At 45.2% G+C, this 72,089-nt stretch overlaps 1 protein-coding gene across 1 annotated transcript; it reads left to right on the forward strand.

The window, feature by feature from the left end:
* Window positions 1-25,018: 25,018 nt before the first annotated feature.
* Window positions 25,019-39,853, forward strand: LOC138851533 (heat shock 70 kDa protein cognate 4). The gene is made up of 2 exons (XM_070080745.1): window positions 25,019-25,177; window positions 37,714-39,853. The coding sequence occupies exon 2, from the start codon at window positions 37,724-37,726 to the stop codon at window positions 39,689-39,691; it is 1,968 nt and encodes a 655-aa protein (XP_069936846.1). The 5' UTR covers window positions 25,019-25,177; window positions 37,714-37,723; the 3' UTR covers window positions 39,692-39,853.
* The last annotated feature ends 32,236 nt before the right edge of the window (window positions 39,854-72,089 follow it).

The raw sequence follows: 72,089 nt of genomic DNA on the forward strand, positions 1-72,089 counted from the left end.
CACAATCCCTAGGCTTTCACAAAAATAAACTACATGAAAAGCTGTTTCATCTACCCCACAAACCTGACACATCCCACCCTCCCTTATTCGCCTATTTCGTAAAACAACCCCAGACGGCAATATTCCGTGAAGAAACCTATACATTACCTCCCTCACGCGTGGCCGGATGCGTAACCCTTTTAATCGGCCCCAAATGTCTTCCCATGCGTACATCGGGTACACTCCTTCCATTGCCACTACCACCCTAGGCCATATCTTCCTCTCCATGGACCCTACCCGCATGTTTCTCGGCTCTCTGACCATCATCAATAGACGCAACAACTCCTCACCATCTCTCAAATCTTGTCCCTTCCACCATCTCCGAAGATCTCCCTGCAGCATCCCCAACCCTCCACTCCCTTCCCCCCGAGTCCTTAGCAACCCATGTTTCACATATACACACTTCAACCTTCTTTCCAAATGAATTAACCCCAGCCCTCCCAAGGCCACCGGAAGTGTTACCACCTCTCTTTTCAACCAATCGCATCCTGAACCCCAGATAAAACGGAAAACTCTGCTCAACAATCTCCGGACATCCCCATACACCAAAGGGTACAAAGCTGCCACATGCCATATTTTACTGTACAAAAGCACATTGACCACAATGACCCTCTGGTGTAGCGTAAGATGTGTCGGCCTCAATCCTGACAATCTTCCCAATACCCTATCTACCACACCCTTTGAATTATTCTCCCTCGCCATCTGAGCATTACCCATATACACAACTCCACAAATTTTCACCCGGTCCACGACGCTCCACCTCACCCCCCCACCCCCGCCCTCCTGCCCATCCCATTCACCCAATATCATGAGCTTTGATTTATGCACATTCACTGCCATACCTGTTGCCATCCCAAAAACATCTATAACTCTCTCCAGACCCTCCAATCCCTCCCTCCCACTCACTAGGACAGTTGTGTCATCAACGTAACCTATGATACTGGGACTCCCACCTCGTATGTCCTCCCTTACCCCCTCCTGTATGCACATTTCCACTGCCCTATAAAACGGATTCTGTAAACATGCAAATAATATTTGTGACAACGGGCAACCTTGCCTCAATCCCCTGCCCATTTTCACATGCAACCCCACCCTCCCATTTATCTGTACACACATCCCAGCTCCCCGATATAAAGTACGTGCCCAATTCACTATGTCCTCCCCGAACCCTTGCCACTCCATAATTATCCACAGAGCCTGCCTCTCGACACTGTCATATGCCGTTCTCCAATCCAACGCCAATACCCCACGTTCCCCCTCTTGTGGACCCTCAATAAACCTTCTAATAACCCCATGCCCCTCATACATTGATCTCCCCGGAATCCCATATTGACCCCTCACTATTACCTTTCCAATGACCTTTTTTATACGATTTCCCAAAATTTTTGCAAAAAGTTTGTAGTCTGCACACATGAGTGATATCATCCGGTAATCTCTCACTGTGCACTGACTTTCACCCTTTGGCACCAAAACTACTAGTGCTGTCGCCTGCAAAGGTCCCAACGCACCCCTCTCTTTTATGATATTAAATAATTGCACCAAAAAATCTTTTAATACTCCCCAATGCTGTATGTAAAACTCCGCAGGCAGCCCATCTATCCCCGGTGCCTTACCCCTGCTCATACTCATTAAAGCCGTCCACACCTCGTCCTCCACAATAGGCCCTTGTAGCTGTTCCCTGTCGTCCCTGTCCAGCACACTCCGCACCCATCCCCCTGTCTCTCTTAAAGCCCCCTCTCTCACACCCACACTCCTCATATGTGCACTAAGCCAAGAATCAACATACCCTCCCATCCCCTCCGTTGTCACCAAGTCTTGTCCCTCCCTATACCCCTCGATGTCCTCAAGAACTCTCAAACCCACCATTTCCATTGCAACGCGCCGGCGCCCCTGCCCTCGCAGGACACACGCCGATGGTCTATCACCCCACATGACCTCCTCCAACCCCCCTAAAACCCTTGCCGCATCAAACCTCTCATTTTGCACTTCCATTAGGCGTTCCTTCACTCCTTGTATGTCAGCCACAGGGGCTCCCATCCCCCCCCTTCCTCTCTCATAATACTCCCTTAACTGCCCCTCAAGATACCTAATAAGCCCATAAGCCAACTGATTCTCGTGCCTTCCCTGTCGGACATAGAACTCTCGAATCCTCGTCTTCGCCGTCACATCCCACCATCTCAACACATCCCCATTGACTTCCATCCCTTCCCATAAGCCTTTCCACCATTGTGCAAATAGGACCCTCCCCTCAACATCTTGAAGCAACCGAACATTCAATTTCCAATAACTCTTATACCTGTTCGGCCGACCCTCCCATCCCAAATCCACCAAAACACCTCTATGATCAGAAAAAAAGACATCCAAAACCCTTACACTCCGCACCACAGCTTTCCTTGTCACGTATATCCTGTCCAGCCGTGCAGCATACCCCTGCCTCACAAAGGTGTGCTGCACCTCCCACGCCGCCCCCCCCTCTACATCCACCAACCCCACCCCTGTTAACAGGTCCCTCAGAACGCCAGAACAATATCCTGCTCCCCTAGGTTCCACATCCTTGCGGCGTATAACGCAATTCCAGTCCCCTCCCACCACAGCTAATGCTGGAAGCGACCTTAAGTGATACACCAACACTTCACGTACAAACTCATTCTTCACTCGACTGTCCCCCTCCGCCGGACCATAAACACACACAAAAGACATCTTATCTCTTCCCCATGTCCCATCCACTCTTATAACCCTCCCCTCACCCCCCTCCTCACAATGATGTACAGTAAACGGGCTAGCCTCCCTCACCAAAATAGCCACTCCTCCTTTCAATCTCGTTGAGTGTGCCGCATATACAGTATACCCCTCAATCATCAACATACAACCCGGCTTGTGGTTGTGCTCTTGCACAAACACTACATCTACACCATACCTAATGAGCATCTCATGAAACCATTCACACTTCCTAGAATTTTTCAGACCATTAACATTTATAGAGAGACTCTTGAATTTGTCAATGGAGGTTTTCCTTTACGTATTGCACCACCTTTATCCCCCTTCCCCTTTATATGCCCTTGATCTTCAATCACCATTCTGTGATCTGCTTTCACATGCCCCTTGCCCCTGGACCCCCCAGGTCCATGCTCAACCACTTCAGCCCAAACCTTTTTGCCCGAACGCTGTGCCGGAGTGAGCACATCCACATCGTCCACGTCCGAGGGCACTGCCGCTCTCTTCCGTGACACTCGAGCCTTTCTTCCCGCCTCCACCTGGAAGCCATCCCCGTGCACTTCCGCCACCACTGTGCCAATTTGCAGCCCAGCCTCAACCTGGGTCTCTGACATGCCTCCCCCCCTCTCACCACCTGGAACCCCAGCAGCATCCAGGGCACCCACAAGCCCCTCAACTGTGACCTCTCCTGGGGTCCCTAACAGGTCGTGGAGGACTGAATCAATGGTAGCCTCCACGGCCCTGTCCTCACCCAGTGACACCACATCTTTGGTCGCCGGAGCCTGCCCGGCAGTGCATGTCTCTCTCGGAAGAGTTACACACTCTTCCTCCCTCAAGGCCTCCTCGACCTCCACACTCCAAGCCTTGTTCAAGGAAACCGACTCAGGTCGTGCCAAATCCAACGTCCCAAGGTCCTCTGATGCCTCCTTATGCTGCTCCTTCGCCTGTGTACCCTGTTGCTTAACACACTGCGCAGCAATGTGATCATAGGCACCACATAATCGACAGGTACGTTGTTGCCCTGCGTAAGTCACCATTACTTGAGTCCTGAAGTCTTCTAGGAAAATATAGGAAGGAATAGGATGCCTCAATGTCATTTTTAAGGAAAAACTTCCTTCAGGCATCCCAGAATATGATCCTTCCTTCCATTTCCCCAATGTCGCCACATGAACAGTCCCAAACTTCTCGAAGACGGCACGTAGGTCTGCCTCATTAGCCTCAAAGGGTACATTTCTTATCCTCACCCACGTATAATGGCGGGACACATCATGTAGCCTTACCGTCACTGCAGGATTCACTGGTACACAAAGATCTTGGAACCTGGCGACTATGTCCTCATATACACTTGCATTGAGAAATTTCACAAAAATTCTATATGCCCCGTTCAAGGCTACACCATACAGCTCTTCGTTGGCAATGCCGTATGTGTCCCTGATGATGGCAGGTAATAAAACTTGAGCTGAGTGGGCATGCACAGCCCCACGCACCACTTCTATGCCGACAGTGTTTATCCTTCTTCTTGCCGGCTGCGCCATTTTGAGAAAACCAAGTTGTCACCGGCTGACAGCAGAGGGCAGGCTCAGCTCACGTCCGCTCGTCCCAAAGGTTGAGCGACGAATGCAAGTTTATTGTAGTTGTAGACAAGCTTATTGTAGCTGTAGACACAAATTAGTGTAATTGTAGACAATTTAGTGTAGTTGTAGACACAAGTTAGTGTAGTTGTAGACACAAGCTTACTGTAGTTGTAGACAGGTTAGTGTAGCTGTAGACACAAGGTTAATAAACTTGTAGACACAAGTTAGTGTAGTATAGATACAAGTTGAGGTAGTTATGGATAAGTCAGTGTAGTTGTAGACACATGTTAATACAGTTGTAGACATGTTAGTACAGTTGTAGGCACGTTAGTACAGTTGTAGACACATGTTAGTACAGTTGTAGACACGTTGGTATAGTTGTAGACACATGTTAGTTCAGTTGTAGATACATGTTAGTACAGTTGTAGACATGTTAGTACAGCTGTAGACACGTTAATACAGCTGTAGACACATATTAGTGCAGTTGTAGATATGTTGGTACCTCACAGTGTCTGGAGTTACTCCCCATTAACTTCTACAGAAGTTACTGTTAAAAACAAGTGTAAAGATTTTAAACGGGTATTGAACGTTGTCTGGAAGGTTACATTCTTTGCTAGCTGGTAACATTGATTTTCCAATATTGTTGGTAGTTACTGAACTATGATGTCATTCATACATCAAGGCTGTATACCCCTAGAGGCGTGTATATACATACACAGAGTTTATTTAATCCCTGTTTTAGGGATTAAAGTTGACCTGCAGCCTTAATGACGTTTCTCCTACACATTAGCTTTCTTAAGTCACATACACAGGAGGCAGCAGTAGAGATGTAAAGACATATAATAGTGTGTGTTCCACTCTCTTGTAAGTAAGCAGTAGGCCTGCTAGCCCTTGCTAGGCAAGTCTAACTCACACCCACTCATGCACTTTTTTTTTCAAGCTTCCCAGAGTTCTCGCTTCAACAATATATTATGCTCCCCAGTTGTCTTTATTAATAAAGTGTCCTAAAACTACTGTGTGCCTTTTTTATATATACAACAATAATAATAATAATGTATATTGGTTATTTCAGCACCTTATTTGTAGTTCACTTAATGTCTTTCACCCACTGGAACACGTCAGTCAATATCCGCCCCAGTAATCAGGTTTGAGCCGAGGAAGGGAGGGTATCACCAAATCGTGGGATCAACAGTCCTTCACAGGCATCAAGGCCTGTGAAGGGTAGGCTAATTCTAGCCTCTGACACGTAAGATGAGTGGCAGGTTATACTTGGAAGATGTTCTCAGTGCCCAGGCAGCCTAGTCTGTAGTACCTTCACTTCCTCACCAGGCTCAAAAACCTGATTAGGAAAGGTTAGGTTAGGTGGATTAGCTAAGGTTAGACTAGGTTAGATGGATTAGCTAAGGTTAGGCTAGGTTAGTTGGGTTAGCTAAGGTTAGGCTAGGTTAGTTGGGTTAGCTAAGGTTAGGCTAGGTTAGTTCGATTAGCTAAGGTTAGGCTAGGTTAGTTGGGCTAGCTAAGGTTAGGCTAGGTTAGTTGGATTAGCTAAGGTCAGGCTAGGTTAGTTGGATTAGCTAAGGTTAGGCTAGGTTAGTTGGATTACCTAAGGTTAGGTTAGTTGTGTTAGCTAGGTTAGTTGGGTTAGCTAAAGTTAGTTGGGTTAGCTAAGGTTAGGCTAGGTTAGTTGGGTTAGCCAAGGTTAGGCTAGGTTAGTTGGATTAGCTAAGGTTAGTTGGGTTAGCTAAGGTTAGGCTAAGTTAGCTGGGTTAGCTAAGGTTAGGCTAGGTTAGTTGGGTTAGCTAGGTTAGGCTAGGTTAGTTGGGTTAGCTAAAGTTAGTTGGATTAGCTAAGGTTAGGCTAGGTTAGTTGGGTTAGCCAAGGTTTGGCTAGGTTAGTTGGATTAGCTAAGGTTAGTTGGTTTAGCTAAGGTTAGTTGAAGTTGGGTTGGGTAAAGTTAGGTTGTTAAATTTGGTTATGTAACGTTGGGTTAAGTAAGGTAAGGTTAAGTACCTTAATACCAACATTAATACAATGGGAAAATACACAAATACAGTATAAAGCGCTCTCTTATTTACTACATTTCGTCCACACAGTAGGTTAGCTTAGGTAAGGTTCGTCAGGAAACAGGACAAGTGTTTCCTGACGCTGATCTTAGTCAGATGATGACCCGCCGCCGTTGGAGCTTTTGGTTATCTGGCCGAGGCCTTCCGCTGGCTTACCTGTTCACCCCTTTAAAAATTATGGTTAGTTATAACCATTATTCCTTCGATTCTCACACTGTGGGCCTTATTAAGTCACAAACAGATCTACCAATCAACCGTAGTACAATACTAGATATCTCAATACCAACACTGGCACAATACTAGGTATCTCAATACCAACACTGGCACAATGTTAGGTTATCTCTGCACCAACAGTTACAATAATATACTCAGACCGGGCCGTGGAGGCGTTGACTCCCGACACCCTCTCCTCTCCAGGCAAGGCTCGTTTCTTGACACAGAGTTTAGACACAAGGTGAGCCGTTCAGTGTTTAACCATACGCTAACCTGCTGGAGTTGCACTTATTTTCATTAGGGGGCCAGCAGTAACAGCCTGGTTGTTCAGGCCCTGATCCACCTGGAGGCCTGGCTGTGGACCGGGCCGCGGGGACGTTGATCCCAGGAATACCCTCCAGGAAGACTCCAGGTAAGTGTTAAACCCACAGAGCTCACATAGCGGCTGTAGATTGGGAGGCATTCAGGTTCGATCAAAGAAGAGGAAAGCTATGTCCTGTCCCTCGATGGTTCATAAAGACAACGTGAGTAAACACTACGACATGTTTATTAAAAAATAAAAACGATCCTGGCCCCTCGCCATCATCAAGGACCATCCAGGGAGCAAGCCTCCTCCAAGAAGATTTTTATAAATCCAATTTAGATTTCGCATAGAGGTTTAAATTTGTTTTATAGTGGTCTTCAGGGAGCACAGGTGTCATGGGAACACACAGATACAGTACATTAATGTAGGTTTAAACTAGGATGACACAATTGTCAAGCGATGTGACTTATTGTCCTGGGGATCACTAAGATACTGTATTGTTACGAAAGTGGACTGGGAGCTTTGAAACTACCAGCTCTTGAAAAGCATGGAGTCAAGGACCCCATCGGAAATACAACGACCCCGACGGAAATACGAGAACCCCCAACGGAAATACAAGGATCCCGAATGAAATACAAGGATCCCAACTGAAATACAAGGATCCCAACTGAAATACAAGGATCCCAACTGAAATACAAGGATCCCAACTGAAATACAAGGATCCCAATGGAAATAGGAGGATCCCAACGAAAACACTAGGACCTCAATGGAAATATAAGGATCCTAACGGAAATACAAGAATCCCAACAAAAATAAGTTGCTTTGGGTAGTGATTGCGTTAATACACAAATAACCCGGACATAGGAGACTTTAACTTATGAAGGCGTTTCAGTTCGACTTATAACGAACTTGATTGGTTTATTTTAATCGTGAGGAGTGGGAGGGGGGGTTCGAAGACCTAAACCTATAGGGAGTACATAGGCCATATAACCCCTATGGAAGAGGAGGATAGCTCAGTTCCTTGGATCAAGAGCCCCTCACCGGTGTCCCTTGAGTTTACCTGGAGAGAGTTCCGGGGGCCAACGCCCCCGCGGCCCGGTCTGTGACCAGGCCTCCTGGTGGATCAGAGCCTGATCAACCAGGCTGTTACTGTTGGCCGCACGCAAACCAATGTACGACCCACAGCCCGGCTGGTCAGGCACCGACTTTAGGTGCTTGTCCAGTGCCAGCTTGAAGACTGCCAGGGGTCTATTGGTAATCCCCCTTATGTATGCTGGGAGGCAGTTGAACAGTCTAGGGCCCCTGACACATATTGTATTGTCTCTTAAAGTGCTAGTGACATCCCTGCTTTTCATTGGAGGGATGTTGCATAGTCTGCCAAGTCTTTTGCTTTCGTAGTGAGTGATTTTCGTGTGCAAGTTCGGTACTAGTCCCTCTAGGATTTTCCAGGTGTATATAATCATGTATCTCTCCCACCTGTATTACAGGGAATACAGGTTCAGGAACCTCAAGCGCTCCCCGTAATTGAGGTGTTTTATCTCCGTTATGCGCGCCGTGAAGGTTCTCTGTACATTTTCTAGGTCAGCAATTTCACCTGCCTTGAAAGGTGCTGTTAGTGTGCAGCAATATTCCAGCCTAGATAGAACAAGCGACCTGAAGAGTGTCATCATGGGCTTGGCATCCCTAGTTTTGAAGGTTCTCATTATCCATCCTGTCATTTTTCTAGCAGATGCGATTGATACAATGTTATGGTCCTTGAAGGTGAGATCCTCCGACATGATCACTCCCAGGTCTTTGACGTTAGTTTTTCGCTCTATTTTGTGGCCGGAATTTGTTTTGTACTCTGATGAAGTTTTAATTTTCTCGTGTTTACCATATCTGAGTAATTGAAATTTCTCATCGTTGAACTTCATATTGTTTTCTGCAGCCCATTGAAAGATTTGGTTGATGTCCGCCTGGAGCCTTGCAATGCCTGCAATGGAAGACACTGTCATGCAGATTCGGGTGTCATCTGCAAAGGAAGACACGGTGCTTTGGCTGACATCCTTGTCTATGTCGGATATAAGGATGAGGAACAAGATGGGAGCGAGTACTGTGCCTTGTGGAACAGAGCTTTTCACCGTAGCCGCCTCGGACTTGACTCTGTTAACTACTACTCTTTGTGTTCTGTTTGTGAGGAAATTATAGATCCATCTACCAACTTTTCCTGTTATTCCTTTAGCACGCATTTTGTGCGCTATTACGCCATGGTCACACTTGTCGAAGGCTTTTGCAAAGTCTGTATATATTACGTCTGCATTCTTTTTGTCTTCTAGTGCATCTAGGACCTTGTCGTAATGATCCAATAGTTGAGACAGACAGGAGCGACCTGTTCTAAACCCATGTTGCCCTGGGTTGTGTAATTTTTTTTTTATTTAAAATACAATACATAGCTTAACATAAAAAACCCTTAAACTAGGGTTGATACACATTGAATATAAACACATTTTGAAACACAATCTCTCAGAACGTACAATAGCAAATAACATACACAATATTAACAAACACATGAGGTTACACAAATATACTAGAAAATATCGCTTGTGACAAAACATAACATTAAGAAAGATGGGCAATCTTAACCCTATGTACACAAGAAGAACAACAAGAACATAACATGTAGGTGACCCCTGTAGCAGGTTCAATAATATAAATAAATCCATAATCCCTTCGGGTATACACTATTTACATAATATTACTGGGACATATTGCCAATGCACAATACAATACAATAAGAAGAATATTATGATAAATATATAAATATATCGGTTACTCACAACCAACACAAATAATCGATAACCGAAGGAACCTACATCACAATCTCATGATAAAACAAAGTACATACTCTTACTCACCTAACCCCCCAGTACATAAGTTCCCTACAGTCACACATACTCGCCTTACCACAAGTCTTACGAGTCAGCCACAAAACTAGAATAGCCATAAGCATTCCGCACTCATCTACAGGCTATACACATTATATAATATAGCAATAAAATGCTCAGTACAAACACATAAAACCCCGTTTGCCAGGCCATAGCCGAGAGGTACATCAAGTACTTCAACAAAGAAAGAAGGCAGTAGACTCTGACTTAAGACATCTATAACACATATAACTTCACCACCACATCCACTCACAACCACATTTACCTCAACCACGCATTACACAGATACACACAGTAAACCAGCCGTTGTGCATACCCAACCTGGAGTTTACCTGGAGTTTACCTGGAGAGAGTTCCGGGGGTCAACGCCCCCGCGGCCCGGTCAACGGCCCCCGCGGCCCCGGAGACAAGCCCGTTCCATCCCCTGAAATTCAATCTCCCCCCCCTTTCACAACGTTAACAATGCTCTCACACTCATACTACAGTACCCTGCTGAAAAAGCCTGGTCCCAGCGACTTCCATATATTTCCCGATTATAACACAACGTTCTATAAATGGTCCCCGCCAACACCCTTTTGCGCACCTCCCAATCCCCATTCCTTCTCATCGCCCAGGATACAAAAACAAAATCTGCAATTATATACGTGATTGCACGTTGCACAGGCGCCTCGACGCCTCCCACGTCCAAACTTAACGCCCTCAATACTGATATCCCGCCTCCTCCCACTGTCCTCAGAATCTTACCCATCCATTCCCTGATACTCCCCAAATTATCACAAAAATACACTACATGAAACGCCGTCTCCTCATCCCCGCACACCCAACACGCGCCCTCCACCATCAACCCTCTTTCCGTAAGTGCAGCACCTGACGGCAGTATACCATGGAGAAAACGGAAAAATACCTCTCTCACATTTGGACGCACGTGCATCAACCGTAATCTTTCCCATATATCCTTCCACGCATACATAGGGTAGATACTCTCAGCCTTCACGACTACCTTCGCCCTTACAACACGCTCTAAAACACCCACTCGAACTTTATTAGGGTCCTGTACATGCAGCAACGCCCGCAACACGTCTTCACACACCTTCATCTCCGACCCTCCCCACCACATTCGCACCTCTTCATGCAAGCCATTCACGCCCCTCCTTGCATGACCCCGCACACGGCGTAACCCCCACTTCAAATAAATACACTTGACTCTTAACCGTAAATCAATCAACCCCAATCCTCCTCTGTTGACCGGTAAAGTAACCACACTCCTACTCAACCATTCACACCCGGAACCCCAAAGAAAATGGAAAACCCTCTTTAACAGCCTTGTAACATCCAGACCTGCTAACGGATATACCGCAGCCACGTGCCAGACTTTACTGTATAACAACACATTCACAACAATCGCACGCTGATGTACTGTCAAATGAGTTGGTCTCAACCCATCCAATCGCCCCACCATTCGATCCACACCAAGTCCAGAATTAACCATCCTCGCCTCTCTCGCACTACTCATATACACTATTCCACACACTTTTATCCTGTCCACCATATTCCAACGTACATTCCTTCCCCAACTCTCTCTTCCCACCCAATCTCCTAAGACCAGTAATTTTGATTTTTCCACATTAACTCTTAACCCGGTAACCCCCGCGAAATTATCAATAACATCTCCAACCGCACGTAAACTCCTCTGCGTTCGCACGAGTATTGTCATGTCATCCACATACCCTATTATTCCCTGCTCTCCACTTCCTACTCCTCAATCCAACTCCATACACGCTTCCACCTTTCTATAGAAAGGGTCTGTTAAACAGGCAAACAACAATTGAGACAGGGGACAACCCTGCCTAATACCCCAACCCATGGATACCCACTCCCCCAACTTCCCATTTACCTGTACACACACTCCCACACCTGTATACAATGTCTCTGCCCAACGCACCACCTCCTCCCCAAAACCCTGCCTCCTTAATATGTACCACAATACCTCACGTTCTACACTATCATATGCCACTTGCCAATCTAACGCTAAGACCCCCCCCCCTGCTCCCCTCCCGACCCTTCCACAAAATTCTTTATAATACTATGCCCGTCATACATCGTCCTCCCAGACACACCATATTGTCCTCTCGCAACCACTCTATCCACCACACACTTCATCCTATTTCCTAAAATTTTTGCAAAAATCTTATAATCAGCACACAGCAATGATATTATCCTAAAGTCCCACCCCGTGTCCTGTTTCTTACCTTTTGGCACTAAAACCACAACCGCAGTTCCTTGCAACCTGCCCATCCTCCCCTCCCTTTTCATCGTATTCATTAGTTCACTAAGAAGGACTTCAACACATTCCAATGGCTCACATAAAACTCGCAGGGCAAGCCATCCAGACCTGGAACCTTACCTCGTGCCATCCCCTCCAAAGCCCTCCACACCTCCCCTTCTTCAATATCCCCCCACAACGCCATGCGATCACTGCTACTTAGCACACAAGATACATTCTCCCCCAACCTCCCGAAAGCCTCCACATCCACCCCTACACTCAGTAAATTTTTGCCAAACCACCTATCCACGTAATCACTCATTGCCTCCGTTGTTCTTAACTCATGTCCCGCCCTATATCCACCTAAGTCCTCATGTACCACCAGCCTATCAATTTCCATAGCCATACGTCGCTGCCTCTGTCCCCGTAACACACAGGCCGATGGTCGGTCACCCCACACCGCCTCTTCAATTCCACCCTGCTCTCACCGCATCAAATCTATCATTCTGCAAATCACGAATCCTCCCTTTTAACAACTCGATTTCCTCCATGGGATACTGCCCTGCCTGCACGCCCCTCTCATAACAACTTTGCAACCTACCCTCGAAATACTGCTGCAACCCGTACGTCATCCAACCCTGGTACTTTCCCCATTGCACATAAAACCGCCGGATCCTCTCCTTAGCTACCCCATCCCACCACCCCAGCAAGTCACCCACATCCCTACCCTCTCCCCACAAATTCTCCCACATTGTCCTAAAATCTAACCCCACCTCCTCCACCCCAAGAAGTCTCACATTTAACTTCCAATACCCTGGATACCTCTTAGGTAAGCTGGCCCAAGTCAAGTCCGTATAAACAGCTCTATGATCCGTGTATACAGCATCCACCATACGCACACACATCACCTGCACACTTCTCGTCACATATAACCTATCAAGCCTGGCCGCGTATCCCTGTCTATGAAACGTATGCTCAACCATTAGGTCCCCACCTCCAATAACATCCCTTAACCCCACGCCCAGCAAAAGATCCCTTAGGCTAACCAAAAAACACCCTGCCCCCCGTGGCTCCACATCCTTTCTACGTACTATACAATTCCAATCACCGCCCACGATTGTTACCGAGGGAAGAGATCTCAAATAATAAACCAAAACATCACGCACAAATTCATTCTTCACCCGTACATCATGCTCCACCGGCGCATACACACAAACCACTGCCAGTCGCTCACCTCTCCACCATCCATCTACCCGGAGTACCCTACCCTCCTCCCCTCCCTCACATCTAATTACAACAAACGGGCTCGTCTCCCGAATCGGAATTCCAACCCCACCTTTCAAACGGTCCGAATATGCCACAAACACACGATATCCATCCACATTCAAATCCCGACCCGCCTTAAAGTTATGCTCCTGCATGAATACAATATCTATGGCATGACGCCTCAAAAACCCCTGGAGCCACAAACGCTTCACATTCACACACAACCCATTTACATTCACAGTCATACACCTGAAACCTTCTTGAAGGGTTTTACATACTGCCCTGTAACTCCTTTCATAGACACGTCACCAGCCTTCCTACTTTTCCCACCATGCTCAACACAGTGAGCTCTATTCCCTCCCCGGTCGAACACCTGACCGGACACACCTGTGGCACCTCCACTCACCACGTCAGCCCACGGTTTCTTCCCCGGTCTCTGCGCCGGGGTCAAGACATCATCGGAATCAGAGTGCGTTGCCGCCCTCTTCCGCCGAACACTCTCTGCATCCCTGGTCTGGTCGGGGGATGCCTCACAATGCACCTCCGCCGCCACCTCGACCACGGTCACCATTCCCGTAGAAGAGGCACCTGCAGTCAGCTGGCTGTCTCTCCTCTCGTCCTCACTCTCCTCAGGTCCCACCACTGATTGTACATCATCCCCAGCTCTCTTCGTCTCCAAAAACTTTTCCGTCAACTGCTCCAAAGCCACATCCTCTGCTCGTTCTCCTCCACTCAACTTGGTCTCCCCTTCCACCAAAGAGGAGACTGTAGATCCTACAGGCATTGATGGGCTCGACCCCACCGTCGGAAACTCTCTCTCCACCTCCTCGCTCCAAGACGAACTATGGCCCTTTACAGGCGTCCCGCTGGCAGGCCCCGCCTTCGGGTCAGGCCCTCGCTCCGTCCTTCTGTCTGCATCTTGTCGTTGCTGCTGCCTCTCACACTGTGCTGCCATATGGTCATAAGCGCCACATAGCCTGTAAGTCTTGCGCTGCCCTGCGTAATACACCATCACTTGTGTCCGAAAGTCGTCCAGGATGACAAACGACGAGATGGGATGCCTCAGCGTCATCTTTAGGTTGAACATACCCTCCGGCCGGCCGGCGTACGCCCCATCCACCCAGGTACCTGCCGTTGCCAGATGCACAGTACCATAACATTCAAAAACGTTCCATATATCTGCCTCGTCAGCTTCGAAAGGCATGTTGCGTACCTTCACCCAAGTGTAGTGTCGCGACACGTCAATTAAACGAACTCGTATTGCAGAGTTTACGTCCACACAGCCATCTTGATACTGCTCCACCAGGCGCTCATACACTGCCGTCGATCGTAGCTTAACGAATATTCGGTAAGCCCCGTTGAGCGATACTCCATACAAATCTTGATCAGCAATGCCGTATGTGTCACGAATAATCAAAGGTAGAAGCACCTGTGCGGACTGAGGCGTAACTACACCCCGCACTAAATCAAAGCACACAGTGTTGACGTGCCTTCTGATAGTCTGCGCCATCTTGTGAAAATCAATCTGCGCAGGAAGGCCTCTCAACCAGGAGCGTGTGCGCAGCACAACCTCACGGCAATAAAGCAATGAGGTCAATGATCGTTAGTTTTTCGCTCTATTTTGTGGCCGGAATTTGTTTTGTACTCTGATGAAGTTTTAATTTTCTCGTGTTTACCATATCTGAGTAATTGAAATTTCTCATCGTTGAACTTCATATTGTTTTCTGCAGCCCATTGAAAGATTTGGTTGATGTCCGCCTAGAGCCTTGCAATGCCTGCAATGGAAGACACTGTCATGCAGATTCGGGTGTCATCTGCAAAGGAAGACACGGTGCTTTGGCTGACATCCTTGTCTATGTCAGATATGAGGATGAGAAACAAGATGGGAGCGAGTACTGTGCCTTGTGGAACAGAGCTTTTCACCGTAGCCGCCTCGGACTTTACTCTGTTGACTACTACTCTTTGTGTTCTGTTTGTGAGGAAATTATAGATCCATCTACCAACTTTTCCTGTTATTCCTTTAGCACGCATTTTGTGCGCTATTACGCCATGGTCACACTTGTCGAAGGCTTTTGCAAAGTCTGTATATATTACGTCTGCATTCTTTTTGTCTTCTAGTGCATCTAGGACCTTGTCGTAATGATCCAATAGTTGAGACAGACAGGAGCGACCTGTTCTAAACCCATGTTGCCCTGGGTTGTGTAATTGATGGGTTTCTATTATTATTATTATTATAATCAAGGGGGAAGCGCTAAACCCGGAGGATTATACAGCGCCTGGGGGGGGATGTGGAAGGCATTCAGGCTTAATTCGGGGAACTGGAGCACAGATCCAATTCCCTAAATCAAGAGCCCCTCACCAACATCAAGGAACCTTCCTTGAGGGGATGGGTTTCTAGATGGGTGGCGATCTTGCTTCTTAGGACCCTTTCAAAGATTTTTATGATATGGGATGTTAGTGCTATCGGTCTGTAGTTCTTTGCTATTGCTTTACTGCCCCCTTTGTGGAGTGGGGCTATGTCTGTTGTTTTTAGTAACTGTGGGACGACCCCCGTGTCCATGCTCCCTCTCCATAGGATGGTAAAAGCTCGTGATAGGGGCTTCTTGCAGTTCTTGATGAACACGGAGTTCCATGAGTCTGGCCCTGGGGCAGAGTGCATGGGCATGTCATTTATCGCCTGTTCGAAGTCATTTGGCGTCAGGATAACATCAGATAGGCTTGTGTTAACCAAATTCTGTGGCTCTCTCATAAAAAAATCATTTTGATCTTCGACTCTCAGTCTGGTTAGCGGCTTGCTAAAAACTGAGTCATATTGGGACTTGAGTAGCTCACTCATTTCCTTGCTGTCATCTGTGTAGGACCCATCTTGTTTAAGTAGGGGCCCAATACTGGACGTTGTTCTCGACTTTGATTTGGCATAGGAGAAGAAATACTTTGGGTTTCTTTCAATTTCATTTATGGCTTTTAGTTCTTCCCGCGATTCCTGACTCCTATAAGATTTTTTTTTTTTTTTATATTTTATTTAAAACATGACATTACAAAATATAATATGTAAAACTCATTTAAGTCGATAATTAACACAATCCTCCCTACATCTAATATTACACACCACACTTACAACTCCGTGTGGGTACACCCCCCCCCCCCTCCCTGCTCCCTCATCCTATCACTTAACCCAAACCTGTTGGAGCTACCCAACAGAATTACATGATATGAACAACACTTTTATATACACATCCCTCGAAATGGTACTTAATAATCGACTACAGACCATACAATGCATTGCACTGAACATATTATACAGACATATTACCCCCCCCCCCCCCCCTCCGTGGTTATCCAACCACCCCACTATTTACAACCTAACATACTATAAACAATGAATGTTGCCTAATCGAAAGTCACACAGCAATGATCCAACATTAATTTATGTAATTGTCCTAATGGTTCAGTTACATAACAATATGTATTACATAACAATGGTGATATAGAAAAGTCACAAAGACATACAAAATTACTACAAAACCATAAGAATAAACTTAGTCTCAAAATCCAACACATGTAAGCCTTTACACATTTAAACATGCAATTCCAGTGTTAAAACAATAACACAGCTTCAACTATGACATTCAAGCTCTATACAGCTTATATGGACATTACATAGTACTATTGACAACAGTACAATACAACATAAAATATAACCATGACATAAGTAACACATAAAGACTGTGCCTAGCACGCACCTAACCACAAAAACCTATAACACCACTGTTGCCCAACTTTATTACACTATCTGACGTGCATTAACCTCTTTACTCTCAAAACAAAACTGAATTGCAGAACACCAGTGACGAACAATTATGCACAGACATTAATACAAACATATCACATCATATCTCTGGACACCGTGCATGATCACAGCATCAACACTATGCAGTGCAAGGCACCTAGAAAACAAGTTGGAGCAAATACGTGCAATTATTATAGCAAATCTCCAAATTACAATGTCATTACCGTAAATCAATATTACCACACACAATATGTATAATAAGTATAAAGTCCATTCACACAAAAACTGGCCAGCTCCACAGGTGCAAGCACCCGTGGTCCACATATTATTCACTCATGCATCACTCATCCAACACTCTCGCAAAACTTTTGTTATCCATTACCAGGGAGGCAACCCTGTTTTCACCCCTGACTTCCCTACCCCAGCAACACTTTCCAATCATACCCTCCCCTCCCTCGTATATTACAAGTCTAATAAAACCTGTAACGTAAGTTGCCTATATCCCTCTGAAAAATCCTTCACCCACCTCCTCCCATAAATTTCCTTATTTCTACATACCGTTTTATAGAACGTTAACGCTAACACCCTCCTCTTCACCTCAGTAACCTGTTTGCCCCGCAATCCCCACACTATATAGATATAATCTGCCATAATGTACCCCACAGCTCTGATTACACTTTCCTCCCAACCCCCCACGTCGAGACTTAATGCTCTCAATACAGAAATTCCTTTACCTCCTATCCTATTTATCACCCTATTTAACCACCCCTTGACACTCCTCAGTCCATCACAAAAATATACTACATGAAAAGCCGACTCCTCCCCACCACATATCCCACACTCCCCCCCGTCAACGACTCGTCTATCCCGTAGAACCACACCCGACGGTAAAATGCCATGCAAAAAACGATACATTACATCCCGAACACGAGGTTGCAACCTCATCCTACTCAACCTATTCCATATACTTCCCCATGCATACATGGGGAAAATTCCCTCTACAGGCGCTACAACCCTCCCGGCTAACAATCTACACAACCTACCTATTTTAACCTTTGCTGGCTCTCTATCCCACGCCAGAGCCCTCAACACAGTTTCACACTCATGCAACTCAACTCCTGTATACATCCGTTGCAATCTGTTATGGATCCTGGCCAAACCCCCCCCACCCACACTTTCCCTCATCACCTCCCTTTTAATGAAGACACATTTGACCCTCCGCTTTAAGTCCAGCAATCCCAGTCCCCCCTTACTTACAGGTAACATTACCACATCCCTCTTAATCCAATCACAGCTCGAACCCCACAAGAATTTAAAAACCTTCCTAAGTATGTTCGTTATTGCCGGCCCAGTTAATGGGAACACGGCTGCCACGTGCCATACTTTGCTATACAGTAAGATATTAACAACAATGGCACGCTGCACAAGGGTCAAATGATAAGGTCGCAATGCACCCAAGCGTCCCTGAATCCTTTCTACCATCCTAAGCGAGTTTTCCATGCGTGCCACAGGTAGATCGTCTGCATAAATAAGACCGCAGATTTTTAACGAATGCACCTGCCTCCTCACAACTGCACTACCCCAATCAACCCTACCCGCCCAAGCTCCTAACCCCATGACCATGGATTTATCTGAATTTACCCTCATACCAGTTGCCCCTGCGAACATTTGTACTACCCCGTCTAATGTGTCCATTGACATCCCCTCCCTGATCAGAACAGTTGTATCATCCACATACCCAATTAAAACTGGCCAAACCCTCGCAACCTCACACCCTGGTCCCTCTACGTGACACATACGCTGCTCCATCAATCTATAAAAGGGGTCCTGTACGCACGCAAACAATAATTGTGACATAGGACACCCCTGCCTAAGTCCCCTACCCATTACAATCTTCCCACCCAATCGACCATTAATCTGTACCCTCGCCATTGCACCTCCATACAACGCCTCAACCCAGCCCACTATTTCTTCCCCAAACCCCTGACCCCTGAGGATGGCTTTCAATGCTTTCCGATCCACTCTATCGTATGCCCCTTGCCAATCGAGCGCCACCAAACCTCCCTCCCTCCCCCCCCCTTTTGCCTCCACGAAATCCCTAAGTAACCCATGCCCCTCCACCATAGACCTCCCTGGCAAACCAAACTGAGTTTTTGATACTACCCGCCCTACCACACACTTGACCCGATTTCCCAAAATCTTTGCAAACAATTTATAATCTGCGCATAACAACGAGATCGCCCGGTAATCCCGAAGCGTATGCTGCCCCTTACCCTTCGGTACCAATACAACGACAGCCGTTGCCTGCTTCTCACCCAGCTCACCTCTCTCCTTCATGCAATTAAATAACCTAACCAGAAAATGCCTCAATAATTCCCAATGCTGCTGATAAACTCTGCTGGGAGTCCATCAATTCCCGGTGCTTTGCCCTTTCGCATTCCACTTAAAGCCCTCCATATTTCCCCCTCAGTTATTTCCCCACCCAGTGCTTCCCTATCACTGTTACGCAACTGACATACCACACTCCCACACACCTGTTCTAAAACCCCATCCTCTACCCCTTCTCGTTGCCAGTACTTCTCATACCACTTGTCAGCAAATGCCCCCATTCCTTCCGTAGCTTGTATGACCTGCCCCTCCCTGTACCCTCCTATCGATTCATGAACCTCCAACCATGGAATAGTCATTGCCTGCTGTCTTTGTTTCTGCCTACGCAATACGCACGATGAAGGTCTATCGCCCCATAACACCTCTTCCACCCCCGCCTGTACCCTCACTGCTTGGAACCTCTCATCCTGTACCTCACGCACCCTCCCTTTAATTGCCATAATTTCGTCCATTGGATAAGTGCCCGCCCCCCTCGCATAACAACCCCGTAATCTATCCTCCAAATAGTTAGCAAGCCCATATTTTAAAGAATTGATACGTTTCCCTTCCTTTACGTAATATTGCTTAATCCGTTCTTTAGCCACACCATCCCACCACATCACCACATCCTCTACCCCTTTTATCTCTGCACGTAACCCCTCCCACAGCGTTGCAAATCCCTCTATCCCCTCCTCATCACCTAACACACTTGTATTTAATTTCCAATATCCCCTAGATATACCTGCTAGTGACTCCCACGCCACCTCTGCTACTACCGCCCGATGATCCGAATAAGCTACTTCTATTGTACGGAAAAATGTCAACCCAACCCCTTGAGATATATACAGCCTATCCAACCTAGCAGCGTAACCCCGTCTTACAAAAGTGTGCTCTACCTCCCACGCCCCTCCTCCAACCGCATCCCGCAACTGAATATCCCTCAAAAGATCTCGCAAGGCCGCCGACACGTACCCCGCCCCTTTTGGTTCCACGTCAGCCCTCCTAATAACGCAGTTCCAGTCGCCACCAACGATGGCCACTGCAGGTAAACCACGTAAGAAGAAAACTAGTTCTTCACATACAAAATCCCTTTTTACCCTCACATCATTTTCCGCTGGTGCATACACACATACAAAAGATACCCGCTGTCCCATCCACCACCCATCCACGCGCAATACTCTTCCCCCTCCCCCCCCTCACTTCTTAGCAACACAAACGGGCTTGCCTCCCTGATCAATATACCCACACCACCTTTCAGACGTGCAGATGGCAGAGTCATGACCTGAAACCTCTCCACCTCGAGCACTCTTCCCTCCTTGAAATTGTGTTCTTGCAGGAACACTACATCCACCCTATATTTATACAGAAACATTCGAAACCATTCCTTCTTCACACTATTACACAGTCCATTTACGTTCACAGTCATACACCTAAGGCCTCTTTATAGTTTCCAACCCTTCCTCCTCTCTTCATTCATCCCAGGGCCTCCTGCCCCAGAGCCAGCACAAGGCTTCACACCATCAACCCCTCCCCCTTTTTTGCGATGCCTCTTATCGTGACTGCTTCGACATTGCTCTTCCTTCCTCCCAGACCTCTGCGCCGGCGTCAGGACGTCATCTGAGTCTGACGCCGCCGCTCTCTTCCTCGTGATGCCCTCTACATCCATGTTATCTTCTGAGGTTCCCTCACGATGAACCTCAACCTCCACCACGCCCCGTTCCACAGCACACGGCGACAACTCTCTCTTACTAGTTGGCCCGTCAACCCTGCTATGTTTTTTATCCTTACATTCCTCTACAGGCACCGCCGTGTCTCTCACCAGCTCAGGAACAACATCCTCTGCAGGCGGTGTCAATGTCCGTAACACCTCCTGAAGCTCTTCCTCTATAGCCTGCACCTCCTCCTGCACTTGCACTTCTGTACTTGTCCTTTGTGTAGTAACAGATCCTTTTACATCACAGCTTACCTCACACATGCCATTCTCCTCTTTGGAATCCTCCACCTCTTCACTCCACAAGCGCCCAGGCCCTTGCTTGCGCACCGGGCTCTCAACAGCTATCACGCTGGTAACTGGTGCTTCACCAGTTTGCGCTGGCGCCCTCCTCAGCTTCACGCACTCTGCCGCCATATGGTCGTATGCCCCACATATTCTGCACGTACGTCTCTGTCCGGCATACGATACCATAACTTGCGTCCTGAAGTCCTCCAACACGACGTAAGACGGTATGGGATGTCTCAGAGTCATCTTCAGGGAGAAGGTACCCTCCGGACGTCCCATGTAAGCACCTGCCGTCCACTTGCCCTTTTGTGCCAGATGTACGGTTCCATATGTCTCAAAAACACTCCTTATGTCAGCCTCATCTGCCTCAAATGGGACATTACGTATCTTAACCCACGTAAAGTGGCGAGATACGTCTATCAAACGCACCTTCACAGCTGGAGTAGCGTCAAGACTCACGTCTTGGAACCTCGTCACCAAAGACTCATACACGGACGTGGAATTCAGTTTGACGAAGATTCTATAAGCCCCATTCAGGGCTACACCATACACCTCATCGTCCTGGATTCCATAGGTCTCCCTAATGATTGTCGGGAGTAAGACTTGCACTGAAGAGGGTGAAATCGCCCCACGAAGCAGCTCAATACCAATGGTATTTACGCGCCTCCTCACACTCAGCGCCATGTTGATACAAGGTAGCTCGCCTGAACAGCAGAGGGGTGCAGCGCACAACCTCACTCGACCGTGGTCAGGCAGCGAATGCATACATAAGATTGAGGGGTTAATGGTTAGTTACTGAGACTTAAAAGATATTAACTACACGAAGGTCATCTGTTTACCACCTGCCAACAATTCTTTAATTGCTTTGACTTTGTTAGGTTATCCTAGGTACTTTACACGTGAGGAATTATATATGCCCAACACCTGAGTAATTTTATTGAAAGACATTATCAGTGTAAACAGCAGAAGGTAAGGTAATCAGTCCCTCAACTTTATAGAACTATGCTTAGAAGATAGTGACACATGAGGTAATCAGTCCCTGAACCTTGCAGAACTATACACAGAAGACAGTGACACATGATGTAATCAGTCCCTGAACCTTGCAGAACTATACACAGAAGACAGTGACACATGATGTAATCAGTCCCTGAACCTTGCAGAACTATACACAGAAGACAGTGACACATGAGGTAATCAGTCCCTGAACCTTGCAGAACTATACACAGAAGACAGTGACACATGATGTAATCAGTCCCTGAACCTTGCAGAACTATACACAGAAGACAGTGACACATGAGGTAATCAGTCCCTGAACCTTGCAGAACTATACACAGAAGACAGTGACACATGAGGTAATCAGTCCCTGAACCTTGCAGAACTATACACAGAAGACAGTGACACATGAGGTAATCAGTCCCTGAACCTTGCAGAACTATACACAGAAGACAGTGACACATGAGGTGATCAGTCCCTGAACCTTGCAGAACTATACACAGAAGACAGTGACACATGAGGTAATCAGTCCCTCAACTTGGAATCCTCATCTTGTCAGCACTGTACATCAATATTATCTGGAGAGAGTTCCGGGTATTATACCGATACTTTCCACATATTTTAATATATAAATTAATTGTATAAATCTTGTGTAAGGAACTTGAATAAACCGGCCAACAGTAACAGCCTCGTTGATCAGGAGCTGATCCACCAGGAGGCCTGGTCATGGACCGGGCTGAGGGGGCGTTGATCCCCGGAATACTCTCCAGGTAGGTACATGGAGGATATGATTGAGGTTTGTAAGTGAAACATTTCACCCATATATGCATTATATATTGTTCCAGAGTCAATTATTTAATTTTAAATTTTAAAGGGGTTAGCCAGCGGAAGGCCTCGGACAGATGACTCAAAAGCTCCCATTGGTGGGTCATCATGTGACTAAGACCTGCGTCAGGAAACACTTGTCCTGCTCCTGAACAATCTTACCAAACTCAGTGAATTCAGGCTGAAAGCATTCGGACTTAGTTTAATGACAGGTTGTGCATCGAGAGATGCGAATAAATGGATCCGTCTGTCATGTAGCGGCACTGAAGACAATAAATAATACGGGGTAAGTGTGGGTTGGGGTAATACTGTGGGTTAGTGTGGGCTGGGATGGGAGTAGACACAGCTTAGCATGAACCAGTAGACGTGTAAATGTTCTGAGATGTTCTTCCTGGAAGGAGTATTCGTCATAGGAGGAAGGATTGGGTATTTATTGGAAGAAATCTTAGTTTCTAGGATGTGCACGTGTAGGAGAGCACACGTAGGGGAGTACATATATGTTACTACATGTGTAAGTATTGTTATTGTTACTACCACCTCCTTCCTCTCTGCCCCCCCCCCCCCCACTTCCAATACCACTATCACCTTCACTTCCAGTACAACTAACTACCATCTTCCCTCCTACCACCATCACCCCCACCCTCCCTCCCACCACCATCACCACTACCTTCCCTCCTACCACCATCACTCCCCGTCACCACCTCAACCGTCACTATATCTTCACAACCGTCAACATCAGCATTATCACCTCCTCCACCGTTATCACCATCACCAGTATCACCACCGCAAGAACAGTTATCACCACAAGAACAAGTATCACCAACACAGCCAGCATCACCATCAGAACCAGTATCATCACCAGAACCAGTATCACCACCGTCAGAACCAGTATCACCACCGCCAGAACCAGTATTACCACCGCCAGAACCAGTATCAGCACCGCTAGAACCAGTATCACCACCGTCAGAACCAGTATCACAACCGCTAGAACCAGTATCACCACCGCCATAACCAGTATCACCACCGCCAGAACCAGTATCACCACCGCTAGAACCAGTATCACCACCGTCAGAACCAGTATCACCACCGCTAGAACCAGTATCACCACCGCCATAACCAGTATCACCACCGCCAGAACCAGTATCACCACCGCCAGAACCAGTATCACCACTGCCAGAACCAGTATCACCACCGCCAGAACCAGTATCACCACCGCTAGAACCAGTATCACCACCGCCAGAACCAGTATCACCACCGCCAGAACCAGTATCACCACCGCCAGAACCAGTATCAGCACCGCTAGAACCAGTATCACCACCGCCAATGCTACCATCATCATCAATGCCGTCAATAGCACCACCACAACTGCGACAACTTTACCGTGAGAGTCAGTATATTTAAGATTAACGAAGAACCTCCTCGTGCTGATGTATTAGCTAAATAAACATTTTATCAGTGGAGTGGGTGAGGTTGGACTTTGTATGGTGATAACACCATGTGGCGGATCGCGCATGGCGGCAGAGGCGGTGGAGGCGGCGGCCACACGTGGCGCCGGGTAGGGTTGGCAGTCCTGCGACGCTGGCTGAAGCAGGACTCCTCGTCAACCAATGACTGAACAGCCCGCCACTAGCGCCAGCCAGTCAGAACTGATGGTGAGGTGGGTTTCTGGCGGTGATTGGTTGAAGGGTTGAAGGAGGAGGGAGCTTCTAGAAGGTTCGTGGGAGCGGCGGTGGTGACGAAGCATCCGGCGTCAGAGGCAGCAGTACGGGGCTCACACTGAGGTTGGTAGTACGCTCGCTGCTTCACTCCCGCAGCCACTGCACCTTCAGATACATACTTAAGGTAAGACACTTCTAACAATACACTGAAAGGTATATTTCTGTGTTACTTTACTAAGAATAATCACCATTTTAATCCTTCTTGTGAGGTGTTCAGAGTGTAATAATTAGTGTAGTAGACAGGCTTTTAACCCCATTAACCAAGGTTATTGTAAGTCATTAAGGTACACAAGGTTGTGTTGCAGGGAACAACACCATCGTCATCACTTCCATATTAATGTCTTAATCTTCGTTGCCTCGGTATACTATTTAAAAGGCTTCCTTTACTATTTTAGTTTCCTGCTGTTAAGTAAGTTTTGTTATCCACTTCTAACTTGTAGGTTTAATTAAGCATCTCTAGATATTCTACACACCTCTGTAGCTTGGTATTTAATTTTCTCGTCATTTTGGTATCTGTGAGGCAGTCGGGTGTTTCCTGACACTACCTGGTTAATATAGCTAATATGTGAATTTCTATGATGTGAAGTCCACGACGGTTAAGATAAGATTTCGTTCGGATTTTTAACCCCGGAGGGTTAGCCACCCAGGATAACCCAAGAAAGTCAGTGCGTCATCGAGGACTAACTTATTTCTATTGTGGTCCTCAATCTTGTCCCCCAGGATGCCACCCACACCAGTCGACTAACACCCAGGTACCTATTTGCTGCTAGGTGAACATAGCAGGTATAAGGAAACGCGTCGAAATGTTTCCAACCGCCGGGAATCGAACCCGGACCCTCCGTGTGTGAAGTGGGAGCTTTAGCCATCAGGCCAGGGAGGTAGTTTGGTCCACAGGAACCCCGGCTTCTTACCTCAATGTTCAACTTGCTTAGTTAGACTAAGGCAAAACCAACCTTTCATGGTTCGCGAAATCGTAATAAGATAGCTAACAAACCACAGAACTAGTGGGGTTTGAACCGATGGCAGGCAAGAATGGATATAAATGCTATTGGAAAATATACAAAGGAGGGTGACAAAGTTGATCCCATGTATCAGAAATCTTCCCTATGAGGATAGACTGAGGCCCTGAATCTACACTCTAGAAAGACGTAGAATTAGGGGGGATATGATTAAGGTGTATAAATGGAAGACAGGCATAAATAAAGGGGATGTAAATAACGTGCTGAAAATATCTAGCCTAGACAGGTCTCGTAGCAATGGTTTTAAGTTGGAAAAAAATCAGATTTAGGAAGGATATGGGAAAGCACTATATATTATATGATATTGTGTATATGGACTTCAGTAAGGCTTTTGACAGGGTCCCATATCAGAGACTATTGAGGAAAATTAAGGCACATGGAATAGGGGAAATTTTTTCCTGGATAGAGGCATGGTTGACAAATAGGCAGCAGAGAGTTTGCATAAATTGGGAGAAATCAGTGGGGAAGCGTCACGAGCGGTGTTCCACAGGGGTCAGTGTTGGGCCCCCTGCTGTTCACAATCTACATAAACGACATAGATGAGGGCATAAAGAGCGACATCAGCAAGTTTGCCGATGACACCAAAATAGGCCGTCGAATTCATTCTGACGAGGACATTAGAGCACTCCAAGAAGATTTGAGTAGACTGATGCAGTGGTCGGAGAGGTGGCAGATGCAGTTTAATATAGACAAATGCAAAGTTCTAAATGTTGGACAAGACAATAGCCATGCCACATATAAACTAAGTAATGTAGATCTTAATATTACGGATTGCGAAAAAGATTTAGGAGTTCTGGTTTACCTGGAGTTTACCTGGAGAGAGTTCCGGGGGTCAACGCCCCCGCGGCCCGGTCTGTGACCAGGCCGTAATCTGAAACCAAGACAACAGTGCATAAGTGTTCGCAATAAAGCTAATAGAATCCTTGGCTTCATATCAAGAAGCATAAATAATAGGAGTCCTCAGGTTGTTTTTCAACTCTACATCCTTGGTTAGGCCTCATTTAGGTTATGCTGCACAGTTTTGGTCACCGTATTACAGAATGGATATAAATGCTCAGGAAAATGTACAAAGGAGGATGACAAAGTTGATCCCATGTATCAGAAACCTTCCCTATGAGGATAGACTAAGGGCCCTGAATCTGCACTCTCTAGAAAGACGTAGAATTAGGGGGGATATGATTGAGGTGTATAAATGGAAGACGGGAATAAATAAAGGGGATGTAAATAGTGTGCTGAAAATATCTAGCCTAGACAGGACTCGCAGCAATGGTTTTAAGTTGAAAAATTCAGATTCAGGAAGGATATAGGAAAGTACTGGTTTGGTAAGTTGTGGGTGAGTGGAACAAACTCCCAAGTACAGTTATAGAGGCCAGAACTTTGTGTAGCTTTAAAAATAGGTTGGATAAATACATGAGTGGGTGTGAGTTGGACCTGATTAGCTTGTGCTACCAGGTCGGTTGCCGTGTTCCTCCCTTAAGTCAATGTGACCTGACCTGACTAGGTTGGGTGCATTGGCTTAAGCCGGTAGGAGACTTGGACCTGCCTCGCATGGGCCAGTAGGCCTGCTGCAGTGTTCCTTCATTCTTATGTTCTTATGGTAATTGTGGATGAGTGGAACAAACTCCAGAGTACAGTTAGAGGCTAAAACGTTGTGTAGTTTTAAAAATGGGTTTAGATAAATACATGGGTGGGTGTGAGTTGGACCTGATTAACTTGTGATACTAGGTCAGTTGCCGTGTTCCTTAAGTGAATGTGACCTGATCTGACTAGGTTGGGGCATCGGCTTTAGCCGGTAGTAGACTTGGACCTGCTTTGCATGGGCCAGTAGGCCTGCTGCAGTGTTCCTTCTTTCTTATGTTTTTAAACTAATGTTCGTATAACCTTCCCCGTGAGCTGCATGTAAACATAATGAAATAGTATAAACATTGTACATAAATTTTATATAATACCGACAAGATGAATTGAAAATGTGCAGCCTCTGAGTCTGGTTACCTGGAGGTTATTCCGGGGATCGACGCCCCCGCGGCCCGGTCCATGACCAGGTCTCCCAGTGGATCAGGGCCTGATCAACCAGGCTGTTACTGCTGGCCGCACGCAGTCCAGTGTACGAGCCACAGCCCGGCTGATCCGGCACTGACTTGAGGTATCTGTCCAGCTCTCTTGAAGGCAGCCAAGGGTTTATTGGTAATTCCCCTAATGATTGATGGGAGGCTGTTGAACAGTCTTGGGCCCCGGACACTGGTGGTGTTTTCTCTTAGTGCACCAATGGCGCCTCTACTTTTAATTGGGCATTTTGCATCGCCTGCCCAGTCTTACTTTCGTAGGGAGTGATTTCTGTGTGCAGATTCGGGACCATTCCTTCCAGGATTTTCCAAGTGTAGATTATGATATCTCTCTCTCCTGCATTCCAACGAGTACAAGTCAAGTGCTTACAAGCGTTCCCAGTAGTTTAAGGTGCTTGACAGAACTTATACGTGCAGTAAAGGATCTCTACACTCTAGATCTGCAATTTCACCTTCTTTGAATGGAGATGTTAATGTACAGCAGTATTCCAGCCTAGAGAGAACAAGAGATTTTAATAGGATCATCATTGGCTTGGCATCTCGTTTTGAATGTTCTCATTATCCATCCTATCATTTTCTTTGCACTTGTGATTGTGGCACTGTTGTGATCCTTGAAAGCGAGATCCTCAGACATTACTACTCCCAAGTCCCTTACATTATTTTTCCGGTCTATTGTATGACCAGTTTGTAGTATACTCTGTTCTAGTTATTATCTCCTCCAGTTTTCCATAACGGAGTAGTTGGAATTTGTCCTCGTTAAACATCATATTGTTTTCTGTTGCCCACTGGAAAACTTTGTTTATATCTTCTTGGAGGTTAACCGCGTCCTCAGCAGATGACAGCCTCATGCAAATCCTAGTATCATCCACAAAGGATTATACGGTGCTGTGGTGTATATCTGTCTGATATGAGGATGAGGAATAAGATGGGGGGGCTAGTACTGTTCCTTGTGGAACAGAGCTCTTCACTATGGCAGCCTCTGAGGGACAGATTACCTCATATTTTGTATATAATTCTTCACGTTATTGTATTCATAAAACCACTAGTTGGCGAAACTGCTACAATAAATACCCAGATGTGTTGCACATGTTTCTAATTCTTCAGTACGAACATTACCTGTCTGGAGTCAGCATTCCTGCGGCCTGCTCCATGACTAGGCTGACTGGTGAATGAAGGTCTGATCAGCTAGACTGTTGTTGGCTTCATGGTCCATTATATATATAAAAAAAAAAAAAAAAAGCTCAGTTGATAACCATATTGTCTAAGGGTTCTCTGGTAATTCCCCTTCTGCACGATAGGACACTGAAGTCTGGACCCCATAGAAGTACACGAAGTGGTTGTGACTTGGACTTTTCTAGCACTGGTCAGTAGATCTGCAGTGCTCATGTTTAAAGTTAGTAATGCCTTCAGGGTGAGGTAGGGTAGGTAACTTGGCTTGGCGGGTTGAGGGGTAGGGTAGGCAAAGCCATATTTTGGTTATGCTACAGTTCTGGACTCCATTAGAGAATGTACATAGATGTGTTGGAAAATAGAAAGTTGCTCCCATCTCAGGTATTTTTCCTGCGAGGATACAAGAGGTAGTGAATCTGCACTCTGGAAATGCATGGAATTAAGAAGGGATATGATTTAGGGTGTATAATTTGAAGACATAAATAGTTGGAAAAAATTGGTAAGTTGTGGAATGGCCATTGATGCATAAACCCTGGGTAGCTTCAACAAAATAGGTTACACAAGTGGATGTGGGTGGGCGAAAGTTAGACCCATCAAGCAAAAGCCAGGAGACTATTCAGTTAGCAGATAATGGTTCCAGGACAAATTGATAAATTACACATGGGTTACACTTGGAAATGTTTTGCCACAGTGGCTTCATCAGTCCAATAAAAAAACTTGAGGCTAAGACAATAAAGTAATAAAGTTCCTCAGCCTGGAGTCTACAGACTCCAGGATGAGGGACTGATTACTTGCCACATCTTCACAATTCACCTGTATTGGACTAAAGCCACTGTGTGGCAAAAAGTATCCAAAATAGGCAAGTGTTACCCGTATCTAATTTGTTTATGCAGAAGTCCACAATTTTACTTGTACATAGTAATGTATGGTGGGTAGTTGGACCTTAGGCCCCTCAGCCTAGCAGCAGGGTGGCAGAAGCTGCACAGGACTTTATACCCAAATTGTTCATGTTACTTTAAATACAAATTGGTGATGGTAGTATTAATGTAAATTTTATGAAATTTTTTTATCTTTTGTGGTATGTAAATGAGCCATACCATGGATGGGGATAGAACCCACGATCAGTCATTAAACTTAACTGACACTGGGCAACTGGCCCAGTGGCTTAAACGTCAGTCGTGAGTTTTATGACTCACGGGTTCTATCCCAGCCCATGGTATGGTTTGTTTGCAATCATGTCATTATGATTTTGCGAGTCTTTGGTAAGTGTTTTCTGTAGATCTGACCAAACTGTTGAAATGCCACTGATTTAAATATTGTACCATAATTGGTAAATGCTGGCACATTCAGAAAGGCTAAATTAGGTTGATATTATGTACCAGCAAATAATTCCCAAAATGACCAGGCCTCCTGGTGGGTCAGCCTGATCCACCAGGCTGTAACTGCTAGCTCTGCAGTTCAGTGTATGAATCATAGGCCAAACATAGTAAATTTAACTTTTATGTTTTCTGGTAAGAGGCAAAGAAACTATTAGCTTTATTGCTTATATTTATGCACTGTTTTTAAGTTACTGCTAACCAGAATTCTTAAGCATTTCATTTAATGTGTTGATTTGCATATTTTTTAGGTGCCGTAGTTAATCCCAGAGTTATAGAATGACCTATCTAGGTCATTCTATAACTCTTGTCTAGTTTATTTGCTGGCCTATTTTTGTCTGCTTCTCTTATCCCCAATAGTCTTTGATTTCTGCCTCATTTTTTTCCTCGTTAACTTGGGCTTGTAGGCTTATTTTTTGCTTGAAATAAAATGTATTTAAAATCCTGCTTCAGTGCACTAATTTCTTGCTTGATCCAAAGAGAAATGGCCAGTTTACTGTACACCTAAGAGGGCATAATATAATAACTTGGAAGTGCTAAAGGTGGGGTAATCATAACTCCTGCAAATGTAGGTGGGTGCTTGAACCCAAGGCAAGAGTTCTAAAACTGGCCTGCAAGTTCAGAGACTTGCCACGGGTTCAAGCTCAATCTGTTCCATTTGTTTGCAGTAGTGTTAGTTTTGTGAAATGCAAATGCAGCTATGAAGAGTAAATATGAATAAGTTTGGGAAGTTTTAATAACTTAAAAGGTAAACAAACTAAACTGCTCTGGTAGATTGTACCATATACATTGATCCATGTTGCTAATTGGCTGCTAAGCCACCCTCACAAAATCCAATTCCTGTTGACTCCAAAATGCTGCCTAAGAGGCAAGCTACCACATCACTGATTGGCTGAGGGCCCAACCCATGCATGCTGACATGTAATAGTAATGATAAAAAAATTTGGACCTGTAAAGTTGGATAAGGGAGATGCTGGGCATATAAAACATTCTGAAAGACATGATGCAACTATTACAAACCTAGTTGACATTGGCCATATTACTCTATATAGAAAGCCCCTAGTTATGCAGAGCATTTCAGTTGTGGCCCACAACAGTCTTGTATGCATGACTCACGAAATCGTAATGACACGATTGCAAACAAACCATACCCCGGCCGGGATTGAACCCGCGGTCAGAGAGTCTCAAAATTCCAGCCCGTCACGTTAGCCACTAGACCAGCTAGCCACGGGCTGGAGTTTTGAGACTGACCGCTGGTTCAATCCCGGCAGGGGTATGGTTAGTCTTGTATGCATATCCAATTTCTCATTACTTGCCTGTAAATGCCTCTTTTTGGCATCAACGTTTTATCCTATTTAACCATTTACGGTCAAATTTTAATTTCCCTATTTGGAACATGGGTGCCTGAGCAGCTTGACAACCTGTTCCACAGGAAAATCACTGAAAATCCTTGAGCCCCACAAAATCTGCTTCATGAAAATTTGGGTCTCTTTACATTGCAGTTAATTCCATGATAATTTTAACTAATTTGATTGCTTTTCCCAGGTTTGTTATTAACCTCTTAATTCCTTTTTAGCAAGATCATTAAAACATATTTCCGTCTGTACAGTCGGTTAAGAAAAGATCCATCTAGAAAGTTGCCAGACTGAACATTTCCTATTACTTAGGCTATTCCCATTAAAACATTTTAGCTTTGACTTGGTAATTTGGTCCCATAATGTTTTGCATCTAGGTTTGGGGGCCTGTAAATCTCAACTTTTTAGTCACTAAAGTCTAATACTGTACATGTAGTCTGTTGCTTTATTAAATCTAGACCTTCAACTCTTTGACATACCCTGCCAACCACCTTTGCCTGGTCCATGGCTGGGTTTAGAGTAGTAACTCTCAACTTGTCAAAACAATATCAAAGGTATTCAGAAGGCATTTGTCATTCAGGTTGGACCCACAATATACTTCCTGCACATGCAATTAATTTTAGCTCTTCAATTTAATTTCTAGCACTTCTATTAGCTGCCCTCTACTGTCAGCATGACAAATTCCTTTTATTAGCAACTGTGATCTTTAACCCTTCTTGGCAATTTTTGTTCATTTTTATCCCCTCTGATGCAATGTACCTATACCACTATCTTTCTATCACTTTAAAATCCTAGAAAACTCGACTGCCTCCTTAAGAGAGTAGGCTAATGCTACCACCACCCCTGCTCAAGAGATGTGCCCCATCCCTTGCATACATACCATGTTTGCCAGAGGTTGTGCTAGTTGTCAAAGAATGTGATGGCAAGTGCTTTGCAGTACTTGCTAGCCAGCAGTTTACAGTGCTCTAGACATCCATTAATTGTGCACTTTTCTAGGGAAAATTCTAAAAAACGATTAGGACACTTTCCTTAAACCTAATTAATCCATAGCTGGCCTGTGCTTAAATCTGACCTTCCCCAATTCAAAAAATTGAGGGCTATTAAAATCATACCTCAAATTGTAAAATATTCACTATAAGGAAATGCACCTAGGTCTATTACGTGTGATGTAATCATGTCAAATGTTGCTATAATTATAATTCACTGTAGAAATCTCGTAGGAAAATATTTACACCAAAATAATGCCAGATTTTATTCTTTTTCCTTTGATAAAATCAGTTTCTCCTTAAATAGCAGCTCCTATCTCCTGCTCTTCCCAATCTTTTCCACAATCACTGAAGACTGTTAAGATTGAAATTTTAGTTAATGCTGGCTATTTTAAACTGGTATGTTTAGCTTTTCTTGTAATTTTATCCTCATTGTATTTGACAGTGACCAAGTGTGTTCTGTAAATGGCAGCTTATGTAGGTTGTGGTCATGTTTAGCATTTTCAGAATTTCATTTTTTTTTTTTAAGCTTTTCGACATAATTTGCTTGCAAATTTTTAGGCAAACACCAGTCACTAGAATAAAATTTTAATACTAAGTGGTTTTAAGACGGCTTCAACATTTTTGTGAATAACATAGTAGCTCGTTTGATCTGAAAATTTAACTTGGTCAGTCTTAACATGAAATATATTTTAGGTAAACATTTGCCCTTATTCACTTCCCTATTAAAAGGCACTTGCTCAATTATCATTTTAATATTTTAGAAGGATTGGCAAGAAATTTTCCTTCTGGCAAATACATGTAGTTTGTAATTTTGACAATGCAGATGCTTGCAGCACTCCTCGCCAAGGTCTTCTTGCAGTTTTAATCTTAAAATTTTTATTGTACTAGGCAAACACTTTTAAACAGATCTGCTGAATGTGTTCAAGGACATTGAATATAATAGCTTTAGCTTAATGTACAGGAATTTCAAGTGAATGCAGAATACTATAAATAGTGTACATTGCTCATTTCAATGTTTCATATCCACTTCTCTTCGGTGACTTAAAACGTTTACTTTAACAGAGCAGTTTAACCTTCTCACCCTTGCAGAATCCTTGAAATAATTTGATTCAGGGAACCTCTGCATAAAAACGATATTATCATCTTTCTCTTGAGTTATTTTCTGATAACTGGTTTATGAAAAAAAGAACAGAGGTCAAACTTCGAGACCTCGTACAGATGTTTTCATTCGCACAAATTTAACCATACTACAAAATACAAAAAAAAAAAAAAATCGTATACAACACAGAACGAAAACAGATTACTAGATTAACTTGTGCCTTTCCAGTATTGTCAATAAATTAAGATAAAAAAAAGAAAATTTACTAAACATGGGTGAATGAACTGTACCTGTATACCGAGAAGGGCACAGGACTGATGGAGATCATATACAGCTCCTGTCCACTGACCCCTATAAGCGGTATTGCACTACAGATTTTGCTAAATACATACCATATTCCCCCATGATTATTATAAGTTTTTAAATGATATAACAGGTTGAAGACTATTATAATACCCACGAATTTTCCAAGAATATGCCATACGTGTATAGTAAAATTAAGAATATAAAATTAAACAAAGACACACACATATTTGTGCACAAAGACAAATCACAGGTTTTATATTAAAGAAGCATATTTAATCTAAATTTGCTTCAAAAATATTTCCTTGACCCTTGTATGTTCATGACATTTTGCCTTTATCTTAATCCATTTCAACATTGTCACTAATAATTACAGGTGTGTGTGTGTGTGAGATATATATATATATATATATATATATATATATATATATATATATATATTATTATAATTTTTTTTTTCTCAAGTCGGCCGTCTCCCACCGAGGCAGGGTGACCCAAAAAAGAAAGAAAATCCCCAAAAAGAAAATACTTTCATCATTCAACACTTTCACCACACTCGCACATTATCACTGTTTTTGCAGAGGTGTTCAGAATAAACAGTTTAGAAGCATACACATATAAAGATACACAACATATCCCTCCAAACTGCCAATATCCCAAACCCCTCCTTTAAAGTGCAGGCATTGTACTTCCCATTTCCAGGACTCAAGTCCGACTATATGAAAATAACCGGTTTCCCTGAATCCCTTCACTAAATATTACCCTGCTCACACTCCAACAGATCGTCAGGTCCCAAGTACCATTCGTCTCCATTCACTCCTATCTAACACGCTCACGCACGCTTGCTGGAAGTCCAAGCCCCTTGCCCACAAAACCTCCTTTACCCCCTCTCTCCAACCCTTTCGAGGACGACCCCTACCCCGCCTTCCTTCCCCTATAGATTTATATGCTTTCCATGTCATTCTACTTTGATCCATTCTCTCTAAATGACCAAACCACCTCAACAACCCCTCTTCTGCCCTCTGACTAATACTTTTATTAACTCCACACCTCCTAATTTCACACACCGAATTTTCTGCATAATATTTACACCACACATTGCCCTTAAACAGGACATCTCCACTGCCTCCAACCGTCTCCTCGCTGCTGCATTTACCACCCAAGCTTCACACCCATATAAGAGTGTTGGTACTACTATACTTTCATACATTCCCTTCTTTGCCTCCATAGATAACGTTTTTTGACTCCACATATACCTCAACGCACCACTCACCTTTTTTCCCTCATCAATTCTATGATTAACCTCATCCTTCATAAATCCATCCGCCGACATGTCAACTCCCAAGTATCTGAAAACATTCACTTCTTCCATACTCCTCCTCCCCAATTTGATATCCAATTTTTCTTTATCTAAATCATTTGACACCCTCATCACCTTACTCTTTTCTATGTTCACTTTCAACTTTCTACCTTTACACACATTCCCAAACTCATCCACTAACCTTTGCAATTTTTCTTTAGAATCTCCCATAAGCACAGTATCATCAGCAAAAAGTAACTGTGTCAATTCCCATTTTGAATTTGATTCCCCATAATTTAATCCCACCCCTCTCCCAAACACCCTAGCTTTTACTTCCTTTACAACCCCATCTATAAATATATTAAACAACCATGGTGACATTACACATCCCTGTCTAAGACCTACTTTTATCGGGAAGTAGTCTCCCTCTCTTCTACACACCCTAACCTGAGCCTCAGTATCCTCATAAAAACTCTTTACAGCATTTAATAACTTACCACCTATTCCATATACTTGCAACATCTGCCACATTGCTCCTCTATCCACTCTATCATATGCCTTTTCTAAATCCATAAATGCAATAAAAACTTCCCCATCTTTATATAAATACTGTTCATATATGCTTCAATGTAAACACCTGATCTACACATCCGTTACCCACTCTGAAACCTCCTTGCTCATCCGCAATCCTACATTCTGTCTTACCTCTAATTCTTTCAATTATAACCCTACCGTACACTTTTCCTGGTATACTCGGTAAGCTTATTCCTCTATAATTTTTACAGTCTCTTTTGTCCCCTTTCCCTTTATATAAAGGGACTATACATGCTCTCCGCATATATATATATATATATATATATATATATATATATATATATATATATATATATATATATATATATATATATATATATATATATATATATATATATATATATATATATATATATATATATATATATATATATATATATATATATATCTCTATCTATCTATCTATCTATCTATCTATCTATCTATCTATCTATCTATCTATCTCTGTCTGTCTTTGTTTACAGATAGGGTTAAGGTTTGTGAGGGAAGACTTTCATATAAGGTCTCTTGAACAAGCAGTTTGATTTCAGGTTTTTAGAATTGTTAATAAATTTAAGAAAATAGTAAGTTATTTTTGGCTTCAACCAGTTATCAGAAGTATTTCCCTTGTGAACTTTAAGCTTATAAAAAGAAATTTATGTATTTTTATATAGGTGTTCCCTGAAACAAAAATTTAAAGGGTTCTGCAAGGGTTAAGATTGAGAAATATGGGTCTAGACAGTCTCCCTGGCATAATGTCCCCCTGAAGAAAGGCCTGCCTTTTTGCCCTTGAAGGTCTCTTGATCAAAGACCACTGACTTGCCATCCCTTGGATCCCCTGAATGCCTCACAGGTGCTTTGGCAAAAGTTACACACTGCCATTATTAAAGTGACTGATCCATTTTTCACTGCTGGCAAATTTTCTTTTAACTGAAATCTTGAATAGCCCTGACTTTCTCCAGATATTTTTAAAGCCCATGTTACTGTCAACTCTGGTGTCAGTTTTAGCCAGTTACACCATTTAATTATAATTGCACAGAGATTGTCAAAATACAACACAAACTGGTATCAGGCAAGTCTTGTACATTATAGCCATGTGTTACTTTGGGTTAGGTCAGTATAACTTTATTACTAGTAATAGTTTCAAAGTACACCCATTGACATGCATATACTGTCAGAACCATCCCTGTATAAAATTTAAAATGTAATTAGTTTCCCATGTCTGGAATATTTTATAAAAAAATTCATTTAGTCTGACCCAATTTGTTTGTACCATGAGGTATGCCTAATATGGATTCGGTATGTAATGTAGTTCAGTATATAAGATGTTACTACGAATGTAATTTGTAGACAAATGCCATTTGCATTGTATTTGTTTATGAAATGTTAATGCTGATTTTTTTTTTTTTACAGAACTAAAACAATGGCTAAGGCAAGAGCGGTAGGTATTGATTTGGGAACTACCTATTCCTGCGTAGGTGTATTCCAACATGGAAAGGTTGAAATCATCGCAAACGACCAGGGCAACAGGACGACACCTTCGTACGTGGCCTTCACAGATACTGAACGCCTTATTGGGGATGCTGCAAAGAACCAGGTGGCTATGAACCCCAACAACACTGTTTTTGATGCAAAGAGGCTGATTGGCAGAAAGTTTGATGATCACAATGTCCAGGCTGATATGAAACACTGGCCTTTCACTGTCATAAATGAGAACACTAAGCCAAAGATTCAGGTAGAGTACAAAGGTGATAAGAAAACATTTTATCCTGAAGAAATTTCCTCGATGGTGCTAATAAAAATGAAGGAAACTGCAGAAGCATACCTAGGAGCTACAGTGAAAGATGCGGTAATTACAGTCCCAGCATATTTTAATGATTCTCAACGTCAGGCTACCAAAGATGCTGGCACAATATCTGGTCTAAATGTACTGCGCATCATTAATGAACCCACTGCTGCTGCTATTGCTTATGGGCTTGACAAGAAAGTAGGTGGTGAGAGAAATGTACTGATTTTCGATCTTGGTGGTGGTACTTTTGATGTATCCATCCTTACCATCGAAGATGGTATATTTGAAGTAAAGTCTACTGCAGGTGACACTCACTTGGGTGGTGAAGACTTCGATAATCGTATGGTGAATCACTTTATGCAAGAGTTCAAGAGAAAGTACAAGAAGGACCCATCTGAAAACAAGCGCGCCCTTCGTAGACTTCGTACTGCTTGTGAACGTGCAAAGCGCACTCTGTCCTCTTCTACTCAGGCTAGTGTTGAAATAGACTCCTTATTTGAGGGTATAGACTTCTACACCTCTATTACACGTGCTCGTTTTGAAGAGCTGTGTGCAGACTTGTTCCGAGGAACTCTGGAGCCCGTTGAAAAAGCTCTTCGTGATGCAAAGATGGACAAATCTCAGATTCAAGACATTGTTCTTGTGGGAGGATCTACTCGTATTCCCAAAATTCAGAAGCTCTTGCAGGACTTCTTCAATGGAAAGGAACTGAACAAATCTATTAATCCTGATGAAGCGGTGGCATACGGCGCAGCTGTTCAAGCTGCTATTTTGTGTGGTGACAAATCTGAAGCTGTGCAGGACTTGCTTCTACTTGATGTAACTCCACTTTCTTTGGGTATCGAGACAGCCGGAGGAGTAATGACTGCTCTAATAAAGCGTAACACAACCATTCCAACCAAGCAGACTCAAACTTTCACCACTTACTCAGACAACCAACCAGGTGTGCTCATTCAGGTATACGAAGGAGAACGTGCAATGACCAAGGATAACAACCTTCTTGGGAAATTTGAACTAACTGGCATACCTCCAGCGCCTCGAGGTGTACCTCAGATTGAAGTTACTTTTGATATTGATGCTAATGGTATTTTGAATGTATCTGCTGTAGACAAGAGCACTGGCAAGGAAAACAAGATAACTATTACCAACGACAAGGGCCGTCTTAGCAAAGAAGAAATTGAACGCATGGTGCAAGATGCTGAAAAATACAAAGCTGAAGATGAGAAACAGAGGGATCGTATTTCTGCCAAGAACTCCCTGGAATCTTACTGTTTTAACATGAAGTCTACTGTGGAAGAAGAAAAATTCAAGGATAAGGTTTCTGAAGAAGACCGTAACAAGATTCTGGAAGCTTGCAATGATGCAATCAAGTGGCTAGATTCAAATCAGCTTGGTGAGAAGGAAGAGTATGAGCACAAGCAGAAAGAAATAGAACAGATTTGCAACCCAATTATCACAAAGATGTATCAAGCAGCTGGAGGTGCTCCAGGTGGTATGCCCGGTGGTATGCCTGGAGGTATGCCAGGAGGCTTCCCTGGTGCCCCTGGTGGCGCTGGTGCTCCTGGTGGTGGTTCTGGTCCTACCATCGAAGAGGTAGACTAAGTTCTGGCCATCTTGACCACCTGTTGTCCATTAATCATCCCTCTACTAGTCGAATCATTCCATTATAAAGGCAAAAGTTTTCCTTAACTTTTTAGTTGGGATACATTTATTTTTTGTTAAGCCATTCCATACATTCATGAAGAGTAAAACTTCGGTAATTACTGTGGTATTTTGTGTAATCCTAAATATTGTTATTGGAGAATTTTTTATATTTTCCCACTTGCCAGGTGCTAACCCTTGTGGGTGTAGTGCCTCCTATTATGACTGATGGGCTCTTGATGGAAGGGATTAAGCTTCTATTTACCACGCCCATATTTGTTTTAGGTGTATGAGCTGTGCAAGCCTTTGGTGTTTGGCTTGAATTGCATATTTAAAGAGGAAGCTAAACTATTTTAAGTTCCTGGTTTAGTGATCCTTGAATATTAAATTTAAAGTTTATTCCAAGACCCCTCAGGGAAGGTTCCTTGATGGCGAGGGACTTTTGATTTAGGGCTGTATAGTCCTTGTGGCTTAGCGCTTTTTTGATTATAATTTTGATTTAGGGAATTTGATCTGCTCCAGTTCCCCGACCCCTCAAGGAAGGTTCCTTGATGTTGGTGAGGGGCTCTTGATTTAGGGAATTGGATCTGTGCTCCAGTTCCCCGAATTAAGCCTGAATGCCTTCCACATCCCCCCCAGGCGCTGTATAACCCTCCGGGTTTAGCGCTCCCAGTTCCCCGAATAAGCCTGAAAGCTTTCCACATCCCCCAGGCGATGTATAACCCCACGGGTTTAGCGCTTCCCATTTGATTATAATAGGTATAAACAGGTGAAGCCGAAAAAGCCGTTTATTGGTGTATTTTGATGGCATTTAGGTTCGACTGACATCAAGGGTGAGGACTTGATCTAGGGAATTTGATCTGCTGTATACCCCTTGTGGCTTAGCGCTTCTTTATGATTATAATAATAATACAGATCCCCGAATAAGCCTGAATACCCTCAATCCTATATTTGCATATTCCTTTAGTACGTCCCACCCTTCAACTTCATGACCCTCGCGGGTTTAGCGCACCACCTAAATTTTTATTAAACTAGCAGTGCTTGATTCATAGCATAAAAATTCATAATACGATCATGGAACATCCAGAAAGTATAAAGCAATGCGGCTACATAACATTCATTCCCAAAATATACATACATGTTTAAATATCTTGATTGTCCATGAATCTTCCCACCACACTAACTTGTGGGTTTTAGCGGTTAGTATAGATTATATAATTTCCACCATTTTCAATCCCTTTAGTCGGATCAGTGTGGCGTACCTCGCCCTTTGGTTTTTTTCCCGGTATTGCTTACTAGTGGGTTTCCATTCTCATATCTTGGCAGCAACCGAAACTCGCCCAGTGGCGCTAGCCGCCGTTTTCTAACAGCAGAAGTACTTGTGTACAAGTCTCTCAGTGAAGAAAACCAACGTAGCGATGGTTGAACCTAGTGCCAGGAAGTAGAAGGCTCCCTGCAGTTGTCCCAGGCCTAGTACCACCAGCCCGCCATTCTTCTGTAACAAACATTACGATACAATGTTAAAACTCTTGTGCTGCTCAGTTTGTCACGTTTCCAATATTAAGTGCAGAATGTCTAGTAAATAGGATCATTCTTTTTATGTAAAACCGCTGTAGGACCATCGTGGGTTTAGCCCTTTTTTTTTTTCTATCTTTACTGTTAACGTTTGGATAGGTTATCCCCTCAAGGGAGGTTCCTTGATGCTGGTGAGGGGTTCTTGATCTAGGGAATAGGATCTGTGCTTCGGTTCCCTTAATTGAGCCTGAATACCTTCCTCATCCCCTTCCCCACAGGCGCTGTATAATCCTACGGGTTTAGCGCTCCTTGATTATAATTCAAGCTGAAATCGGTTAATACGAAAACTAGCAGTAAGCTAATACTGATTCTATAATGTAAGAGTGGCTCTTCATACAAGGAACTGGGCCTGACTTTCTGTGGATCGAATCTGATTGCAACCCATTAACCCAGGCGCTCCACAACCCGTATGAGATTGGTGGCCTTCCCCTCTGCATGTATAATCTGGTGTAATGTGAGTGAAGGAGTGATTTGTCGCTTCACCTTGATGCAAATGAAGGGCTCTTGATTCATGGAAGTGGTTACCTGGAGGTTATTCTGGGGATCAACGCCCCCGCGGCCCGGTCCATGACCAGGCCTCCCGGTGGATCAGGGCCTGATCAACCTGGCTATTACTGCTAGCCGCACGCAGTCCAACATACGAGCCACAGCCCGGCTGATCCGGCACTGACTTTAGGTATCTGTCCAGCTCTTGAAGGCAGCCAGGGGTTTATTGGTAATTCCCCTAATGCTTGATGGGAGGCTGTTGAACAGTCTTGGGCCCCGGACCTCTTCAAGGGGGGCTCCTTGGCGTGGTGAAGAGGCTCTTGGTCTGAGGAATTAGCCCTGTCGGTCTTCTTCCTCAGACCGAACCTAATTACCCCCCATTCTCCCCTCCCCTATCCCATCCTCCCCATCCTCCCCTTTTTCCATTCCTCCTCCTCCTCCTCCTCACCCCTCCCTTTTGCCCTTCCTCTTCTTGGCCTTCGTGATTTCTCCCACAGGCGCACTAGTTCCTAGGTAGGGGAAAGGACACCGGGGTCCATCCCATTCCGTTGAGGTTTCTTGGCGGTGGCGTAGTTTGCCGTGGAATCTGGATTGCCTGGGGATGTCCCGATCCCTCTCCGGTATCCCGGAGTAGCTTTGGGTGTCTTTTGGGGGACGGGTGTATCTCTGGAAGCCACCTTTCGGATTCCGGGGGTGGTGGCTGAAGGAGGTATGCTTTGTGGCGGATATCCGGCCGCCCTCTCTTTTGTCCACCGAGGTAGCTCGGCAGATGTGAGGTTGCTATCCCAGATTGCTGGTTTACTGGCATGAAGGGTAGGGTATGGCACGGGTTCCATGCTGCATCTGCGCTACTAGCGGTGTCGAGTCCTCTTGGGCGCGGAGGGGGATTTCCGGCCCTTTCATTCCTCCTGGGAACTATTCCTCCCCGCTCCCCCCTTTTTTTATTCTTTTTTTTATTTTTATTTTCTTTTCTTCTTTCTTTTTTTTTCTTAAAAACAAAAAGCAAAGGAGTAACCTAACCATGGCAGCCCTAGTCCATGAAACCACTACCCCCGGGCCCCTTCTTGATACCGCACCCCATTCTGACCCTGCCTTGTGTTTAGACCACTCTTCGGACACTCCTGATGCCCCTGTACCTCTTGCTGGTGCTGTTTCCTCACCCGCTTCAGGTACCGGGGCTTCGACTGACTCCTTCGATTTGTCTGAACTCCGCTCTCCTTTGACTATGCTTCCGGCTTCTCCCTCTACGGTACGGCAATTTTCGAATCGCCCACCCATTTCCTGCCGGACCAACTCCGGTCCTACTCCTAAACGCCAACGTCAATCTCCTGATGATGCTCCGTCGTTACCTTCCCATTCTACTCGGAAACGACCGACACGTCAAGCACTCCCTCTCCACGCTCAGTTTCGGACCGCACAATGGACTAAATTCTTTACTTTAAGACCAACTTCTTCTTCTGCCTACCTTTCTGACCATAGTATTGCCAAAGCGCTCCTGCGTCATGTTGGCAGAGATATTTCATTTCACGCTCTCAAGAGCGGTACACGCATCGTCACTGTCCAGAATGCTACCCAAGCTCATGATCTTTCTCTCCTTTCGAATATCGATACTACTCCTATCACTATTGAAAAACATCTTTCTCTCAATTCTTGTAGTGGTACTGTCATTCTGCCCCATACCATAGTCCAACAGAATTTCCAGTCATGTGGCAATGACATTTTTGAACAGCTGGAACTCCAGGATCTCCCAATCCTCAAAGTAGACACTTATGTCCTTCCTGCCCGGGGGCGGAGACGTTACCCTTGCAATGTGGCTCGTTTAACTTTTGACAGCCGAGAACTCCCGTCCTCTGTATATGTCGCGGGACATCGGTTACAAGTTCGAAAGGTGATACCTACACCGCAACAATGTAGAAATTGCTGGCGTTTTGGTCACCCAGCGAAATATTGCAGATCTATGGCCGAATGCCCAGTCTGTGGTGCCGACAACCACTCTAATACATCTTGCAGTCAACCTCCATCTTGCCTTAATTGTAATGAAGCTCACCCTTCGTACTCCCGCCGTTGCCAGGTCTACTTAAATGAACGTGAAATCCGTTGCCTCAAAGAGGCAGAAGGTCTCCCTTATGCTATGGCAGTTACTCATCTCCGCCTCCAAGGGAGACTACCCCGTGTTTCTTATTCTCGTGTTTCCAAACGTCCCCCCACTTCTGGGGTCCCATCTTCTGCAGCCTCCTCTGTTGTTACCCCTCCCATAGCCACTACGGCATCTAATCCTTTTGCTGTCCTTGGCTCTGACGTCCCGACTACAACTCGGTCTGTTCTCACATCTTCGCGTCCTTCCTCACAAGCCCCAGTATCGACAAGACCTCGTACGACACCTAATACCAATCGCCCCTCTACTCAGAAGTCCAAAAAATCCACATTGCTCAAATCTTCTTTGCCCCTTCCTTCCCTTCTTCCACCTCCACACGTTACCTTTCCAGTCTCTGTACCTAGTTCTTCCCCTCTCTCTGGCTCTGTTACAAGTGTGGAGATTCACCCTCCTCCTCGTACTATGCCTTCCACCCCCGTCCCCTCCCAAGTTTCTCCCTCTTCTGTCACCTCCCAGGTTTCTACCTCTTCTGTCCCCCCCCACACTTCATCTCCAGTCCCTTACACTTTTCCCTCCCCCTCTACTTTGGTACAGTCCATTACTGTCCCAATCTTTACTCACCCTCCTCCTCCTATCTCCAATATGGTTTCCCATACATCTTTGAATTCAGAAACACTTGAAGCCATTTCAGAATATATTGCAGAGACTAAACCTTCAATGGACACTGATTCACTTCCTGTTCCTTCTCTTCCCTCTCCTCCATCTTCACAACCCCATTCTTCGCAACGCTCCGTTCCTTCGCTACTTGAACATCTTCCAATGCCACCACACGTTGACTTTTCTAACCCCTCTAGTCCGTAGGTGCCTTTACCTACAGATTCCTGATATTTTCTTCATCGCCAATCATGGCCTATTTACAGTGGAATATCCGCGGCCTCAGGGGTAATCGGGGTGAGCTTCAGATGTTGCTTTCCAGGTTTTACCCTGTTGGTGCTTGCTTACAAGAACCAAAATTACACTCGGCTGTTTTCCAACCTATCTCAGGCTATAATTTATTGTATTCTTCGGATCCTTTCTCAGATGGGACCTTTAATGAAAGTGCCCTTCTTCTACGCAATGATATTCCGTACTGTCAACTATTTGTCCATACCTCGCTGCATTACACTGCAGCCCGTATCCACTTGAATAAGTGGTTTACAATATGTTCTTTATATCTCTCTCCTTCTCGAGCATTTTCTATCCCAGACTTTGCCTTTCTTGTTTCATCCTTACCACCACCACTTCTGTTACTTGGTGATTTTAATGCCCACCATTTCCTCTGGGGGGGGTCTCATTGTGACTCACGTGGCATTCAGTTGGAGGCTTTTCTTGCCTCTCACCCCCTCCATGTTTTAAATACGGGTACTCCCACCCATTTTGATCCTCGTACTCATACTCTCTCTTGCATCGATCTATCAGTCTGCTCTTCCTCCACTGCACTAGACTTCACCTGGTCTGTTCTACCAGACTTACATGACAGCGATCATTTTCCGATCATTCTTACTTCTCCTTCCTATTCACCACCTTCCCGTAACCCTCGCTGGCAATTTGATCGGGCAAATTGGGATCTTTACTCACACCTCACTGCTTTTAGTGAGGTTCCTTCTTCATCCTCCATTGATGACCTCCTACACATCTTCTCGACATCAGTTTATACCGCAGCTTCTCATTCTATACCCCAAACCTCAGGCAGGCATTCTCAGAAGTGCGTGCCTTGGTGGTCTCCTGCTTGTGCTCGTGCAGTACGTTTGAAACGTGCTGCATGGGGCAGGTACCGGTACAATAGAACCGCTGAGAGACTTGTTGATTTTAAGCAGAAGCGTGCGATCGCTCGCCGTGTCATCCGTGAAGCTAAACGCACTTGTTGGCGAGACTATGTTTCCACCATCACCTCTGCTTCTTCTATGAGTGCAGTCTGGAAAAAAGTGAGGAAATTGAGTGGTAAATACTCTCCTGACCCGGCTCCTGTTCTACGGGTCACTGGTGTTGATATAGCAAACCCTCTCGACGTTGCCATTGAACTTGGCACACATCTGGTCCGTATTTCCCGAGGGCTCCATCTATGCCCCTCGTTTCTTTCCTCAAAGTCTGCCAGAGAGTTAGTACCCTTGGACTTTTCTTCTCTCGGAGAAGAACAGTATAATGTGCCTTTTACACTTCAAGAACTGGAGGCAACGCTCTCAGCCTGCCGATCATCGGCAGCTGGGCCTGATGACATTCATATTCGTATGTTACAACATTTACATCGGTCAGCCCTTGTAGTCCTCTTACACCTCTTCAATCTTATTTGGGCACAAGGAGTTCTTCCCCAGCTGTGGAAATCTGCCATTGTTCTCCCTTTCCGCAAACCGGGTACTACAGGACATGATGCCTCCCACTATCGCCCCATCGCTCTTACAAGTGCAGTTTGCAAAGTGATGGAACGCCTCGTAAATCGACGTTTAATGTGGTATTTAGAGACTCACAACAGTCTCTCCGCTAGTCAATATGGCTTTCGTAAGGGTCGTTCTACCATAGACCCCTTACTACGCTTGGATACGTATGTTCGTAATGCCTTTGCGAATAATCACTCAGTTATTGCCATATTTTTTGACCTTGAGAAGGCATATGACACAACTTGGAGGTATAATATTTTGGCCCAGGCCCATTCCTTAGGCCTCCGAGGCAATCTACCATCCTTCCTTAAGAACTTTTTAACTGACAGACATTTCCGTGTTCGAGTCAATAATGTTCTTTCCCCGGACTTCGTCCAAGCTGAAGGTGTCCCTCCTCTTCAAGGGGGGCTCCTTGGCGTGGTGAAGAGGCTCTTGGTCTGAGGAATTAGCCCTGTCGGTCTTCTTCCTCAGACCGAACCTAATTACCCCCCATTCTCCCCTCCCCTATCCCATCCTCCCCATCCTCCCCTTTTTCCATTCCTCCTCCTCCTCCTCACCCCTCCCTTTTGCCCTTCCTCTTTTTAGCCTTCGTGATTTCTCCCACAGGCGTGCTAGTTCCTAGGTAGGGGAAAGGACACCGGGGTCGATCCCATTCCGTTGAGGTTTCTTGGCGGTGGCGTAGTTTGCCGTGGAATCTGGATTGCCTAGGGATGTCCCGATCCCTCTCCGGTATCCCGGAGTAGCTTTGGGTGTCTTTTGGGCGACGGGTGTATCTCTGGAAGCCACCTTTCGGATTCCGGGGGTGGTGGCTGAAGGAGGTATGCTTTGTGGCGGATATCCGGCCGCCCTCTCTTTTGTCCACCGAGGTAGCTCGGCAGATGTGAGGTTGCTATCCCGGATTGCTGGTTTACTGGCATGAAGGGTAGGGTATGGCACGGGTTCCATGCTGCATCTGCGCTACTAGCGGTGTCGAGTCCTCTTGGGCGCGGAGGGAGATTTCCGGCCCTTTCATTCCTCCTGGGAACTATTCCTCCCCGCTCCCCCCTTTTTTTATTCTTTTTTTTGTTTTTATTTTCTTTTCTTCTTTCTTTTTTTTCTTAAAAACAAAAAGCAAAGGAGTAACCTAACCATGGCAGCCCTAGTCCATGAAACCACTACCCCCGGGCCCCTTCTTGATACCGCACCCCATTCTGACCCTGCCTTGTGTTTAGACCACTCTTCGGACACTCCTGATGCCCCTGTACCTCTTGCTGGTGCTGTTTCCTCACCCGCTTCAGGTACCGGGGCTTCGACTGACTCCTTCGATTTGTCTGAACTCCGCTCTCCTTTGACTATGCTTCCGGCTTCTCCCTCTACGGTACGGCAATTTTCGAATCGCCCACCCATTTCATGCCGGACCAACTCCGGTCCTACTCCTAAACGCCAACGTCAATCTCCTGATGATGCTCCGTCGTTACCTTCCCATTCTACTCGGAAACGACCGACACGTCAAGCACTCCCTCTCCACGCTCAGTTTCGGACCACACAATGGACTAAATTCTTTACTTTAAGACCAACTTCTTCTTCTGCCTACCTTTCTGACCATAGTATTGCCAAAGCGCTCCTGCGTCATGTTGGCAGAGATATTTCATTTCACGCTCTCAAGAGCGGTACGCGCATCGTCACTGTCCAGAATGCTACCCAAGCTCATGATCTTTCTCTCCTTTCGAATATCGATACTACTCCTATCACTATTGAAAAACATCTTTCTCTCAATTCTTGTAGTGGTACTGTCATTCTGCCCCATACCATAGTCCAACAGAATTTCCAGTCATGTGGCAATGACATTTTTGAACAGCTGGAACTCCAGGATCTCCCAATCCTCAAAGTAGACACTTATGTCCTTCCTGCCCGGGGGCGGAGACGTTACCCTTGCAATGTGGCTCGTTTAACTTTTGACAGCCGAGAACTCCCGTCCTCTGTATATGTCGCGGGACATCGGTTACAAGTTCGAAAGGTGATACCTACACCGCAACAATGTAGAAATTGCTGGCGTTTTGGTCACCCAGCGAAATATTGCAGATCTATGGCCGAATGCCCAGTCTGTGGTGCCGACAACCATTCTAATACATCTTGCAGTCAACCTCCATCTTGCCTTAATTGTAATGACGCTCACCCTTCGTACTCCCGCCGTTGCCAGGTCTACTTAAATGAACGTGAAATCCGTTGCCTCAAAGAGGCAGAAGGTCTCCCTTATGCTATGGCAGTTACTCATCTCCGCCTCCAAGGGAGACTACCCCGTGTTTCTTATTCTCGTGTTTCCAAACATCCCCCCACTTCTGGGGTCCCATCTTCTGCAGCCTCCTCTGTTGTTACCCCTCCCATAGCCATTACGGCATCTAATCCTTTTGCTGTCCTTGGCTCTGACGTCCCGACTACAACTCAGTCTGTTCTCACATCTTCGCGTCCTTCCTCACAAGCCCCAGTATCGACAAGACCTCGTACGACACCTAATACCAATCGCCCCTCTACTCAGAAGTCCAAAAAATCCACATTGCTCAAATCTTCTTTGCCCCTTCCTTCCCTTCTTCCACCTCCACACGTTACCTTTCCAGTCTCTGTACCTAGTTCTTCCCCTCTCTCTGGCTCTATTACAAGTGTGGAGATTCACCCTCCTCCTCGTACTATGCCTTCCACCCCTGTCCCCTCCCAAGTTTCTCCCTCTTCTGTCACCTCCCAGGTTTCTACCTCTTCTGTCCCCCCCCACACTTCATCTCCAGTCCCTTACACTTTTCCCTCCCCCTCTACTTTGGTACAGTCCATTACTGTCCCAATCTTTACTCACCCTCCTCCTCCTATCTCCAATATGGTTTCCCATACATCTTTGAATTCAGAAACACTTGAAGCCATTTCAGAATATATTGCAGAGACTAAACCTTCAATGGACACTGATTCACTTCCTGTTCCTTCTCTTCCCTCTCCTCCATCTTCACAACCCCATTCTTCGCAACGCTCCGTTCCTTCGCTACTTGAACATCTTCCAATGCCACCACACGTTGACTTTTCTAACCCCTCTAGTCCGTAGGTGCCTTTACCTACAGATTCCTGATATTTTCTTCATCGCCAATCATGGCCTATTTACAGTGGAATATCCGCGGCCTCAGGGGTAATCGGGGTGAGCTTCAGATGTTGCTTTCCAGGTTTTCCCCTGTTGGTGCTTGCTTACAAGAACCAAAATTACACTCGGCTGTTTTCCAACCTATCTCAGGCTATAATTTATTGTATTCTTCGGATCCTTTCTCAGATGGGACCTTTAATGAAAGTGCCCTTCTTCTACGCAATGATATTCCGTACTGTCAACTATTTGTCCATACCTCGCTGCATTACACTGCAGCCCGTATCCACTTGAATAAGTGGTTTACAATATGTTCTTTATATCTCTCTCCTTCTCGAGCATTTTCTATCCCAGACTTTGCCTTTCTTGTTTCATCCTTACCACCACCACTTCTGTTACTTGGTGATTTTAATGCCCACCATTTCCTCTGGGGGGGGTCTCATTGTGACTCACGTGGCATTCAGTTGGAGGCTTTTCTTGCCTCTCACCCCCTCCATGTTTTAAATACGGGTACTCCCACCCATTTTGATCCTCGTACTCATACTCTCTCTTGCATCGATCTATCAGTCTGCTCTTCCTCCACTGCACTAGACTTCACCTGGTCTGTTCTACCAGACTTACATGACAGCGATCATTTTCCGATCATTCATACTTCTCCTTCCTATTCACCACCTTCCCGTAGCCCTCGCTGGCAATTTGATCGGGCAAATTGGGATCTTTACTCACACCTCACTGCTTTTAGTGAGGTTCCTTCTTCATCCTCCATTGATGAGCTCCTACACATCTTCTCGACATCAGTTTATACCGCAGCTTCTCATTCTATACCCCACACCTCAGGCAGGCATTCTCAGAAGTGTGTGCCTTGGTGGTCTCCTGCTTGTGCTCGTGCAGTACGTTTGAAACGTGCTGCATGGGGCAGGTACCGGTACAATAGAACCGCTGAGAGACTTGTTGATTTTAAGCAGAAGCGTGCGATCGCTCGCCGTGTCATCCGTGAAGCTAAACGCACTTGTTGGCGAGACTATGTTTCCACCATCACCTCTGCTTCTTCTATGAGTGCAGTCTGGAAAAAAGTGAGGAAATTGAGTGGTAAATACTCTCCTGACCCGGCTCCTGTTCTACGGGTCACTGGTGTTGATATAGCAAACCCTCTCGACGTTGCCATTGAACTTGGCACACATCTGGTCCGTATTTCCCGAGGGCTCCATCTATGCCCCTCGTTTCTTTCCTCAAAGTCTGCCAGAGAGTTAGTACCCTTGGACTTTTCTTCTCTCGGAGAAGAACAGTATAATGTGCCTTTTACACTTCAAGAACTGGAGGCAACGCTCTCAGCTTGCCGATCATCGGCAGCTGGGCCTGATGACATTCATATTCGTATGTTACAACATTTACATCGGTCAGCCCTTGTAGTCCTCTTACACCTCTTCAATCTTATTTGGGCACAAGGAGTTCTTCCCCAGCTGTGGAAATCTGCCATTGTTCTCCCTTTCCGCAAACCGGGTACTACAGGACATGATGCCTCCCACTATCGCCCCATCGCTCTTACAAGTGCAGTTTGCAAAGTGATGGAACGCCTCGTAAATCGACGTTTAATGTGGTATTTAGAGACTCACAACAGTCTCTCCGCTAGTCAATATGGCTTTCGTAAGGGTCGTTCTACCATAGACCCCTTACTACGCTTGGATACGTATGTTCGTAATGCCTTTGCGAATAATCACTCAGTTATTGCCATATTTTTTGACCTTGAGAAGGCATATGACACAACTTGGAGGTATAATATTTTGGCCCAGGCCCATTCCTTAGGCCTCCGAGGCAATCTACCATCCTTCCTTAAGAACTTTTTAACTGACAGACATTTCCGTGTTCGAGTCAATAATGTTCTTTCCCCGGACTTCGTCCAAGCTGAAGGTGTCCCTCAGGGATGTGTTCTAAGCACAACACTTTTTCTCCTTGCTATAAATGATTTGGCCTCTGTTCTTCCACCCAATATTTGGTCATCACTCTATGTTGATGACTTCGCTATTGCTTGTGCAGGCGCTGACTGTCACCTTATTGCAGTTTCTCTCCAGCATGCGGTCGACCGTGTTTCCACTTGGGCCACCACACATGGGTTTAAATTTTCAAGTACCAAAACTCACCAAATTACTTTCACTAGACGCTCTGTTATCTCCGATCATCCTTTGTATCTCTATGGCTCCCGTATCCCCGAACGTGATACAGTCAGGTTTCTAGGCCTTCTCTTTGACCGTCGGTTAACCTGGAAACCTCACATTACCTCTCTGAAGGCAACTTGTCACAGCCGGCTAAACCTTCTTAAAACCCTTGCTCATCTTTCCTGGGGAGCTGATCGTCGAACTCTGCTTCGCCTACATTCAGCCCTCGTTTTATCGAAACTCGATTATGGTGACCAGATTTATTCCGCGGCCTCTCCTGCTACTCTCTCTAGCCTTAACTCTATCCATCACCAAGGCTTACGTTTGTGCCTTGGTGCTTTTCGCTCTTCCCCTGTTGAGAGCCTCTATACAGAAGCAAATGTTCCATCCTTGTCTGATCGCCGTGATGCCCATTGCCTTCGTTACTATGTACGCTCTCACGATCTACACAATCCTTCCATTTATAGAATGGTCACCGATATTAGTAGACATTCTTTATTCGTTCGCCGCCCCTGTTTGCTCCGTCCCTTTTCTCTTCGCCTACTTTCACTCTTGTCTTCCCTTCAGTTACCACCTTTATATGTTCATGTAGCATCTCACTTTTCCCTACCCCCCTGGGAAGTTCCAGCTGTTCGGGTCTGTTCTTTCTCACTCCCTTGCTCGAAAGCTCAACTGCCTACGGTGGCTTCCCGCTCTCTTTTTCTTGATCACTTCCACTCTCATTCTCATGCCACCGCTGTGTACACAGATGGCTCTAAGTCTTCAGACGGCGTCGGATTCGCAGCAGTGTTTCCGGACAGCGTCGTACGAGGGCATTTACTATCTTCAGCTAGCATTTTTACTGCTGAACTGTATGCCATTCTTGCAGCACTTATTCGTATCGCATCTATGCCTGTGTCATCATTTGTAGTAGTCTCAGACTCCCTTAGTGCTCTACAGGCTATACGAAAATTTGATACATCTCATCCCCTAGTTCTCCGTATCCAACTTTGGCTACGCCGTATCTCTACCAAACATAAAGATATTGTTTTTTGTTGGGTCCCTGGTCATGTCGACGTACAGGGCAATGAACAGGCAGACACTGCTGCGCGGTCAGCAGTATATGACCTACCAATTTCCTATCGAGGTGTTCCATTTCTGGACTATTTTGCTGCAATAGCTACCCACCTTCGCACCCGTTGGCAACAACGTTGGTCAACTCTGCTCGGTAACAAACTTCATTCTATTAAACCGAGCATAGGTTACTGGCCGTCTTCTTGTCATCAGTGCCGAGGTTGGGAGACCACTCTCTCCCGCCTTCGCATTGGCCACACTCGTCTTACTCATGGGTATCTCATGGAGAGGCACCCTGTTCCTCTCTGTGAGCAGTGTCAAGTTCCAGTATCGATTAGCCACATTCTGTTAGACTGCCCTCTCTATCAACGAGCACGCAGAATTTACCTCCAACGTCGTCTTCGTTCCCCTACTCTCTCTTTACCTTCCCTTCTTGCTGATGGACCCTCCTTTAATCCTGACTCTCTCATTGACTTCTTGACAACGACTGATTTACTCCACAAACTCTGATGATACTTTTCGCACTCCCCTCAGCCCTTTCTGGTTCAGTCTCTTGCTGCCCTTTACCCTTTCACCATCCACTGCCCCGCTGTTATCCGTAACCTGTTGCTCATCCATCTCCCTTTTGCCACCTGATGCCCTCGCTTCCTTCCTGCCCTGCAGCGCTGTATAGTCCTTGTGGCTTAGCGCTTCTTTTTGATTATAATAATAATAATGAAGGTGTCCCTCAGGGATGTGTTCTAAGCACAACACTTTTTCTCCTTGCTATAAATGATTTGGCCTCTGTTCTTCCACCCAATATTTGGTCATCACTCTATGTTGATGACTTCGCTATTGCTTGTGCAGGCACTGACTGTCACCTTATTGCAGTTTCTCTCCAGCATGCGGTCGACCGTGTTTCCACTTGGGCCACCACACATGGGTTTAAATTTTCAAGTACCAAAACTCACCAAATTACTTTCACTAGACGCTCTGTTATCTCCGATCATCCTTTGTATCTCTATGGCTCCCGTATCCCCGAACGTGATACAGTCAGGTTTCTAGGCCTTCTCTTTGACCGTCGGTTAACCTGGAAACCTCACATTACCTCTCTGAAGGCAACTTGTCACAGCCGGCTAAACCTTCTTAAAACCCTTGCTCATCTTTCCTGGGGAGCTGATCGTCGAACTCTGCTTCGCCTACATTCAGCCCTCGTTTTATCGAAACTCGATTATGGTGACCAGATTTATTCCGCGGCCTCTCCTGCTACTCTCTCTAGCCTTAACTCTATCCATCACCAAGGCTTACGTTTGTGCCTTGGTGCTTTTCGCTCTTCCCCTGTTGAGAGCCTCTATACAGAAGCAAATGTTCCATCCTTGTCTGATCGCCGTGATGCCCATTGCCTTCGTTACTATGTACGCTCTCACGATCTACACAATCCTTCCATTTATAGAATGGTCACCGATATTAGTAGACATTCTTTATTCGTTCGCCGCCCCTGTTTGCTCCGTCCCTTTTCTCTTCGCCTACATTCACTCTTGTCTTCCCTTCAGTTACCACCTTTATATGTTCATGTAGCATCTCACTTTTCCCTGCCCCCCTGGGAAGTTCCAGCTGTTCGGGTCTGTTCTTTCTCACTCCCTTGCTCGAAAGCTCAACTGCCTACGGTGGCTTCCCGCTCTCTTTTTCTTGATCATTTCCACTCCCATTCTCATGCCACCGCTGTGTACACAGATGGCTCTAAGTCTTCAGACGGCGTCGGATTCGCAGCAGAGTTTCCGGACAGCGTCGTACGAGGGCATTTACTATCTTCAGCTAGCATTTTTACTGCTGAACTGTATGCCATTCTTGCAGCACTTATTCGTATTGCATCTATGCCTGTGTCATCATTTGTAGTAGTCTCAGACTCCCTTAGTGCTCTACAGGCTATACGAAAATTTGATACATCTCATCCCCTAGTTCTCCGTATCCAACTTTGGCTACGCCGTATCTCTACCAAACATAAAGATATTGTTTTTTGTTGGGTCCCTGGTCATGTCGACGTACAGGGCAATGAACAGGCAGACACTGCTGCGCGGTCAGCAGTATATGACCTACCAATTTCCTATCGAGGTGTTCCATTTCTGGACTATTTTGCTGCAATAGCTACCCACCTTCGCACCCGTTGGCAACAACGTTGGTCAACTCTGCTCGGTAACAAACTTCATTCTATTAAACCGAGCATAGGTTACTGGCCGTCTTCTTGTCATCAGTGCCGAAGTTGGGAGACCACTCTCTCCCGCCTTCGCATTGGCCACACTCGTCTTACTCATGGGTATCTCATGGAGAGGCACCCTGTTCCTCTCTGTGAGCAGTGTCAAGTTCCAGTATCGATTAGCCACATTCTGTTAGACTGCCCTCTCTATCAACGAGCACGCAGAATTTACCTCCAACGTCGTCTTCGTTCTACTACTCTCTCTTTACCTTCCCTTCTTGCTGATGGACCCTCCTTTAATCCTGACTCTCTCATTGACTTCTTGACAACGACCGATTTACTCCACAAACTCTGATGATACTTTTCGCACTCCCCTCAGCCCTTTCTGGTTCAGTCTCTTGCTGCCCTTTACCCTTTCACCATCCACTGCCCCGCTGTTATCCGTAACCTGTTGCTCATCCATCTCCCTTTTGCCACCTGATGCCCTCACTTCCTTCCTGCCCTGCAGCGCTGTATAGTCCTTGTGGCTTAGCGCTTCTTTTTGATTATAATAATAATTGGGCCCCGGACACTTGCGGTTTTTTCTCTTAGTGTACCAATGGCGCCACTATTAATTGGGGGAATTTTGCATCGCCTGCCCAGTCTTTTACTTTCGTAGGGAGTGATTTCTATGTGCAGATTTGGGACCATTCCTTCCAGGATTTTCCAAGTGTAGATTATGATGTATATCTCCCTCCTGCGTTCCAACGAGTGTAAGTCAAGTGCTTCCAAGCGTTCCCAGTAGTTAAAGTGCTTGACAGAACTTATACGTGCAGTAAAGGATCTCTGTACACTCTCTAGATCTGCAATTTCACCTTCTTTGAATGGAGATGTTAATGTACAGCAGTATTCCAGTCTAGAGAGAAGTGATTTGAAAAGGATCATCATTTGCTTGGCATCTCTCGTTTTGAACGTTCTCATTATCCATCCTATCATTTTCTTTGCACTTGTGATCGTGGCACTGTTGTGATCCTTGAAAGTGAGATTTTCCTTGAACCACATTCTCATTCCCAAGCGCTGTATAATTCATGAGTTTAGCATTTCCTCAGAGAAACTTTCCATATACTATACAATGTGTGCTGTGAACTATAGAGGGCTGTATAGCCCTTGTGGCTTAGCGCTTCTTTTTTGATTATAATAATGTGAACTATAGAAAGTTTATTTGCCTGTGTTGTCAGCCATAATTTGTCGTAACCATAAAACGTTTACTCATAACATTTCCAACAATAGAATGTTTCTTGTCAACCACTACTTAAAAACCTCTGGAGTTAATGTTTACTCAGCGTGGTGGGGTCAACAATGGAATATTAACTCACCTGTGGTGTTATGGCCTCCATGGTGTTCTTGCTCCTGATCTCCCTGGTGGATGAGAGAATGAGATCGTTCATCCAGTAGTTAACCAGACCACCTTCCAGCAGTCTAAGTTCGAGTGCGTCAATCCTGGAGCGGAAAGGAGCACCCTTCCTGCGAGTCACATTCACCAGATAGATTTGTTAGCCCATTTCCATGAATAACTGAAAAATGACTACACTGACAAGTTATAGAATAAACTCATTCAACGATACTGTATACTATTAATGTAATGAAGTACAGAATTGTCTTCTCTCGAGGGAGTTGCTGGCGCACTCTGCTCGCACATTGAGGTACGTGGTTCGATCCCGGTACGGGTGGAAACATTTGGAAGTGAGGGGCCCTTGATCTAGGGAATTGGATCTTGTGCTCCGGTTCCCTGAATTGAGCCTGAATAACTTCAATCACCCTCCACATGCGCTGTATAATCCTACGGGTTTAGCGCTCCCCATGATTACATAATTAAGACGCCTGCTGTCCCTGTTCACCTAGCAGCAGACAGGTGCCTGGGTGTTAGCCGACTGGTGTGGGTCGCATCCTGAGGACAAACCTGACATAATTTGCCCGAATGTTTTGTAATAATAATGTATAGTAAGTCATTGTTGTTAGCAAGGCCTGTATACGTTATACTTGAAGTAAATATTATTAATTAGAGCTCTCCACTCGTTTCTCGGATCAACTTTGATTACTTTCCATTGTTCAAGGGCTCCATGACTCCCTATGGGCTTAGTGAAGAATAAAGCACAACACTGACTGGAACAATACACAAATAACCCGCACATGCACAGTGGCATGTACATTCACTATTCTTACCATGCTTCCTCTGTCACGAAAAAATGTTTTTATTTCTCTCCTCCTTGCTCTCCGCATTTGTGGCCCTTAGTTCCTTGACTGAAATCTCTACTCTTCGTAATTCGTTCTCTTGCCTTAGCTACCCTTCAGATTTCATAAACTCTGCCTTCTCGCCGTGAAAATCTATCTTTGCTTTCCCTGTAATTCCGGTCTCTCAAATCTAAACTCTCCGTTCCTCAGACATCAAACTTATACTTTTCGCCAAACTAACGTCCAGTGACTAGTTAATGGTTCAAGTCTGACAAACGGCGTCATAAGTTTCATTCTCCTATGTGCGCTTTATTTGTGTTTCCTCATGAACATAACAAACAACAAGGCAGTCTGTCTGTGTGACACCGCTGCTTAAAAGGCAAGAAAAGCAAACATCCTTGACACGCACGCACTAATGTCGAGGACACTTTCAACCCTTAAACGGAGACGGAAGCCAATGTACATGTATATATATATATATATATATATATATATATATATATATATATATATATATATATATATATATATATATATATATATAAACACTGATCTCTGGCTGAAGGAGACTCGAACCTACGAACGTAGGTTCGAGTCTCCTTCAGCCAGAGATCAGTGTTTGTGTATATTTCGCATGCTCTCGCGAATTCCTTGCATATATATATATATATATATATATATATATATATATATATATATATATATATATATATATATATATATATATATATATATATATATATGCACATACGCTGATACACCTGGTTTATTAGGCTGAAAGCCTAGCGACTACTTGAGGTATTTAAGGCTGCATGTCACACATTCACCACCAGTCAAGAATACTTTTATTCCTAATATAGAGATTTAGAGAAACTCTTGAAGAGTACACATGTTGATATGTACGCCCCTTCCAGTGTACACACACACCTAGCAGCGACCAGTGAAGAGGCGGGACCAAGAGCTATAAATCGACCCTTGCAATCACAATTAGGTGAGCACACACCACACCTCAGTCTACATCTGCTTCATATTCCAGTCAAGACCCATCATGCAACTGGATCCTGTGGACTGCGCCTCCTGCCAGGAAAGAAGCCTGTTCAATACCTTCCTTTTATCAGCTACGACAGGTAGGTGAGCACAAATAGTGCGTTTGTCTAGCGCTCAGCAGACGGAGCATCAGGCTTCCAACACGCTACGCTGAATGACCCAAATAGGTTTAACGTTTAACATGAATTAAACAATAGCAACATCCCTTTCTCAGTCGAAATTATCAACCTCAGGTCCTGACATAAATCTAGAATATAGTTAAGGATGTTTTGAATACCCGAGAGTCCGGTGGTGTGAATCATTACATCAGTAAAGCCAGTCATATAACGACTGGGCTCCCCTTACCATAGCATTTACTTCTGATATACCTTTGATGCGCTTCGAGAGTTTAAATACACTCTTTGTGCCCCTGGAAGAGCATAGAAGACCTGATGGTCAGGAAGTATCTGATCCAGTGGAGGAGCCATCCACCCACATCCATTCTGGCAAACTCACTAAAAATTACTTATCGATTAGCTATGTCCAAGGAAGGCAGTGCAGACCCTATCAGAGTTTAGGCTGAGAAATGTATTCACCTAATTGTGGTTGCAGGGGTCGAGTCAAAGCTCCTGGCCCCGCCTCTTGGATATGGAATGACGCACACTCCTTCCATGCATGAGATCATGCAACCGGCAGGACACACGTTGTTTTATCCTGCGCAGGAGACGATTCTGAACCATTTTCCCAAGGGTTTTACACAAGCTGGTAGTGAGAACTTTCCGAAATGCATTTTGTTTACTGGGTTTTGGAATGGGATAATGATAACATACTCGCTAGGAATGAAGTCCTGACACGAGTCTTTGCCAGACGATTACCCGTCACTGGCTCCCGGAGACAGATAAGTACTGATTTAGGGAACTCCCTGTTACTGTGGCAACGTTTCGCTCTCCAGGAGCTTGACAAAGCTCTCGAGAGCGAAACGTCGCCACGATAAAAATGTCACATGACAAAGCCCACTCTGTGGGCGAAACAGTCAATAAAGTATCGTTTACACCGCATTTGTGTTTATTTTTTCCATCGTGTCGGTATTTTATACCTTTTATCACTATCATGACAGAAGAAACAGTCTACAGCTAACGGACGGAAATCAGCTGCATATGTATCCTCTTATCTAACATTTTTTTTATTTAATTAACACATCGGCCGTCTCCCACCAAGGCAAGGTGGCCCGAAAAAGAAAAACTTTCATCGTCATTCACTCCATCACTGCCTTGTCAGAGGCGCGCTTACACTACAGTTATAAAACAGCAACATTAACATCCCAGTACTCATCCCCTCCAGGACTCAAGTCCGGTCTGCCGGTTTCCCTGAATCCCTTCATAACTGTTACCTTGCTTACATTCTAACATATTGCTGGTAATTCTACCATTATCACGAGTTTCCGCTGTTACGTAGCTCCCTGCCCAACACTCCAAGTTAAGGATTGCCTGGTACTCGACAGGGCAATCTGAGTAGCGTGTTGTAAGTGATATTATCCTCCCCAGGTGACGTGGATTTGCATTTACGATTTAGGGGGAACCTAGTGTTCATATCCAGGGACAATGCTAATTTACTGAGACCTTGCAAGATGTTTTCCCAGTCCTGGTGACACAATACTAGTCCTGGTGACACACTACTAGCCCTGGTGACACTACTAGTCCTGGTGGCACACTACTAGTCCTGGTGACAATACTAGTCCTGATGATACACTACTAGTCCTGGTGATACACTACTAGCCCTGGTGACACTAGCTCTGGTGACACTACTAGTCCTGGTGACACTAGCTCTGGTGACACTGCTAGTCCTGGTGACAAGATAAGATAAGATTTCGTTCGGATTTTTAACCCCGGAGGGTTAGCCACCCAGGATAACCCAAGAAAGTCAGTGCGTCATCGAGGACTGTCTAACTTATTTCCATTGGGGTCCTTAATCTTGTCCCCCAGGATGCGACCCACACCAGTCGACTAACACCCAGGTACCTATTTGCTGCTAGGTGAACAGGACAATAGGTGTAAGGAAACGTGTCGGAATTTCCACCCGCCGGGAATCGAACCCGGGCCCTCCGTGTGTGAAGCGGGAACTTTAGCCACCAGACCACCGGGCCACCTACTACTAGTCCTGGTGATACACTACTAGTCCTGGTGACACTACTAGTCTTGGTGATACACTACTAGTCCTGGTGACACTACTAGTTCTGATGATACACTACTAGTCCTGGTGACACTACTAGTTCTGATGATACACTACTAGTCCTGGTGACACTACTAGTTCTGATGATACACTACTAGTCCTGGTGATACACTACTAGTCCTGGTGACGCTACTAGTTCTGATACACTACTAGTCCTGGTGACACTACCAGTTCTGGTGGCACACTACTAGTCCTGGAGACATACTACCTGTGGAAAATACTGTATATATTTTCCAGAAATTCAGTATTTATATGTAAATAGATGGCCATACTGTATTTAATAATATTTATGTCATAGAAAACGGAAAGCCTGCGTCTGCGCAGACGGGACTCGCCATCTTGGTTTTGAATTGGATACAACGTTAATATAATAGGAAGAATTTTTCGTGCTCTAGAGGATAAAATTGGATTGACACCTCTCAAATAGGAGGCGAAATTGTTGGATGTGCATTCCTGCATAACTTGAGATATCAGACGACTGGACAAGACAGCTCCAGGAACCTCAGATAAGCTCTCTAGATTTGTGTATAATTCTGGCCAGTGTTCTCATAAATTTAGTTAGTGAGGTTTTTCTGAGTATGATACAACTTAATATCCAGTCAAATTGGTGAGTGATATTAAGATATATTTTCCTTCTGTTATGTATATGTGAATTTATATATAATCATTTTTTAATATACAGTCCATGAATTTATATATTTACCAGTATTCCTGGTGTATGTATATTTCATTTAATTAATAGGTCCAGAGCAACTTGTGGTTATGACAGTGGTAGGTATCGAAGGGGGACATTTTTTGCGACCTAGGTGTCCCAAATTCCTACTTGTCTATGTAACATTGATAAATAATAATTATCTTTGTTATCATTTACTGTTATGTACATAATTAGTTAGTTACATTCAGATAAATGCATTTTCCACACTACCAATCCTGGTGACACTACAAGTCCTGATGATACTCTACTAGTTCTGGTGACACATTACTAATCCTGGTGACACACTAGTCCTGGTGACACACTACCAGTCCTGGTGACACACTACCAGTCATGGTGACACACTACCAGTCCTGGTGATACACAACCAGTCCTTGTGACACACTACCACTCCTGGTGACAGACTACTAGTCCTGGTGACAGACTACTAGTCCTGGTGACACACTACTAGTCCTGGTGACACACTACTAGTCCTGGTGACACACGAGTCCTGGTGACACACTAGTCCTGGTGACACACTACTAGTCCTTGTGACACTACCACTCCTGGTGACATTCTAGTCCTGGTGACACACTACTAGTCCTGGTGACAGACTACTAGTCCTGGTGACAGACTACTAGTCCTGGTGACACACTACTAGTCCTGGTGACACACCACTAATCCTGGTGACAGACTACTAGTCCTGGTGACACACTACTAGTCCTGGTGACAGACTACTAGTCCTGGTGACACACTACTAGTCCTGGTGACACACTACTAGTCCTGGAGACAGACTACTAGTCCTAGTGACACACTACTAGTCCTGGTGACAGACTACTAGTCCTGGTGACACACTACTAGCCCTGGTGACAGACTACTAGGGTGGCCCGGTGGCCTGGTGGCTAAAGCTCCCGCTTCACACACGGAGGGCCCGGGTTCGATTCTCGGCGGGTGGAAACATTTCGACACGTTTCCTTACACCTGTTGTCCTGTTCACCTAGCAGCAAATAGGTACCTGGGTGTTAGTCGACTGGTGTGGGTCGCATCCTGGGGGACAAGATTAAGGACCCCAATGGAAATAAGTTAGACAGTCCTCGATGACGCACTGACTTTCTTGGGTTATCCTGGGTGGCTAACCCTCCGGGGTTAAAAATCCGAACGAAATCTTATCTTATCTTACTAGTCCTGGTGACACACTACTAGTCCTGGTGACACACTACTAGTCTTGGTGACACACTACTAGTCCTGGCGAAAGACTACTAGTCCTAGTGACACACTACTAGTCCTGGTGACAGATTACTAGTCCTGGTGACACACTACTAGTCCTGGTGACACACCACTAGTCCTGGTGACACACTACTAGTCCTGGTGATACACTACTAGTCCTGGTGACAGACTACTAGTCCTGGTGACACACTACTAGTCCTGGTGACACACTAATATTAGTCCTGGTGACACACTACTAGTCCTGGTGACAGACTACTAGTCCTGGTGACGCTACTAGTCCTGGTGACACACTACTAGTCCTGTTGACAGACTAGTCCTGGTGACACACTACTAGTCCTGGTGACAGACTACTAGTCCTAGTGACACACTACTAATCCTGGTGACACACTACTAGTCCTGGTGACACACTAGTCCTGGTGACACACTACTAATCCTGGTGACACACTACTAGTCCTAGTCCTGGTTACACACTACTAGTCCTGGTGACACATTACTAGTCCTGGTGACACTACTAGTCCTGGTGACATACTACTAGTCCTGGTGACACTACTAGTCCTGGTGACACACTACTAGTCCTAGTGACACACTACTAGTCCTGGTGACACACTACTAGTCCTGGTGACACACTACTAGTCCTGGTGACACACTACTAGTCCTGGTGATACACTACTAGTCCTGGTGGCAGACTACTAGTCCTGGTTACACACTACTAGTCCTGGTGACACACTACTAGTCCTGGTGACACACTACTAGTCCTGGTGACACTACTAGTCCTGGTGACAGACTACTAGTCCTGGTGACACACTACTAGTCCTGGTGACAGACTACTAGTCCTGGTGACATACTACTAGTCCTGGTGACAGACTACTAGTCCTAGTGACACACTACTAATCCTGGTGGCACACTACTAGTCCTGGTGACACTACTAGTCCTGGTGACACACTACTAGTCCTGGTGACACACTACTAGTCCTAGTCCTGGTTACACACTACTAGTCCTGGTGACACACTACTAGTCCTGGTGACACACTACTAGTCCTGGTGATATATTACTAGTCCTGGTGACACAGTACTAGTCCTGGTGACACACTACTAGTACTGGTGACACACTACTAGTCCTGGTGATATATTACTAGTCCTGGTGACACACTACTAGTCCTGGTGACACACTACTAGTCCTGGTGACACACTACTAGTCCTGGTGACACTACTAGTCCTGGTGACACACTACTAGTCCTGGTGACACACTACCAGTCCTGGTGACTTTTCCCGTCCTAGGCACCAAGGTCTCAGTAATGGTGCCAACCAGGAAGGACGTATCAAGTTTACTTGCTGGACCACCCTGGAGCACTTTGTATCACAGCTGTGACGCTGTGTATCACAGCTGTGACGCTGTGTACCACAGTTGTGACACTGAACCACAGCTGTGACACTGTACCACAGCTGTGACACTGAACCACAGCTGTGACAGTGTGTACCGCAGCTGTGACGCTGTGTACCACAGCTGTGACACTGAACCACAGCTGTGACATTGTGTACCACAGCTATGACGCTGTGGCCCACAGCTGTGACGTTATGAATCATAGCAGTGACGTTATGGACCACAGCTGTGACAATGTGTGCCACCACACCGTGAAACTGACGGTGGGTCACAGACAACTGAGGCTGACACAACCCAATTAGAAAGCAAGTCTTCCTTTCAGCAGAATGCAGCAGCACGGAAGTTTGAAGCTGCCCTGAATAAAATGAAGCACAAATGCAGTATAATGTGACCTCTACTGACTACGTTTGGCACACACAGTGGCCTTTATCAAGCCATAAACAGATCTACCTGGGTAGAGACGTCTCAGATACAACCTACCAAACATTCTCCACCTGACTCTCCACACTATGTAATTTTGCTCCTATATTGACAAGCTGTACCTTTCTGTGTGTGAGATACACCTGCTCTTAAGGTTTGAAGCCTATTAGAAGAGGCATTCTCAAGCTATCGCACGGAAACCAGAAATATTTATCGCAGTGGAGGTATATAAGCGAAAACAAATTCTGTCCGGTATCCCCCTCGGGTATTCACTTTCAGGTATCTTCCTTCAAGTATCCCCGTTCATATAAACCCCTTCAGGTATCCCCTTCAGATATTCCCGCTCATGTATCCCCCTTCAGGTATTCCCTTTCATGTAAACCCCTTCAAGTATCCCCTTTCAAGGTATCATTTCCGGTATCCTCCTTCATGTAGCCCCCTTCAGGTATCCCGTCCAGGGGTAAGTCGTAACCTAAGCTGACTGGCTGAAAATCCATGCTCAGAGGAACCCTTCAGAGTGTGTTCCGGGGGTCAACGCCCCCTCTCTCTTAGAGTAGCATCAATCACTGGTAACTCACCTAAACCCCCAGCCATAGCCTCCGAACTCAATGTACTCCTGCCTGCCCACGTGTATGGGCGTGTAGCCTCGTGGGTCGGTGTAGCGGGAGGCTATGATGATCTGGATGTAGTACTTGTAGGTGATGAAGGCATGATGGCCGCCCAGCACCAGTGCTAGGTGCTCCTCAGCACTCATGACCTATAGCACCAAGTATCAGTCAATAATAATAATAATAATAATAGTGGTAGTGGTGATTGTAATAGTAACAGTACTAATAGTAGTAACAATAATAATAATAATAATCCACCTGAATCTTGCGGTAGATCTGCTGGATGGTGGGTACGGAACTCTCCCTAAACCACTGCCAACCCACGTCATAGGTAGGCTCCATACCCCAGGTCCACTTGTGCTGACGCAGTAACTGCTCCAGGGTATCAATGGTGGGTGACTCGTCTGGCACTGAGAGGTGGGCGATGAGAGAGGAACGGTAGCTGGCTGTAATCAACAGGCAGAACAACCACCAGCAACCCACTACCACCTTCTGTAACCAGCAACCGTAGAGTCATGTAGGTTATTGTGGGAACAGCTGTTGCCCCATATGTTTAGTGATAGCAGGTACTGCATTCAAGATTGGTTGGCATTGCCCACAATTATGATGTTTGTGAAATGTTCATGAAATGTAAAGAAATGTAAGGGGTGAGGCACTAGTTCTTGCAGATGAGGTTCTAGTTCGTTTCAGTTCTCAAAGATGAGGCTCTAGTTCTCAAGGATGAAGCTTTAGTTTTCAAGGAAGAGGTTCCAGTTCTCAAAGATGAGGTCCTAGTTCTCAAGAATGAGGTTCTAGCTCTTAGCAAAGAGAATGAGAAATTAAAATCTCATTTGGATAAGGATGGTAAGTGTACTAAGAAATGTGAGGTGATTCGCAGTAACTGAGCGAGAGAAGTTTGATATAACTGATGAAAGCTTGTTTCCAGAAGTGGGAGGTGGATGAAATATGAGGAAGGTTGAAACAGGAATAGAAAAAAAAAATCAGTTTACTGTTCTTCATGAAGAGTGTCAGTTGTGAACGAGGAAACAGGTAGGCCAAACGCCTCAGCATGAAGGGAAAAATAGGGAACGTTCTCGTTGTTGGAGATTCTCAAATTTGCTATATGGATCTAGACACAAATAATCCGCACACGGGAGAATGAAACTTATAACGACGTTTCGGTCCGACTTGGACCGAAACGTGACTAGCTAATGGTTTCAGTCTCCTATGTGAGGGTTATCTGTGTATTGTACCTTATTATTCTCCATGGATCTAGCTTTCTGTAGCAACAATAAGGCAAGGCAGAGGGAGTGTTTCCCTGGAGCAGGTGTCGGTGATGCAATTAACAGGCTAGAAAAGATCATGACAAACCACGGTACGAGTGGGAATTGAATTCGCGGTAAATGAGTCGTAAAACTCCAGGCCAGTGTGTAAGCAGCCACTGGACCAGCTGGCTACAGTAAGAGTCATCCAACTAGGTATATTTACACAGCATATGGAGGTTAGCATAGGCCCCATTGTGACCACAAATGTCAGGTAATGGGAGCAGCCTCATTACCTACATTAGTTATGGAGGTAATGATGTTGGGTAATGCAAGGGAGAGGAGTTGCTGGCTGAGTGCTAGGTAGTTAGTGATGAAACCAGATCAATGGAAGGGTTCCCGATCATGTGTAATATTTTGCCTAGAAGTGGAGTGGGCAATGAATGGATGCCTTGAACAAGTGGGGTAAATTACTGGATAGACAAGTACTGTGGAAATCTGAATTTCATTCACTAACAGCTGGGATAACTTCTACGGCAAACATGATATGTATGCAATGGATGGGTGTATATCACTTGTGCAGTATGGCAACCATCCTGATGGTGGTAGTTACTCCATACTCATCCTGATGGTGTTAGTTAAAATTTAGCAAGTGCTTAAAAGGTATAGAGATTAGGACTATCTCATTCATTCCCTCCCTCCACATACCTGTCCTGCCACATTCACGGGCAGGATACGCGGAGGTTTCTCCAGCAGGATGCCCCAGGAGGTCATGAGGGCAGTACTCAGCCCCAAGCCTCGCCTACCACCACACGCCCACTCCCACGCCTTCTGCAGCGCCCACATCGTCACTCCAACGACCACACTCAGGACCACCACCGCCGCCCACAGCGCATCTAACACAGGATGTAAGTTTTAAGACATCCTGAGCTGAATAACCCATACGAATTTATATCCCTGTTATGAATATAATGTTACTAACTAGATCTTTCATTTGGTGCCGAAAATATTCGGATTTTTCAAGAAAACAAGCAGCCATCAAGATTTTCACTTGAATAATCTTTGCTTACCTGTATAGATAGACATAGATCCTTCAACTCAATAGTCAAAGTAATTTTGTGCCGGTATGACCTCCCAGAGATGGACTTTCCAGAGGACTTGCCCTCAGCTGACATACTCAAGTCATCAATTCTACACCGTCTATTAACCAGGCCCTTCCAGCGGAAGTACCACTTACTACCATGTATCTAACGGAGCCAGCCATACCTCCTGCCTCAGCCTTTCCTACAGAGGAATCACCTGTCGGCACTCTTCTACGAGAAATAGCCTCCGAACCTACCCAAGAAACATCGAGCGGTCTTACCGAAACATCAGACATCGAATCTACCCAAGAAACAGCTGGCGATCCTACGCCAGATCCAGCTTCTCTCAAACAGCTTCCATCAGGTGATGAAAAGGCCATAATCTTACACGACAGCGTTTTCACCACCAAGAAATACACCTCACGTTCTCTCCATCAAGGACTCTTTACTGAGAGAGTCCAGTACACACATACTCCCTATCCGTCCACTTTCCAAGACCTTCTAGACATCCTGTAAGACAGAGAGATCTACGGGAAATTTGCGAAACGCTGCTTCACTGCGTACGGTCAGTCCGAGCTTCTCCCAGGAGCTGCAGAAGGATCCCAACACAGAACAATGCTGTCCCTTACCCCATCCTTGCAAATGAGGGACACTAAACCACCCATCCTCCTACTTGAACTCTTCATTTGAATTAATGGTGTCATAAAGTTTATCTTAGACCCTGCCAAGAGTGGATAGGCCACTCATCTATTTATCCTTCCTCAGGCTAATTACTTTAGTCTACTTTCATTTATTCATCCTCATCCATTCCCCCGCCTCCTCTTTTTCCCAGGCTCCTAACAAGCCTGGCCTATGGCCGGGCTCCGGGAGTAGATAAACTCTCGGAACTCATCAAAGGTATGATGATCTGACTTAAAAACATAAACAGATTGGCGTTACTGGGCAAGGGTGTGACTAGAGCAAAGATCTGCGGCAGCGGTCCAGGCTTGGGAGTGACGATGACCAGGGGCTCTGAGATGTACACTCGGGTGTAGTCGACGGCGGCCATGCGGGAGTGTAGCCAGGAGAGCAGCATGGAGAAGTCTGCTTGGTGGTGCTGCAGAGTACCCACCGTTCCCGTCCAGTTGCCATCCGGCTCGGACACTCCCCACTGGTTGTCCACCGGTGTTCTCATCACATACCTGAGCACGACCACCAATTGAAAGTGAAGGTGATATTGCCTGTAAAAAAAACTTGGGGTAAGATTTGATATGTTAAAGTGTCTCCAGGTAGCGACAGGTTGTTGTCTACCTGGAGTTTACCTATTATCTATTAACCATTTGCTGCAGGATTTTAGTTCTAGTGACAGTAGCCACTGACGAAGACAAGACACAGCAGTGCCTTCTGTGAAACTCCTATTAGAAGCCCTTTTTAGTGAATATAAAATTACAGATCCCATTTTGGGGATTTGAGGCTTTCACTGCCTCTGTCACTAGAATACTGGTATGCGATACTGACAAGATCAGGAATTAGACACTTGTACAATACCTGTGTATCGTTAGTTGAGGACGTTTCGTCAACCAGTGGCTTTTTCAGTTCGATACAGAGATGATATAAGACAGTAGAAGATGAGGTAATCAGTCCCTCAACCTTGCAGAACTATACACAGAGGACAGTAGAAGATAGGTAATCAGTCCCTCAGCCAAGAAGCCCGTGTTCAGTATCTTATTATCTAAGTCTTGATGAATCTAAAGACATATTAAGTGCAACAGTCACGACTCCAGTGTATAAAAGTCTATCTTCTTGCTTATGTTTCAGATCCATCAAGACTAAGGTGCTTAACACCGGCTTCCAGGTTGAGGGATTCACCACTCATCTTCCTCTGTCTTATGCGTATAGTTCTGCAAGGCTAAGGAGACTGATTACCTCATCTTCTATCTTCGTATATCATCTCTGTATTGAACTGATAAAGCCACTGGTTGGTGAGATGTCTTCAGATAACAGTACCCTGGCGTTGTTCGTGTCTAATTCCTCACCTCACTACCCCTTTCATTTTAGTTTTATGCAGGATAAGCCTAACACTGGCGGGGAGAGTTACACTAGTAGGATAAAACATGAGAACATAGAATGAAGGAGCACTGCAACAGGCCTACTGGCCCATACTTAACAGGTCCTTCTTGTGTACGAAAGGTATATAATACCGACAAGATGAGAGTAAGACACATGTGCAACATCTGGGTATCTTTATTGTAGACGTTTCGCCATCCAGTGGCTTTATCAATACAAATTCCAGGACATAACTTGAAGACAGTAGAACTATGTACAGAAGATGAGGTAATCAGTCCCTCAACCTAGGAGTAGGTGCGAACAGCACCATAGTCGACTATGGTGCTGTTCGCACCTACTCCTAGGTTGAGGGACTGATTACCTCATCTTCTGTACATAGTTCTACTGTCTTCAAGTTATGTCCTGGAATTTGTATTGATAAAGCCACTGGATGGCGAAACGTCTACAATAAAGATACCCAGATGTTGCACATGTGTCTTACTCTCAGGTCCTTCTTAATCCAACCCTTCTAGTTCTATTACTGATGTGGGCAGGTACAACAGGCGTCTAACACTGACGTGGCGTGGGCAAGTACAACAACAGACGTCTAATACTGACGTGGACAGGTACAGCAACAACAGCAGAAGTGTAACACTGACGTGAAATTGAGCACAGAAGAGATGGCTGTCAGCATTCGGTAGTCTAGAGAGTCTAGAGGAGTGACCGTGGTCCCCGGGATGTCACTATCTCGGCGGAACTGAAGGAAGGGGAACCAGTCCAGGGACACTATGTTGAAGCGGTGGCCATAGAAGTTCTTGAACTGATCTGAAAATGTAATAAAGTTGGTAGAATTACCGACAATATGTAAAGTAAAAGGACACAAGTGCAACTAATGTGACATTTATTGTGGCAACGTTTCGCTCTCCAGGAGCTTTATCAAGCCATTACAAACAATACATGGACACAGAGGGTATATAAAGGCTCAGAGTGAGGTGTAATACTATTGAGGTACCAATTTGATGTTCACTAGTGGTAGTAGTAGTAGTAGTAGTAGTAGTGGTAGTGACAAAAGTAATACAATATGGTAGAGCAATTAATTCGTACATGATCTGAAAATAAAGGTCGTCCTAGATTACTACTGTGGAAGTGATCCTTTGGTTTGAGTGATGTGAGGGTGGTGTTACTGACCTGGGAAGAGCGTGTGTGAAGGAAGGAAGGGAGGATGTTACTGACCTGGTAAGGGAGTGTGTTACTGACCTGGTAAGGGAGTGTGTTACTGACCTGGGAAGGGAGTGTGTGAAGGAAGAAAGGAAAGAAGGAAGGGTGCTAATGACCTGAGAAGAGCGTATGTGAATGAAGGAAGGAAGGGAGGATGTTACTGACCTGGTAAGGGAGTATATGAAAGGAGAATGTTACTGACCTGGGAAGAACACGTGTGAAGGGAGGAAGGGAGGGTGAAGGGACCAGTGATGTATGGGTATCATAGCTGCCTCGCCTCCATCACAGTACAAACACCTCCAGTACACATTCAACTCTCTGCCACACCTCACACCTCCACCACCACCTGCCCTGCCACCTGTTGTGCCACCTGCAGCGCCACCTGCCACGCCATCTGCTCACACGGAAGAAAATGTGCGAGATTCAACTACCTAATGGCCAATAAGTGTTACAGGTTTAGCTCTTTCCTACAAATATAATTATAATAATGATGTTCATGATGGAAATAATAATAACAACAACAACAACAACACTAATAATAATAATAATAATAATAATAATAATAATAATAATAATAATAATAATAATAATAATAATAATAATGTATTATTTCAGAAGGCATCCCCATATTGCACAACCCCAGCCCCTGTGCCTCAGTACACCGGAAAAGATTAGTTTACCTGGAGTTTACCTGGAGAGAGTTCCGGGGGTCAACGCCCCCGCGGCCCGGTCCGTGACCAGGCCTCCTGGTGGATCAGAGCCTGATCAACCAGGCTGTTGCTGCTGGCTGCACGCAAACCAACGTACGAGCCACAGCCCGGCTGATCAGGAACTGACTTTAGGTGCTTGTCCAGTGCCAGCTTGAAGACTGCCAGGGGTCTGTTGGTAATCCCCCTTATGTGTGCTGGGAGGCAGTTGAACAGTCTCGGGCCCCTGACACTTATTGTATGGTCTCTTAACGTGCTTGTGACACCCCTGCTTTTCATTGGGGGGATGGTGCATCGTCTGCCAAGTCTTTTGCTTTCGTAGTGAGTGATTTTCGTGTACAAGTTCTGTACTAGTCCCTCTAGGATTTTCCAGGTGTATATAATCATGTATCTCTCCCTCCTGCGTTCCAGGGAATACAGGTTTAGGAACCTCAAGCGCTCCCAGTAATTGAGGTGTTTTATCTCCGTTATGCGCGCCGTGAAAGTTCTCTGTACATTTTCTAGGTCGGCAATTTCACCTGCCTTGAAAGGTGCTGTTAGTGTGCAGCAATATTCCAGCCTAGATAGAACAAGTGACCTGAAGAGTGTCATCATGGGCTTGGCCTCCCTAGTTCTGAAGGTTCTCATTATCCATCCTGTCATTTTTCTAGCAGATGCGATTGATACAATGTTATGGTCCTTGAAGGTGAGATCCTCCGACATGATCACTCCCAGGTCTTTGACGTTGGTGTTTCGCTCTATTTTGTGGCCAGAATTTGTTTTGTACTCTGATGAAGATTTAATTTCCTCATGTTTACCATATCTGAGTAATTGAAATTTCTCATCGTTGAACTTCATATTGTTTTCTGCAGCCCACTGAAAGATTTGGTTGATGTCCGCCTGGAGCTTTGCAGTGTCTGCAATGGAAGACACTGTCATGCAGATTCGGGTGTCATCTGCAAAGGAAGACACGGTGCTGTGGCTGACATCCTTGTCTATGTCGGATATGAGGATGAGGAACAAGATGGGAGCGAGTACTGTGCCTTGTGGAACAGAGCTTTTCACCGTAGCTGCCTCGGACTTTACTCTGTTGACGACTACTCTCTGTGTTCTGTTAGTGAGGAAATTATAGATCCATCGGCCGACTTTTCCTGTTATTCCTTTAGCACGCATTTTGTGCGCTATTACGTCATGGTAGAGAGTGTGACGTAAGTTCCTAGTTGTGGTGAGTACCAGTGTTGAAGATGTGATACCAAGGAGATCTAGTATTCT

The sequence above is a fragment of the Cherax quadricarinatus genome, unplaced genomic scaffold, assembly GCF_038502225.1.
Source record: "Cherax quadricarinatus isolate ZL_2023a unplaced genomic scaffold, ASM3850222v1 Contig903, whole genome shotgun sequence".
NCBI classification, from domain to species: domain Eukaryota; kingdom Metazoa; phylum Arthropoda; class Malacostraca; order Decapoda; family Parastacidae; genus Cherax; species Cherax quadricarinatus.

Coding starts and splice junctions, on each gene's coding strand:
- LOC138851533 (XM_070080745.1), top strand. CDS start 37,724: ATGGCTAAGGCAAGAGCGGTAGGTATTGATTTGGGAACTACCTATTCC.